The sequence below is a fragment of the Pangasianodon hypophthalmus genome, chromosome 25 (genome assembly GCF_027358585.1).
Source record: "Pangasianodon hypophthalmus isolate fPanHyp1 chromosome 25, fPanHyp1.pri, whole genome shotgun sequence".
NCBI lineage: Eukaryota > Metazoa > Chordata > Actinopteri > Siluriformes > Pangasiidae > Pangasianodon > Pangasianodon hypophthalmus.
In genome coordinates, this window is record NC_069734.1 from 5,431,262 (window position 1) to 5,490,640 (window position 59,379).

General features: G+C 36.5%; 4 protein-coding genes across 4 annotated transcripts in view; 1 reads left to right on the plus strand and 3 right to left on the minus strand.

Annotated features, from left to right (window-relative positions):
- The first annotated feature begins 1,462 nt into the window (after window positions 1–1,462).
- slc12a4 (solute carrier family 12 member 4) lies at window positions 1,463–24,146 on the plus strand. Its single transcript, XM_026937530.3, has 24 exons — window positions 1,463–1,731; window positions 11,455–11,552; window positions 11,783–11,914; window positions 12,282–12,428; window positions 13,399–13,453; window positions 13,698–13,828; window positions 14,047–14,288; window positions 14,611–14,825; window positions 15,010–15,174; window positions 15,581–15,679; window positions 15,853–15,910; window positions 16,030–16,204; window positions 16,600–16,718; window positions 17,218–17,316; window positions 17,498–17,617; window positions 17,737–17,841; window positions 18,257–18,425; window positions 18,538–18,733; window positions 19,509–19,678; window positions 19,917–20,048; window positions 20,210–20,317; window positions 20,657–20,844; window positions 21,171–21,304; window positions 23,247–24,146. Exons 1-24 carry the CDS (start codon window positions 1,593–1,595, stop codon window positions 23,336–23,338), a joined length of 3,288 nt encoding a protein of 1,095 aa, XP_026793331.1. The 5' UTR covers window positions 1,463–1,592; the 3' UTR covers window positions 23,339–24,146.
- Window positions 23,411–39,892, minus strand: dpep2 (dipeptidase 2). Its single transcript, XM_026937531.3, has 11 exons — window positions 39,763–39,892; window positions 37,759–37,915; window positions 36,896–37,022; window positions 32,313–32,442; window positions 31,693–31,834; window positions 31,230–31,299; window positions 30,128–30,304; window positions 29,730–29,814; window positions 28,713–28,788; window positions 28,393–28,528; window positions 23,411–27,889 (listed from the first exon to the last, which is right to left on the minus strand). Exons 2-11 carry the CDS (start codon window positions 37,893–37,895, stop codon window positions 27,677–27,679), a joined length of 1,293 nt encoding a protein of 430 aa, XP_026793332.1. The 5' UTR covers window positions 37,896–37,915; window positions 39,763–39,892; the 3' UTR covers window positions 23,411–27,676.
- A 4,579-nt stretch (window positions 39,893–44,471) lies between these two features.
- On the minus strand, window positions 44,472–50,395 carry LOC113540983 (leucine-rich repeat-containing protein 36). The gene is made up of 9 exons (XM_026937708.3): window positions 50,177–50,395; window positions 49,967–50,043; window positions 49,498–49,881; window positions 48,606–48,769; window positions 47,047–47,200; window positions 45,448–45,722; window positions 45,269–45,359; window positions 45,058–45,175; window positions 44,472–44,828 (listed from the first exon to the last, which is right to left on the minus strand). The coding sequence occupies exons 1-9, from the start codon at window positions 50,239–50,241 to the stop codon at window positions 44,756–44,758; spliced, it is 1,401 nt and encodes a 466-aa protein (XP_026793509.3). The 5' UTR covers window positions 50,242–50,395; the 3' UTR covers window positions 44,472–44,755.
- Window positions 50,396–53,458: 3,063 nt separating this feature from the next.
- The window catches only part of tppp3 (tubulin polymerization-promoting protein family member 3), a 6,660-nt gene continuing 739 nt past the window's right edge, over window positions 53,459–59,379 (minus strand). Inside the window, exons 2-4 of the mRNA XM_026937390.3 lie at window positions 56,590–56,787; window positions 55,901–56,054; window positions 53,459–55,233 (exon numbers count right to left, since the gene is read on the minus strand). Coding sequence (XP_026793191.1) covers window positions 55,042–55,233; window positions 55,901–56,054; window positions 56,590–56,777 — 534 coding nt within the window. The 5' untranslated portion in view covers window positions 56,778–56,787 and the 3' untranslated portion in view covers window positions 53,459–55,041. The remainder of the gene's footprint in view (window positions 55,234–55,900; window positions 56,055–56,589; window positions 56,788–59,379) is intronic.

The window sequence follows — 59,379 nt, forward strand, 5'->3', positions numbered from 1 at the left end:
TGTGTTTAATGTCTGTATATAGGCCTATTGACATTGGCTATTTGTCAATTTCTAAAATGTACCTAGTTTAAATGAACCACATGTTTGTAGATTTACTGTAAACTATTAACTTGTTGGAATACGTCCTTAACTCATGGGGAGAAAGTTCATTAGTATAAATAAGCTTTCCCATTCAATAAAAACACAAGTGCAGCCCCCTTGCACTATTACTACTACTACTACTACTACTACTAATAATAATAATAATAATAAAGCTGAACTGTCTTGATTCAAATATATTGTTAATTTCTAAAAGCTCTTCATGCCGATCTAGCATCTGGTATAGTGTGAAAAGGACAAAGAGTTAGGTGAGCTGGCAAAAAATTACATGTTTGCCATTTAGAAATAGCTTCCCATGATCTAAGAAAGCATTTAAAAATATTCCATCATATTCTAAACAAAGAAAAACTGCCCCACAAAGGAAAGGTGGTGAAAATTTTAAGCTCCATGACTAGGATGTGTGGGCATTTAAGTACGATGACAATTTTAAACAAGCAGCTAGTTAAACTTATAAAATATTACCACCAAACAAAACATACAACAAAATGTATTTTAGTAACACTGTAGCTGACATTAGGTAATAGATGTGTTAATGTGTACAAGCATGTATAAGACATAAAGTATTGAGATATTTATTAAATATTTCACTTTAATAAACTTTAATAAACTAGTCAATATTGTATTAGTTAATGTTGTGTTTATGTATAATAAGCTTTAACAGAATGAATAAACTCTCTTATTTAGTAGATGACAAACCTACTAACCCTATCATGTAAATGTATATGTATATATATACAGTATTTGCTATGTAGTAATGTGAGAGTTAAATGAGTTATGGTTATGTTTAATTAGTTATACAGACACATTACTACATTACAACATTTTTTCAGTATATCTCCCTATCTGAAATCTAAGCAAAGACCCTCTTCATTACCTCTTGAATTATTCTTTTTCCTCTTGTTTAGCATCATAAAGGAACTCAAAACCCATTCAGACCCATCTTCAACTAAATATAAATTTAAATAGGAGTTCCACAGCAGGCTTTATTTGCATTTGAACATTGACATGACTGGTAGATGCCTTTTCTACTGGCATTTAAACCCAAACGTTCCTTAAACAACTTGTTTAACATTACTGAAAGATGGCATGTACAGTTGGAGATGACACTGCCCGCTCTTTTCTTTTTTGAGCAGCATCTGTGCAGGGGCATGTAGGGCTATTATTCTGTCCTGGCCACGTCATTTCTTCCCAAGCTGTAGCGGGGCCTGAATCATGGTTTAGGAGGCCCCTTTATAAGGGGGGAAATGAGCTGAATGGAGTCTCTGCAGTGTGACGGGGGTAGGGCTGGCTCTGTTGAATGTCCTTACAGACAGGGGCAGGGCCTGGGGAGCAGAGGGAGGGGATTATGGTAATGGAGTGCACTGGGAGGAAGTGAGCAAAGAGCGGAGGAATGCACTTGGAAGTTGAGAGATTCAGCTGAGAGCTGGGAGCCCAGCGTTATCTTTCCCAAAAGACAAGGTAGGCCTAGATAAAGCTGCTGGGTGAATGAAAACATGCCCCATTTTACTGTGGTACCAGTGGACGATAACTCACACTCCAACTATGACAGCCTGGAAGGAATTAACTGTGTGGATTACAGAGACACAGGGCAAGATGGGTACCCTGGACATGGAGACACCGTCAGCTCTGATGGTGAGTTTTAAAACAAGCGCACTTCTTGAAATCATTTATATAAGACTCTTACGTTGTGTCTATTCTCCAAACTGCTATTAAGTGCTATTTTCTGACAACTGGGAGTATCCTTGTGAGATTACAGCAATTTTCCAGTCATGGAAAATATGGGATTTTTTTGACAGCTAACTTTTCCAAGTCTTTCCGAACTTGCCTTTTGAAAGGAAGAGTGATATTTATCAGCAGGAGATATTCACATCAATGAGCTTCCATACCACACATGACTGTGGTGACAGAGAGAAAACAATTGGAGTGGGGGAGAAGAGGAGAGGTGGAAGACAGGGCGAGCGGTGTAGTAGTAATCAGACAGGCCTCAAGTACTCCCACACAAAAGATGGAGGTCCCAGAGTTTTTCTTTTCCCTAATGCTGCCAAACTCGTCTCTCTTTTCTCATGACAGCTGTACAAGTTGGTCCCACACCACTCAAATCACTGCAGCATTTCTCAACCTCTTTCTGCCTGTCTTCTGAATTTTTTTTATGTCTGTATAAAGTAAGCTAGGGAGGAGTCACTGCTAAAGCGAGAAAGAAACAGAGAGAAACTTTGCTCTAGGGTATGACTTTTAATTCCAGGTCATCAGGGCTGGGACTGAGATCAGTGTTTGTATGCCTTTTGTATGAGAGATAAGAAAGGGAAAGCTATTTAAAACCGAGTTGGACATCTAAGTCTGGTTAAAAGATTCTGGTTAAAAGAAATCTCATTTGTGTGAAATTTGCTTTTAAAACCATCCTGATCTCACGATAAATGTGTCCAAATTCAAATAAATCAGGACGATGTGGTTGGAGTTTATGTGCTTTATTACTAATGAAGTTGTTAAATAAGGAATAAGGGAATCTAATTCTATCCTTTGTATATTTACAATGGGTAAAGATAGAAAAATGCAAGTTGAATCATGCAAATCTTTTAGAAACTTGTGTGAAAAAAATGAAGGGGTCATGTTATTTGAAATTCAGACCAAATTTCATTACAGACTGCCACTTAAATTTGGCATAAAATATTTTGAGAATTTTCTTTGCAACATATCATAAAACTCATTTACAGTGATCTATTTCTATTTGAGTCTCAGATGTGATAGAGCCTGATTTTCCACTCAAAATGTTTTCATTACATATCTAATCAAATAAGGAATTAGTGCACTCCAAAAGATTTTTCCAGTGCAAAAAACCCAGTATGTTATTATTCAATAAATTCTTTTCAAAAAAATGATTCAGGTGCTTAGGGTTGGGTTCTCTATCTGATCATTCAGAGGGCTTTTACAGGCCTCACATTTCTACTGTTTTCATATTGAATATTGTAGTATTAGCATAGTTATTGTATGCAGGAGATTTGACTTTGACTGATGTCATCACTGATCACTCATGCATCTGCAGAAGTGTAAAATAGCTATACATTATACACAGGATATCATGTGGGCCAATCATCAGTCAGGAGGAATCGGCAGAAGAATGGAAAAAGAGGAAAGAAGCGAAAATGGAAAAAATGTATTTATATCAGGGATAGGTTAATGTATAGATGTTTGAGTTTAAAGGTTAAGAGTATGTATTTTATATGAGGACTGTCTTGAAGCTGCAGGAATGAGTGGGCATTAGGGTGGGCACAGTGATGACTTTGTTCCAGTGTGAGCTGAGTGTTGTGCTGGCCGGCAGTACACAGTGCACACATTGTGTACTATTAAGGCTGGAACATCTACAGCAGCAGCACAGGAGCATTTACACTTTCCATAGTAACAACTAAAGACCTATATCCATATGACAGAAAGTCTGTATGCGTATACCTGTACCTATATTATGTCAATCAATGATTTTGTCTCAGAGTATGAACTGACATGGTTGCAAAATCGTAACAATTAGCACAATCCAATTTGTTCAGGTTGGGAGTAGGGGCGGGGTTAGCTTTCATACCTTTCTTTACAACTTCATTTAAATAATTTTCAATCTCAATACCAAAAGTCACATCCTTGCCAGTAGTGTTACAAAGTTTATTAGAATGTTTTCTTTTCTCTAAGTAATCTACAGCATGATTTTCTTTAGACACATGTCCAAATCTGATTTTCCATCACAAATTCAACATCTGTTGTGTCCTTGAACATAAATTCAGTTCTGCACAGAACTCCTATCCATTGTAGAAATTTATAAGAAGAAAATTAGCCCAACTAAACGTGTATTAAATCCAGTCCTGATCTGAGCATAACACCCTGCTGCATCAAAAGCAGCATTAGCCAGGCAGAGATAAACACATACTGGGGAGGAAGATGATTCCCAAAGATAACAAGAGTCTCACAAAAATAAAAAAAATTAAAAACAAAAATAAAAAAATAAAAAATCAAGAGTTCAAATTACTTTCCAGTGTGAGACAACTAAAATATGGGAATAATTTCTGACAAAATGTTAACCATATAGAATACAGAATGCATTAAGCTGTTTTATAACACAGCGCTGTTGAATTCTCAAATCTGTATTGGTCAGAAGGTGTTGCATATTTTTTATACAGTAACAGCAGCTTTGAAAGTAGCTCTGGCTGAAATTCAAATCATAGGTTTATATTAATGCACTTTTTTAAATAGGTTATTGTTTCTGTAGTTACACCTAATTCACAGGGAATTGTATGTTGGATGCTGCACATAATCTAAGACTAATAATAAGTTTCGGTGCTTTGTAGCAGTCAGAGGTAAAGCTGTTCCTTTAGGTTTTCCTTCACAGGAAAGTCTAATGATGGAGGATGTTGCACTTTGTGGTTTATTGGCTACAAGCTGTTTATAGCTGTTATAGCATATAAGTGATGTATAAGTGATAACAGTAACTAGGCTAACTTGTTTCATTTCATGTTCCGCAATATTAAATATACTAACTAAAAGTCCATAAGTGAAACTTTCATTCTTAAAAAATGAAATTGTTGGCAAATTGCTGGGGTGTAAGTGGAATAAAATGTGTGTTTTTAATGGAAAATAATCAACTTCATGGTTGAAACTTTGCCTTGGGCTGCATCACACCATCCTGTTGTTGATTATTTTCGTATAACAGGATCCAAGTGTCATATTCCTTACATAGCAAGATAAAATACAAATTAAAATAGAAAAATGATACCACCCATATGGGAACATGCTGACAGAACCTTTTTAGAAAGTGCATTTCATTGGGTTTTGTTAACATAACTATACTGCTGTGTGTAATTTTCAAAGTCAGCATAATGCCTAAATCAGCCCATGGTTTCTGCCAGCAGCCAGCCACAGTCTCAACACTAACATGTCCAGCAGGCCTAAACAGAGAAGCAGGAGGTTGCCTTAGAACCAGTGGGATGTAACTTTCTAGTAGAAAAAACAACTGTTTATGACTGAGGACTGCCTGGCTGTAGTGACAGCAGGTGATAATTTTGGGCTTTTCACCTCCTTTCTGCCTGAAAGAAAAGCATGATTAGTTTTTGTTGAAAGATAGCAGTCTCTCCCCATGGCAGAGTAACTTGCTTATATCCTTGTGCACTAAGCTGTGCCACTGACTTCAGTGAAGAAGTGGAAGAGGGCTAGAAAACAAGTTTTAAAAGACACTTTAATACCAAAAACACTCTTATACAATCTAACTACTCTGTACTTCCATTTATTAATGTCGAGTCAACTTAATCATCAATTTGAGATATTAAGTTCATATTTTACTTTACAGATATGCTGGCACCTTGATAATACAAAAAATAGAAACAAATCAGAGCAGTTTTCAAACTGTAGCATACTCCTTGGTGTAACATTTACTTATTATTAAAATGTAAAATGATAATAGCCCTAAAATATTTACCTGTAGGTAGTTTCAGGATACTGTAACATGTGACTCTGTAAAACATAGAAAGATAAAGATAGGATTATAATGCAATACTATTATCTACAAAGCAAAAATTAAGTACAAATAAAATAAAAATAACGAGAAATAAATAAATAACATATCAAGAAAGTAATAGGTTTACAATTCTCACTGTTATGGACAACACATTAACAATTTCAAGATTCAAAGGGTGTACAAGTGCTGTTTTGCTATATTTTACTATATTATGTAGTGGTATTGACTTCCTATAAAGTTTTAATGTTGTACACATATCTAACTTGTACAGATGGTAATAATATTCGAAATATAAATAATATACAGAAGCCCTGAACCACAAGTTGTAATAAAAAAAGTTGAAGTGCTATGTCATTATGTTGATATAATTAACTCCTTATTTCAATTTCAATATCTTATGCTGCTATTTCAACTAGCAAGTTAATAAGTCGAAATAACGAGTTATTCAGTCACAATAATGAGTTATTAAGCCGAAATTACAACATTTTTTCAACAGTAATATTTTTCAACAATAAATTTTTTCACAGATTGCAGTTCAGGGCTTCTGTATGTATAACATATACAGTTCAAAAAAACTTTACAGGACCATACACTTTACAGTAACATAAGAGTCAAATTTTTGTAAGCACGATTCAAACATTTTAAATCAGAATTAGGTTTTGAAATCATATAAATAAGGTTAGGCTGAGCAAATCTTTCCCTGTTGGTGCTCTGTGCTTATCTTATTTTACTCACCATTGTGGCCAGAGGACGTCTGCCCTCTGTCTCTGAATGATGAATCACTGTTCCACCTGTCGCAGGAGCAGACAGGATTACAAGTGCACCTGTGAGGTGGCAGTTTAGTGGTTACTGCAGTAAGAAAACACAGACAGCTGCTTTGGTCAGGTGTGCTTGACACTATAAACATCAACAAGTAATGAGTTTTGCTTAGCTTAGTCATAAAAACCTACACACCACTGCAGAGAAACCCTTTAGACACAAACACACATATATACAAGAACACGGCAGTCATTATCAGGACTATTACGTCAAGCAATGCAGTGTGCAGCCAAAACACAGACCTCAGTGGATAATCAGCCTAAGCAGCATGACTTCCCACCCTAATACAATCTTTAAATATCCATTAAATGAGAACTTTTTGGAAAATAGGATTTCACACAAAATCCTGTAATACGATTGTACAATGTTTTCTGTGGTTAATCGGTTTTAGTGTTCTCTAACACATACACAAAAAGATTTTTAACCCCTGGGTAGTAAGAGAATTAGGATAATAATGATATATGAATATAAGTGAACACGTGTGATACAGTGGTGCTGTGAGTATCAGCCGATATCAATACCCATCTGATATTTCTTTAAAAAAAAAAAACTACTAAGCTTTAAAATAATTTATTAAAACTGAAGCATTTAAAAATACAGGAAAAATACATAGGTAAAAAAAAAACAGGACCTAAAACCACAGCTGTCCCACAAAAATCACTTACACTTACACTTAGTTACACTAACAATTAAGTGAAATCCCTTACACTTACACAAATCCAATTCCAGCCTTTTCCAGTTGTCATAGAATCGGATCAAATTCATTTTTTTTTTTTTCTCTGATATCCGATCCACCATGCTTTGCTGTTATTGTCCCAATACTGATCTTGGGTATTGGCTCAATGCCATCTCTAGAACATACACCTTCTCACAAACATGCATACTGCATGTCACAAGTATTATAAGCTATAGACTACTATGAACTTACACATACACATCCAAACTAACACAGTAGGTCAGTGTAAGGCCTGTTCTCCATGTGGTGAGACCAAAACCGTAGCTTTGTTGCTGTTCTTTCATCTCCAAAGCTGTGTGGAATTTTTCACGTAGCGTTGTTAATGTGTTCAAACTTGTCAGTGCAGTGTGTTCCTTTCTCCCCTGCAGCTGCACAGCAGGGGACTCTGTGTGTGCTCTTAAAACATTTCTGAGGCTTTAATCTCTATAATGAGAATTCCAGTACAATACACCACAGCACTGTTTAACATTTTCAGTTTGTGGCAAGATCAGGCGAGTCAGTTTAAAATTCAATGACTCCAGTGTCCATAGGGCCCCATTAAAAAGAACTTATATTGAATATTATATAGGCTTTTTCTTCTAGATTTCTAGAATGTACTGTACCTTTCTGTATATTTTGAAGCAAGTTCAGAGACGTCATTACTGAATTCTCAAATCTAATTGGTCAGAGAGTGTTGATTCATTTTCTGTAACAGCAGCCCAGACTGTAGTTCTGGCCGTAATTCAAGTCGCAAGTTTATATTATATATAATGCTCTCATTCTAATACAATATCGTTTCCAATACAATGTTGTAGTAACAGCTAATTGACAGGAATTTATATGCTCCAGATTGATATGGTGACATTTCTGTGAGGAGATGTTTATTTAACATTTATGGAAGGAGTCTCCAGTGTCAGCGATTTGTAAGAGTGTAACTTTAGCTCTGGATGGAGGACACTGAGTATTGAGGTTTCTCAGTCATCAGCTACATTTTTGTCTTATTAACATCAAGAGAAAGTGAGGAAATGGCTGTTTTATCACTTACATTACTGCAGCTCTAAAGGAACTAATTAAAGAATGACGTGTCTTTCTTTAATAATAAGACAGTGTAATCACTGGCAAATTGCTACAGTAGAAAAGTAATCAGGCTGACATTTCAGGATGTCAGGTTTTATTCCATACTAATAAACCTTTTAGTTAAATACACTAACTATATCAGGATAGTTCATGCCGGAAGTGTTCAGTGGGGTTGAGGTCAGGGCTCTGTGCAGGCCACTCGAGTTCTTCCACTCCAACTTTGGCAAACCATGTCTTCCTGGGCCTCGCTTTGTGCATTGTCATGTTGGAACAGGTTTGGGCCCCTTAGTTCCAGTGAAGGGAAACTGTAATGCTACACCATGTGTCAACTGTGTACTTCCAATTTGGCAACAGTTTGCGGAAGAAACACATATGGGTGTGATGGTCATGTGTCCACATACTTTTGGCCATACAGTGTATGTCAAAATCCCTGTTAAAGATTTTCTTTATGGAGCAAGATTAGGCAAGTCATTTTCAAAATCAATGATTTTATATAACATTTCATAAAAAATAACTTCCATTTTATTCTATATAAAACATTTTGACTTCAACCTTTGTAATGAATCTTTCTGTACAATACACTTGCACAATTTGATAAATAGCTGGCTAAATATCTAGTACAAATAGATAGATAGATAGATAGATAGATAGATAGATAGATAGATCACTTTATTCATCCCAGAGTGAAATTATTTGTGAACTAAATTAAAAGGTTTACTTTGAGGCATGATCAGTTAAATACAAATTGTGATATTTGATTCAGTCTTTTTAAACCTCAAAATATAACTTCCATTCCAACTTTTAATAACCACTGGATGGCCAAACCCAATCTGAATGAGGTAATAAAGATCAGTGTAAGGAAACATATTGTTCTAGACTTTTTTTTAGTACTGTTTATCATCTATGATCTACTCATACTGTCATCACCAGTGTGAACAGAAGTTCTATCATGCTGTTTGACACTAGGTGGTAGCATTAAACCAGTTTTCCTCATCTTCTAACTCGTTCACATATCATTAACTGCTGTGTGAACGAGTTATGTGAACTGCTATGTGAACGAGTGGGTGTCTTATGCCCATCTTCCATTTTCCAGTGTGGCTTTAATTGTGGCTTGTATATAATGTTAATAGAGGCTGAAATCTCTAACTCTAAAAGGGCAAAGTCTGTCTAATGGAGAACTGAGCAGAATTAAAATGCAGAAAGGTAACAAAGAAAAGAAAAAAAGACAATATTAAGAGAGAAATAAAGTTTGTGCAAGATTGTCCTTAATAATAACAGTACATATTAGTATTCTAATGTGTAATTCTTAAATGTTAAAAAGTCTAATAAAGTAACAGCAGAAGCACAAGTTCAACTTCAATTACATGATAGATAGATAGATAGATAGATAGATAGATAGATAGATAGATAGATAGATAGGAATAAGACCATATAAGTAAACACATGATTAGATAGGATTGGATTTAGCTCACTTTCTGATTTACATTTGTAATGCATCAGTACTTATCTGTGTTCTAAACGTGTGTGTGTGTGTGTGTGTGTGTGTGTGTGTGTGTCGCCGGTCTGCTGCATTAGTATTAGCTCTGTCTCATTTGTGAGGTCACAGTTGGCCTGGATCGAGGGTGTCTATGGCCAGAGCTTATAACATTTCTCACCTCAGAGAGACATGCTGACCCACAGCAATGCTAACACTAACCCTAACACTAACGGCACACTAACACAAGACAAAGGTGAGTGTTATGCAGCTTACAGAATGCAGAATGAAAGAGAGACGGAGGTGATAGCATAAAATGAAGTTCAGATAGGACTGTTTGGTTGCTGAGGGTTAAACTCTGGGACATATTAAAGACAATTTTGCTGCATCAGCAGTTGTGAAGGTGAAGGAGTTAGTGATAGGTTTGAAGTTTTGTGTGGAATTGATGTGGCCTGTGAGTGTTTCTTATATTTAGGTGCTGCTTGGGGTTCTGCCTGTGCACGTGTATTATTGAAAATGCAAAAACAATGCTATTTGAAGTTTCTATTTCTTTCTTTCTTTTTTTTTTTTTTTTAACTTATTTGGACATTTCTTTGGCTTTTTTTTCTTGCATGCTGGCAGTTAAATTAATTTGAATACGCTTCTCAAAATATTTATTCTACCTAAATAGGATATGCATGTTGTGTTTCTTGGAGTATAACTGAGTAGATACTCATACTTTTACAAATAAGGGAATAAGTACTGCTTTGACAAGGAGTCTGGGATTGAAAAAAAGAGGAAAGTCTAACTGAGAGAAACACATGGCAACATTTTGTGTTTACTAGAATAAATATCAATACTGATATACTGTACATACCAGTATATAGATCTTTATTGCATATATGAAATATACATTTAATACTTTACATTAAAATTCTCTCATCTTATTTACTGTATTATAACGTAAATAACGTATTCTCTCAACGTTATTTACTGTATTAGTTAATATTAACTAACCTGCACTAATAAACTATCAGTAATGTAAACAAATTAACAAAATAAGTTGGCACATGTATTAATTGATGTTTGTTTAAATGTTAATGAAACACACCTGCGTTGGTGGTTTATTTAATTCCCCATAATTTAGCAAAAATTTAATTACAGCATGTTCCTAAATGTTCATAAATTACTGAACTCTCAACTCTTCAATTTACTCATTCGATTGGTTAATGCAAGTGGGTTATGTGGGTAATAATTTGTTTATTATTAAAAACGATTAGTGTTAGTTACTTTGTTAATGTGACATATATGTGTATAAAAGCTGAAGTACAATTGTTATTCATATTACCTTAAATATGTGTTAAATAATGTCAAAATGGGAATCTTAATGTAAATCATTACCAGTAATTTTTATATAAAATTGCTTGCTTGCATGTGTGAGAGAGAGAGAGAGAGAGAGAGAGTTCAATCTCTTGGTTGCATTTCAGTGTTTGTATCTTGTAAAAAAAAAAAAAAATCTTATATCATATGATTGCTTCATTTCTTTTGCATTGTTGTTCTGGACATTCAGTCTTCCATTAGCAAGTCATAAAAATTTATTATATGCCTTCTGCGGATACATATTAGATAATTATTTCAAAAATGATTAAAATGATGTGAATCCATACATTTCCTTATAACATATAACATTTCCTTGAATAAATGAAAATTAATATTTATGTTATTTTATGTTATGTGTCTGAAGCATGGTGCTTGTCCTTTCTTTCTTTCTTTCTTTCATTCTATCTATCTATCTATTAGGGCATGGCATTCACAAAGAAGATGTTCCCTTCCTCAACAATACAGATTCAGCAGCAAAGAGGAATGACTACTATGACAAGAACTTGGCATTGTTTGAGGTTATTGTTTTCCTTTTGACCTGTTTAGAACCAAGCTAAAAAAAAAAAACTATTGACCTATTAAAACCAAGTCCATAACAATAACTCATGTATTCTACAAGTACGAAAGCTGAGTATCTATCCTACTGTGGATGGAACATTATCTAGTAGCAGAAATAATTAGATCAGAATTTTGTATCTGTATATCAGTTTTCTTACAAATATTTCCTGTGATGGATTTCTATCTACAGGAGGAACTGGACATCCGGCCCAAGGTCTCTTCCCTCCTCAGCCGCCTGGTCAACTATACGAACATTACTCAAGGGGCAAAAGAGCATGAAGAGGCAGAAAGTGCTGATGCTTCGAAGAGGAAAATGCCAAAGGTTCAAAATACACACAGCTACACACAACACTATAGGACAATATTGTATAAAATATAAAAAAAATGTAAGCTGCTTTTGATTTGAACATCTTATACAGTATGTGACTCACAAATAAAGAACATTAGTAAGTGACTACTATGAATTATTTAGTCACTATAGTGAAACTAATAGGAAAATCATCTGCTTACATGAGTCCTGGGATTACGTTTAAATGGTATAAATTGGGTTTAAATTACTTTTGTATTAAAAAACAATGAACAAAGAAATTAAAATTAAATGAACAAAGAAATTTCAGTCTTATTCTCAGTGTCTGGTAAAAATTGTGATGCAAATTGCTGTTGTTTTCTCTTTTCCCTCGTTGCTATAGTCTCCAAACATGGGCACACTGATGGGAGTTTACCTGCCGTGTCTGCAGAATATATTCGGCGTGATCCTTTTCCTGCGTCTCACCTGGATTGTCGGCACAGCCGGAGTCGTGCAGTCATTCCTCATCGTCTTTATGTGCTGCTCTTGTGTGAGTTGTTGCATATCACACACCTACAAATACACTCACGTAGATCTTAACAGACTGTATATATAAAAAAATAAGAAATAAAAGAAGCAGGGATGGTGTGATGCAGCCTGATATGTAGCTGATTATTTTCTTGTATAAATATGTCTTGAAGTGTTTTATTCCTCTTATACTACAATAATTTTCTAACAATTAAATTTTTTAAAAATTATTAATGAATGACACGTCATACTTTTTATTCATTTATAGTTACATTTAATGTTGTGGAAAGCCTGTGAGACAAGTTAGCTCCTGTTATCACTTATATTATAGCACCTATAGCACGTTACAGGTCCCTCACCAGCCTCTCTCTGGTTTCTTTCTCTTGACTTTAATAAGACAAAAAAAACAGCTTGTAATGTTACCGAAAAAACAGAATATTAAAAAAAAAAAAAAAAAAAAAAAAAAAAATCTGCCCTGGGTTAAGGATCATTACAAAGAGATGACATTGGAGATTCCTTCCATAAAAGTTAAATAAACATCTTTTCACCAGATGTTTCATAACAGCACATTTTAAAATTTGTTTATTATTAATCTATGATTATGTGGAGCATCTACCGTACAAGTCACTGTTAATGAGTAATTACTGTAGAAGTGATAACATATTAGAACGAGCACATTAATATAAACCTGCCAGCACTACTGTCAGAGCTGTTGTTATAGAAAATGAATCAACATTCAATAGCACAGCTTAGTAACTGAACTTAAGAATTCTTCTCATAGGTAAAATATTTATAATAATAACAACAAGACATGCGTCACCAACTGAAAACTTAACCTTGATCAATACTATACAAACATATAACTATATCAAAGTTATAGATGCTAGCTTGTTTAAGGAATTGCTGTCTATGGCCCCTGAGCCATTAACTGTATCAAAGAGTCCCAACATCTGGAAACTACAATGAATAACCACTTTCATATTCTTTTACAGACAATGCTCACAGCAATATCAATGAGTGCCATTGCTACCAACGGCGTTGTTCCAGGTAATACCTAAAATGACCTCCGTTCTACAAGAATTGCCTTTTCATTGGACGAACAGACAAGAAAATATTTTCTTTCATTTCTTTTTATTGTTCACATATCATGCATGTAGACAATGAGCTTTTAACTTGTGTTTAAAAATCCTACTGTACAGTTCGTTTATTTTAGTAAGTGTATCGAAGTGTTTGATCATTATGTCTGTATCAGTGCTGCTGTTTGTGTAAACGTGTGTGGTCTGTTTTCCAGCTGGTGGAGCATATTTTATGATTTCACGCTCTCTGGGGCCCGAGTTTGGGGGCGCAGTGGGGCTTTGTTTCTATCTGGGAACAACCTTCGCTGCTGCTATGTACATCCTGGGTGCCATAGAAATATTTCTTGTACGTCAAACTCTTGTTATTCTCATTTACATTAGGAAAAATTCAAAGAACCTGTCCAAGGTTACATTCATACTACATATCTTTCCTTATGGTTACATTGCTGTTATGGGATAATTCATAGTAGTCATTGAATAACTAAATACTGAAATAATAAATTGGGACTTTGGGATTCGTGTGCTACATTAGGATATTTAATAATTCTGTTCTGAAATCCACAGAAATATCTGGTGCCTCAAGCAGCCATATTTCATGCCACTGATGTCCATGCGGAGAACAGCGTCATGCTGAACAACATGAGAGTTTATGGCAGCATCTGCCTCAGTCTCATGGCTGTTGTGGTGTTTGTAGGAGTAAAATATGTGAACAAGTTTGCCTCACTCTTCCTCGCCTGTGTTATCATTTCCATTGTTTCCATCTACGCTGGGGCAGTGAAATCCATCTTCCAGCCACCAGAGTTTCCGTAAGTCCAAGCACACTCTAAAAACAGGATATAGCAAGATTTAAATGGAATATGTATGACTTCATTCATAGCAAGCTGAACTGGATGCTGAAAAGGAGGGGGGGGGGGGTGAACTGGATTCCATTTGGATTTCTACTTAAGATGAACAAATTAGCAATGCAGTAACTCGTGGCAGTTGCCTAAACATTTGTGAATCATCAAATGTAGGGGACAGTTAATGCTACGCTTCCTGTTTTTGGTTCTTTGCTGTAAACTCTGATGAACTTGTCTTTATGACCTTTGAAGATAAAATGCTGTGATGTAAATGTTTGTTCTTGATCAGGATTTGTATGCTGGGGAACAGGACGCTGGTGCGTGATCTTTTTGATGTATGTGCAAAGACAGTACTTGTAGGGAATGAGACAGTACCCAGTAAGCTGTGGAAGAACTTCTGTAGCTCAGAGAATGGCAGCAGTTTTCACTGCGATGAGTACTTTGCCCAGAACAATGTGACCGAAATTCAGGGAATTCCTGGACTGGCCAGTGATATTATCCGAGGTAGGAATGTCTACTATGGAAAGTATGTAGATGTCTGTCTAAATATTCAAAAATGATTTTTAAAATTGCATAATATTGGTCCCGCCTGACTGCAATAGAGTTTTCCTCTCTATTAGTTTAATAGAGTTTTGAAAATGTGTTTCCATGGAGGCAGTCTTTTATAGTGAGTGTGTGTTTGATGCAGAGAACATGTGGGGCGATTACATGGAAAAAGGGCAGATTCTGGAGAAACCTAGCCTGTCCTCTGAAGATGTCCATGGTTCTATGGAGTCCTTCAGATATTATGTATCTGCAGACATTGCCACATGCTTCACCCTCCTTGTGGGAATATTTTTTCCCTCAGCTACAGGTACAGCCACTTCCTACAAATGATGATATTCTACATGGTGTACCGCAGGGCTCTTTACTAGGCCCACTTTGGGTTTTATTGGAAATGCTACTATATAAACAGATTATTAAATGAAGTCAGTTTTCATAGAGATGCTTAGATTTTTTTTAGTTTTTATATTTACCTTATCTTTATTTTCTAATTGTATACATGTTTTCTTTTCTTTTTTTGTGATATTTTAGCTACTTTTATCTTCCTTTCTCTTTTTAATTGGTATTAGAAAATTAATATATTACTGTTTTGAAGCACTCTGGTGTACCTTTTTATGTATTTAAGGTGATAGGATTTTTTTATTAATTAATTGACAAGTCTGCCAGTGTAGCTCTCGCTAAATCATACTGTCTCTTTCTCAATTTTACTGTTTCAGGTATTATGGCTGGATCGAACAGGTCAGGAGATTTGAGAGATGCTCAGAAGTCTATTCCTGTAGGGACAATATTGGCCATCACGACCACCTCCCTTGTCTGTATCCTTCCTGCTGTTAATTACTCTATTTATTTTATTTTATTACCCCATATTGAATCTCATAGCATCTCTAGCAAAAGAAAATAATGAAGGCTAATCAGACGAAACATCTTATGGATCCAACTGCCTAAAACAAGATAAGAAATCTGTTTGTTCCTGAATTATCATTGTCAGATTTCAGTTCAGTGGTCTTGTTCGGGGCATGTATTGAAGGAGTGGTTCTCAGAGACAAGTAAGAACTCATCTGAAGATGAATCGTGATTGCTTAACCAGCATTTCAGAAAAAAAAACTTTTTGAGGTCACATGTATTTGAATGCCTTCACAAGCAAATTTCATATGTGTATGTACAGATTTGGAGATGCAGTTAGTAAAAACCTGGTTGTTGGCACACTCTCCTGGCCCTCGCCATGGGTCATTGTGATTGGCTCATTCTTCTCTACGATAGGGGCAGGGCTGCAGTCCCTAACTGGAGCGCCCCGTCTCCTGCAAGCCATCGCCAAAGACAACATCATTCCTTTCCTCAGAGTAAGACTTCAGCTGTTTCTAACCATTTAGTAAACATACCAAGGCATATGCCTAAACCTTCTTGTTCTGTTCACTACACAGCATTGCATGTATGTTGCCGTATCTTTTGACTATTGTTAACTGTCCAATTTATAACACATACATACATACAAATACATACCATTCTTATTACTTTTACTGTAGTTACTGGATAATTCATAGTAGTTTCTGAATAATGTGCTTTAAAATAACCAAACAAGAAGCTGGGACTTTTAGAGGCTATCTGAATAATTACGATCGTCTGCTTTTCTGGGAAGTAATAAACAAAAATAGATGTACAGTATTTGCATGTTACTATGTAAATTACTCTACTTTGTATAATAAGTACTGTGTGTGTATATGTGTGTAACATCTAGGTGTTTGGACATGGTAAAGCCAATGGGGAGCCTACATGGGCCTTGCTGCTCACGGCACTCATAGCCGAGCTGGGCATTTTAATCGCATCACTGGATATGGTGGCTCCCATTCTCTCTATGTAAGAACATAACACATGCTGCATAGAATCACACACTCACATCCATGTCACACTGTAAAATGACACTCTAACTGATATCCTAAACACCAACAGATCAGGAGGTGTGCACACACAATGGTTTGCACATCTGAATCCTGATATTTGTGCCCAATTTTCTTGGTAAAATTGCTCAAGCTCTATCAGATTGGATAAAGCCTTTTGGTAAACAGCAATTTTCAAGTCTTGCCACAGACTTTGCCTGGGTCATTCTAACTAATTTAAGCTGTTGGTTTAGAGCCACTGCCTTGTTGACTTGGCAGGATGCTTAGGGCTGTTGTTGTGTTGGAAGGTAAATATCCACTTCACTATCAAATCTCTTGCAGACAGGAACAGGTTTTCTTTGAGGATTGCACTGTATTTGGCTACATCCATCTTGCCTTCATCCTTGACCAGTTTCCCAGTCCCTACTGAAAATCATCCCCATTTTTAATAATTTGCCGGTGTGTTGCCCTCCTAACAGGTTTTTCTTGATGTGTTACCTGTTTGTAAATTTGGCTTGTGCTGTACAAACTCTCCTGAGAACCCCAAACTGGAGGCCGCGGTTCAAATACTACCACTGGTGAGTGTGCATGCAGTGTGGAATTGTCTTCAATCATGACCTTTATTTGAGATTTGCTTTACCAGCCACACTAGGGTTGGTAAAATGTAGGTTTTGTTATTAAACAATGCAGTAATGAACAGCATTGCAGACTTTAAATAGAACAGTCATATATCCATTGCCCTATCTGTCTATTTCTCAGGGCCCTGTCTTTCCTAGGAATGAGTATGTGTCTGGCTCTAATGTTCATCTCGTCCTGGTATTATGCCATCGTAGCCATGTGCATCGCTGGCATGATCTACAAATACATTGAATACCAAGGGTGAGTGGTGGCTCAAACACTTTTAACCTAATTCACTGAGACAACTGGAGTAGCACCAAGGTACAGTATATGCTCTCATATATGCTCTTTGTCACACTTTCTCTCTGCCTGTGTCTCAGAGCGGAGAAGGAATGGGGAGATGGGATCCGGGGTCTGTCACTCAGTGCCGCTCGATATGCTCTGCTTCGTTTGGAAGCTGGACCTCCTCACACCAAAAACTGGAGGTTTGTTCCGTTATCATCTCAAACTAGAGCAATCTGCATGGTCAGGATAACAATCCTTATGTTGCTTCATCTGTTTATTCAGTCTTTTTTTCACACAGTGCACTGTGGGCTGGGATGTAGAAAGGCATGTGAGGTTAAGGGTGATAATGTTAAACTGCTTAAAAACTATATTATTATTATTATTATTATTATTTCATTTGTATTTGCAAGCACTCATGACAGCAGGAGGGGCTGTCAGCTGCCTGAACACCCCACTTCCTGCACACCTGACTGTGGGTTTCAGTTACCAAACCACTACATGTGTGTGTTAACTAAAGATGTTCATATCTTTGTGTCCTTGAAGTCAGATATTTCTGATTAGAGTATAACTTAGCATTGCATTGAATTAACAGGTTTGTTCTAATCATGTTTGTAGACCACAGTTGCTTGTGCTGCTGAAGCTGGATGAAGATTTGCATGTCAAATATCCTAGAATGCTAACCTTTGCTTCACAACTAAAGGCTGGAAAGGGCCTGACGATTGTGGGATCAGTAATCCAGGGCAATTTCCTGGACAGTTATGGGGAAGCTCAGGCCTCGGAACAGGTAGTGATATGATGAGTCACTGAATTTCTATTTCATTTGTAAATGAAAGCCTGGAAACATGATACTGACCTTGTGCTTCACAGCCACAGTAAAATTGTTATGTGTGTTTCAGGCCATAAAAAACATGATGGAAATAGAGAGAGTAAAGGGATTCTGCCAGGTGGTAGTGGCCTCAAAGGTGCGTGAAGGAATTGCCCATCTTATTCAGTCATGTGGCTTGGGTGGGATGAAGCACAACACAGTAGTTATGGGTTGGCCTTATGGCTGGAGACAAAGTGAGGATCCTCGAGCATGGAAAACTTTCATTAGTAAGTGCCCTTCTGCGTCATTATCCATTTTTTTCCTTTAGTAGGCTTGTCATGTACATATTCTTGGAAATGTAAAAGATTATGAACTAATATTTTAACACACTGAGTTAGAATTTCAGCTAACAGTAGTGGTAGTGTTCATAAAGCTGCATGACTCTTACATAAGCCCTTTATGACAACTGAAATAAACCTGCATAAACAAGTAAAATAAAGGCTTCCAATTCCAATAGCTGTCATATTCAAGATTCTTTTTGTGATTCTTGATGTCATGCATTTGTGTTGACATAGGGTTGTGTTATACTATTGTCTATGTCAACTTAAATCATAATATTAGCTCAGTGTATTTCAAGAATGTTTTTCTGAATATGTATGGCAATAAACTTCTTTTTTCATTTTCATAAGATAGTTACGAAACTTTATGACAATGCTATGAGACCATAACATGTACGGTTATGTATATTTTCTCTTGCATTTGGGTAAAATTAGGTTACAAAAGACTTTAATGAAAACTAATGACAGCGTGGTGGCATTGATGGTATAAAATAGATTTGTTTCAGATGAAAATTGACAAAAGGCTGCTTTAGGACAGCTGATGTCTGTTGGAATAGGCTTTATAAATGTTTATGTAGGTCATTGCAGGTCAGATTATATAGTTTGTCAGGGCTTAGGTAGATTGTATGTAGCCCTTTGAACACTATACTTACTAAATATATTATTAATGAAATTCTCTGGACAAATTTTTTAAATTTTGTTTTGTTGTTGTTTTGTTTTCAAGATACAGTTCGGTGTACCACAGCTGCCCACCTGGCACTGATGGTGCCAAAGAATGTGTCGTTCTACCCCAGCAACCATGAGCGCTTCACTGATGGACACATCGACGTGTGGTGGATAGTACATGATGGAGGAATGCTCATGCTGCTGCCCTTCCTTCTCAAACAGCACAAGGTGCCAAACTAATGATAAGACGTGGATCAAATTCATTTGCTATTAGCAGAAATGTTGTACAGTTGTCTTATGTTTATCCCCAGCCTCCTTGTTCCTTTGCATCCTTTCCATGTTGTTGTACATGTGGAGTTAATTTTCAGCACTGTGGTTCATCATTTGTGCCCTAAATAAAATTAAATGTTCCCTTAAATGACTTCCAAATGCTAAATATATCTTGTGATATCTATGTGTTTTTTAGGTATGGCGCAAGTGTAAGATGCGTATTTTCACTGTGGCCCAGATGGATGATAACAGTATTCAGATGAAGAAGGATCTGGCAACCTTCCTATACCAGCTCAGATTAGAAGCAGAGGTGGAGGTGGTGGAAATGGTAAATAAAACACCGACAGCTTATTAATTATCTAAACCCGTTTAAACCCATACAGTTTTAATTGTGTTAGCTGTATGCCATGTTTGCTTGGCCTACTTATGTGAAAGCATGCAAGTCCCTGGAATTATTCTAAAATCATGTTATTTTGTTGTTATTTGTAGCATGATAGTGACATATCTGCATACACCTATGAGAGGACACTAATGATGGAGCAGAGGTCTCAGATGCTTAGGCAGATGAGACTTTCCACAGCTGAGAGGAACAGAGAGGTGTGTGTATAATGTCTATTCAATACACTGCCATTGTGATTACACAGAAATTTCACGAAGTAATACATAAAACCACAAGAGAGCATGCTGTTTTTTGGAAAATAATCAATGATTGGATGGTGAGATGTGGCCTGACATGAATTGAATAGATAATCAACACCATTTGATCAATCACAATCGATCTTTTAACTGCACTGTGGAGCAATCACTTATACCACAAATGGCTGTCTCTTAAAATAAATGTGTGCAGGTGAGACCTTTCTACATAACTCAAAATAACACTGGTGACTAAAAGCATAAGTAGTGGTTTGGTATTGATGTCCTGAGTGTTCCTAATAGGCCCAGCTAGTGAAGGACAGACACTCATTGGTGCGAATGGGCAGTTTGTATTCCGATGAAGAAGAGGAGACTCTAGATATAGTGCCTGAGAAGATCCAGATGACATGGACAAAAGATAAGCTGGACACAGAGAGACGAAACCGCAACAACGCTCCAGAGAACTTCAGAGAACTTATTAGTCTTAAACCGTGAGTACTGAAGCAAAAGGGCATTAGTTTGTTTCCAGTTTGCTTTGAATCTATTGTAGGAAACAGTACACTTAACTTGAGATAGCATCAGTAATTTTAGCTTTTTAATATAATGCTGGCAAAAATGCTGACGCTATTTTTTTAGCCGTCTAATCTCCTTATAACCTTTTTATCCCTGTGCTCAGAGAATGGGCCTGTCTATAAAGTGTATGGCATTATAACTGCATTTATATAAGACACTAAGACAAAATGTTAAGCTGGTTTAGCACCAGGAAAATGTCTTTTACCTAGTCTCTGATTTGTCTCTTGCTTTATCTGCGGGACAGAGATCAATCTAATGTGAGACGGATGCACACAGCAGTGAAGCTCAATGAAGTCATTGTGAACAAGTCACATGATGCCAGGCTGGTGCTGCTCAACATGCCTGGGCCTCCTCGCAATCCTGATGGCGATGAGAACTGTATCCTTAACACACTGCAAAATACTGACTCAACAGTACTGCCTAAATGCTCTAACAACTTTACAAGGAGTAGACATGAATTTAAATTAAGGTGTAACTAGGCTTGTCACGATAACTACTTTTGTCGGACGATATATTATCCTGGAAATAATTGCGATAAATGAAATTATTGTCATTTTAAGACCATTTTATTCCTCTGATATAATGATAATATAATAGCATAATAATGCAAGTAGACCCTTTCAAAGAGCAATAAACTTTTAATTCTTAAGAATATGCAGACAGCTTAGAATTGGAATGTCAAAAAATAAATATCCTAAATAAATAACACGTAAATAAAAAAAAACCCAACACAACCAAAACAATAAATAAAACGGATTCTCGGGCTCCGTTAACAAAAATTACACTAAATAATAATTTGGCACAGGAGCATAGAGAGTCATAGAGTTCCAGTGTTAATTTTCACATTGTTTTTGTCTTCTGACGAAAAAAACATTTAAATTTAGTCGATATTTTGTCGTCTCATATTTATTAATTTAGAGCAAACAGAAGCAGCACGAATGGCTAAAATGTTGGTGACATTCATTCTTATGTAAACACAATGGGCAATATTGAGGTCAGCAAAATTGATCGAGGTCATGTTCATATATCGTATGATAAGTTGATAAGGTAATTATCACGACAGTCCTAGGTGTAATCAATATTCCAGCTTGAAAAATAGTAAGCCATGGCAACATAGCAACTGGTATCTCAGAGATTAAAAGCTTGCACTAGTGACCAAAAGGTTCCACCTCCCCAATCTGGTTTCATGAGAAATTCATACAAATTAGAACGAGCAAAGTTGAATGTGGTATGGTTGAATATCATAAAATTTTGTATGAAGTAATTAGCATGGCATGAATGCTATTGCCGTGATTAACCCTAACCTCAACTTTCATAACTTTTTATACAATTTGAGTGTGAATTGTTACAAATGTGTAAGTGTATGACCATGTTGGCTTCCCATCTGAAAAATCCTTCTCAAGCAACAGGAAGAAAATGACTTTGGTCTCTCACATAGTGACAGTAATGATAAACACAGCTAAGAGTTCTCTAATCTGCACTACAGTGTTACAATACAAGACATGTAACTTATTACCCAAAACCAGGTAGGAATCAACTTAATAAAGTTGAGCTAGCTTTGCTAGCTACCTCACTTGTCATTTACTCACTAGCATGACAGCTAGCTATCATGTGAGTTGGAACTTATGTCTGTTCATTCAATCATACCTACTATGATTGAAATGTGACAACTCACATGATAGCTAGCTACATATTGTTAATGAAGATTTATCTGAAATATATTGATATCAGGCACTTATTTCACTAGGCTTTCACTAAGCTTGCTAGCTAAAATTAGGATGCAGGCTAGCCAGCAAGCTAGCAGGAAATATAGATGTCCGTAGATATAGCACTGTATTAGCTAGCTTTGAGGTATCCTTTTACATTAAAGACATCATAGAGCTCGGGAAGCTCCACTATGAGTTGCTTTTCTGGCTTCTCTCAAAAAAAAAATGTGATACACTACAATCCTGCATATGCTTCAGGGTCAGATTGCATATTCCTAGCTGGTAATGTAGCTGAGGCTTAGCACTGAATTAGCTAGGTTACTGGTATGATGGGTATGATGGTCAGGTGTCCACAAACTTTTGACCATATAGCATATATTTCAGTTTAAAGACATCATAGAACTGGGGAATCTACTACTTCCAGGATGAGTTGCTCTTATATTTTCTCTCAGCAATCTGCTACATGCTTCCATCCATGTTGGGATATGGGATAAAAACGTTTTATTGATCTCCTGGTGAAACAATGCATTTAATAGCATTATGGTTATTATGGACAGCACTATCAGACTCTGTTGTGTACGAATTCTGTCTATTCCCTAACTCAAACTTTTCAGATATGGAGTTCCTGGAAGTGTTGACAGAAGGTCTTGAGAGAGTGCTGCTTGTAAGGGGTGGAGGTCGTGAGGTCATCACCATCTACTCATAACTTACGACGTTGCCAGATTTGGCCTAGAAAGGCTAATTGGGGACAGAATAACAGACATTATCTGAATATGTATTTAGATATAAAACATCTTTTTTTTAATGCAGGAAAAAAGTGAGATACATTAGTGAGATAAATTTATATCTCATATACAGAATTTCAGTTGTGATCCATTCTAAATGAATGCACCCATATGGCACTCATTCTCTGGCTTCAGCCTTACAAGTATTCAAATGAACACACACTCACACACACAATGTATTAAGCAATTGCAGACATGGCACATGCCTGGAAACTATCAAAAGCTGCACTAAAGTGTATTTCAGCTGATAAGAAACTAAACCGAAAGACAGACGCCAGCTTATCTGCTTCTCATTAGAAACAGAAATACCATGTTAAACCATTTGTGGTTAAATACTGTAGGCCGGACAGTAAACAGGAAGGTTTATCAGTCTGCACATAGAATTAAAACTGCAACTACATAAATCTGCTGTTTTAAGAAATGTTAAGCTAATTTGGAACAGCTGCAGACACATCAGTACATGTGTTTCTATAAGTTTTTTATACAGAGCTTCAGTCCAAACAGAAATTTTACTTGGAGTAGTTTTTATTTTATTTATTTCCTTATTTATTTGCTTTTACTCCCCATTGGCTTGAGAGCACCAGGTTGTAGATAATGATCAAAGAAAGAGCATTGAGTTTATTCATGATTTTGGATGAAAACATGAAATGATTTTATAACTTATGACTTTTTTGTACTGGACTTTTGAACGTTTCAAAGAAATATAATGTTAAACCTTGTAAATTAAAAGATGACGTTTTTCATATTTAGGCATCCACACAACTCGCAATGACCGCTGTGACTGATACACATTGATATTTTTATGGCCACAATAACTGAACAGGCAAATGCATCTGTAAAAGTGAAAATGAAAAAAAAATGAAAAAATAAATTTAAAAAATATAAAATTCAAGTCAGTTGGTGTGTGCTAATGCTTGATTTGCTCAAACCTAGTCTAGACAGATAAATTCAGTGATTAAAAAGCAGAACACTCACAAACCAGAGGTTCATGAGTCACCAACTAAGTCAAGTCAAGTGGCTCGTCAACCAACAAGTTTATATAAGACTATCATGCACAGGTCCTGCTTTTGTATTTCTGTATTACTCTCAAATCAATACTCTCAAAAATTTTAAAGGAGTAGCCATTAAACGCACGAGAAACAAAATATACCGGAACAAAGGAATATACACAAGGAATAAAACATGACAGTGTGCTGTTATAAGAAAACAATCGGTGATGGGGTGATGTGATGCAGCCCAACATAAAGCATAATCACTGTTACCACCCTGAAGTGGACTGTTTTCCTATAGCAGCATATCCTGTAGTATTTTGTTCTTCTTATACAACAGCAATTTGTCCCTGATTACAATTTAAAATTTATTAATGAATGACTTGTTTTACATCATTATACGTATACATTAGCTACATATGTTGTGGAACGCCACATGTTACAGCGACTACAATCTTTCCACCTAAACTATAGTCTTTCCATCACCACACTCTTTTTTCTTTCTCATGAAGTTAATAAGACAAAAAAATGAAACTCGTCATGTTATCGAGGCACTGACTTCAAATATTTTTACACGAAAATCAGACCTCAAAAGAAAATATGTAATATTTAAAAAAAAAAAAAAGTAATAATAGAATGAATGAAATGCTTTAGTATGAAATACATGCCAATATTAAATCAAAATAACTGACCAGGATTTTATCCAATTTTACAACAATTTAATTGTGCCTGACTCACTGTGCAGCATTTTAAGATATAGTTATATAGATATATATGTATATATACAGCATTTGAGATACAGTTTTACATTCGAGATTCAGCTTTTTCATACATCATTTCTAGCAAATGTGGCATTTACTTACAATAAATAATCAAATATTAGCTTCTCAGCTCAGAAGAAGGCACAGCTAGGCTTTTTAGAGCATGTTACCTCTATCAGTCGTAGGACGTATGGGGGCTCCTGAGTGAAATGATATGAATTATTTATGAATGATGTCATATAACTTAATACTGGGATGTCCAAAAGAAGCACCATATTCACAAATCTAGTACACAAGTAGCGCAACAATTTTTGAATGCTTGGATTATAGAAATGAGGAGCACATAGTAGAAAAAATAATCAAAAGCTTACACATTATTACAACTTTGTGTACACTATGCATGTGGTTATAAAATAAAACTTGATTTTCAAAAATATATTTATAAAATAATAACAACCATTTATTTTCTGTAGCATAAACCTAATAAATATAAGTAATGACATAAGAAAGAAAAAAAACACAGTTTTGACATTTAATTTAAAAAAATATATATATTGGTGTAGTCTTACAATTATTCAACTTTTTGAATGTATAAGAATTGACAGAGCATTACATTAATTGACCAGGTCACAAAAAGTCAAATATAACATTTTGATTAATGAAAAATATATTCAACTTGAATTGAGAATTAATAGCACCTGTCTCTTATTCCATCTGCAATTTACAAAACTAGGTCTTATTGGATCACCTAAAATACAAAGTACAGTGAAAGTTTGCAAGTAAATTATAACAGTTTCTTTAAAAAAAAAAAGTATAAGGTGAAAAGCTCACAGTTCTGCTTTTTATAACAAAGACTGTTCAAATAATGACAACAAAACAGATAATCATCTGTAAAGCAGGCTGGATGCATGGCTACATTGGATTTATACATATATTCCAAAATGGTTGCAGTTATTTGTTATGATTTTCTATATTTAAAGTGTCTAGCATCTGCCCTGAGGACATTTATGAAAAATGCCAGTGGATGCTGACAGCAAACTGAAGTGTGATACCAAAACCTGAACGTGAGCTTGAAGGTAGACAAAAAGGCAAGATGTCATGAATGAAATTCCCAGAAATAAAAGGATACTTTTGACACAACTTAGGCCCCTGGTCATTTCATATGTCTTTGTATTGTGATAAGATTTTAACCACATGCATTTACAGTTGTAGTCAAGTGTGTCTCAGGTCAGACAGCCTGAAATCCCATACATGTTCTTTGTTTTACTTCATGATTTTTTGTGCTGTTTTTAATTTAGCTAACATTTTCAAAGGCGCCAACTTCAGCATTCATGAAGCTCACGCATCACCTACTGGGAGGGGTTTTGGCTGTCGAATGTGTCTTGGAGAGATTATACAACAGAACTAAAATGTCAGACCACCTCCTGAAGTAGTTTCACTTCATAGTTCTACTATCAACTAGTATCAAGGTTGTCATGGCTATTATCACAGTTGTAAGCCTAATCAACTGGTCACTTGAAATGAAAGTTAACTGAAACTCAATTGAAACTCAATTAATTGAAACTCAATAACTCAAAACGAGTATATATAAATAATGTTAACTTTTAAATGCAAATTTAAACCAGGAAGTGCTGGTGATATGTTATAAAATGTTTTAAATGTACATTTATATGAGTGGAAATTTCAGGAACAAAAAGCTCCAATCTAATCATATTCCTTTATATGATGGCACATATTTGCCCTAATGTTTTTAAGCAAATCTGTGTTTTGTTCATAAGGGGGTCGTTGAAATTCTTTTACTCTGGAAAGGGATGCAAAATGTCTGAGAGCCCCTGGTTTAAGTAATAGGACACAAAACTGATTTAAATGCATTTACTTTTACATTTTAATTTCAATATGTATAATCCGTATCCATGTGTGATCCTGATTCTCAGAGGCAGGATGCAAGTGTATAAACTCCCTAAACTCCCTGTTATTTATTAGGGATAATCCAAAAATCGTCATCATAATCCATAGTCAACAAACAAGGAAAATTCAAAAAGAAAAGTGCTATCAAGGTCAAAACCAGGAAATACGGAATCAAAGAACAAGGCTCAGTAATGCAGTCTCACACTGAATGAGACTTTGTGATGGGACAAAGGAACATCAGGATATAAGACAAACTAATCAAGGGATGCACTCAGAACAGGTGCACACATGAGGTAACAGACAAGTAATGAGACAGGGTAGAGACAGAACCAAGACACAGGCGCACAGGAACACAGACAACATAAACAAAAAGGACATGGAGAGAACTCAACAAAACAAAATAGTGCAGTACTCATCGCACTGGGAAACCAATCACATGCTGAGAAGGGGAATTTGTAACAGCATGAAACAACTAGGTATAAACAAGGTCTTCAATTCTAAAATGCTTGAATATATGGCTTCACTAAAATAGTAATCAAACTAGCTTTGCCCTTTTCACAAAGAAGGTCTTGAGACCTTTTAAAGAATTATTATATCAGCATCAGTTCGGATATGTTGGTTTATGTAGCAGCATAAAGTGGAAAAAGAGAACGGTCCAAAACAGAGCACCTGAGCTTAAAAGATTTCTCGCTTGCATACCGGATGACTTTCTGGACCCATCCGGACGCTTCAGCACCAAACGGCATTCGTTTTGGGCCTCTTCAAGGGGGATTTCCACCTCACTGGGAAGAGTGTTGCGCAGTCTATCACTTATCTGTACAGCAACACAACAAGACAGAAAAAGCAGTAGCTTGTAGACATGCAAGACTATCCAAAAACATGCTACAAGCAAGGCTGGATATTGAAACATTCTGGGATCACAATAGATCAAGACACTGGAGAAACAGAACAACACATTTTGACCAATCAGAATCAAGAATTCAATGGAGCTGTGGCGTATATTTATTTATAAAGCTGTTTGGTGGTGACTATTGGATGTGGATTTTCTGGGAATGCGTCATGTCTTCTGTTTCTGGGTCAAACATTCTTTTGGTTTACATTACATTATGAGCTTATATATATATATATATGCACCGTGCCCAATTCCTCCTGCAGATTTAATGAAAATTTTGTGATTTTTATGATCACAGACACCTGATTCAGCTCGTCTGTGAATAACCAGGCTTAGTAAATGTGAGCAGGTATAGGTTATGAGGTTTTCACCTTCTCCACTTTCCTTTCATCTCTCATCACCTTTCATCACCTTTCATCACTCACCTTCTCCACTTTCTCAAAGACTTGGAGGAAGTTAAGCCTCAGCACGCCTGCCAGTTCCTGCTCACTCCAGTTTCTACTCAGTAGTTCTCCAATCAGAGCAGGGTATTTAGACACATCCTCCAGACCCTGAGGAAATCTACAAGTACACACAAACACTCATGACACACTGTTTTATGTTTCATGAGATTAAGGTGTTATGGTTATGGTTAAGGTGTTATTAAGGTGTTATGTTTGCCATTTATGCCAGTCTAGGGGCAGAGTAAGTCTGTTTGTTGGAATCCGAATAAATTAGAATTGTGAAAACAGAAAACTTCTCTTACCCACTGGCCCCATCGTAGTCACCCCCAATTCCAATGTGCTCTGCTCCTATCACATGCTTAAGATGGTCAAAATGGTCTGCAGGGCACAGGATTAAGATCAAAATTTCAGTAGAGAGAAATATTAAATAGATGGTGCAATATACTATACTGTAGTTTTACTTTACACAATATTTTTTTTTGTCAAGCATAAAAAAATTAGTATTAGTATTTAGAGGGAATATCAAAACTGATAACAAGACCTAAGGCATTTTTAAGGAGATCTTGGACCCTAAAGCTCCTTAGTTTTGCACACTGAGCAGTTTGCAGCAAAACACTGATTTTCTGCAAGCATTTGTGCTGATATGGATGTACTAAGTTTGGAGCATTATGAAAGATCCATTTTTAGACCATTTTAACCTTTTAGAAGAGGCAAATAGTTTTCGAGCTACATTAACCTTAGGATAAGGAACCAATCTTGTGTGGCTCTTCTGGAACGAAAACCTGGAGCCACACTGGCCCTAGTATATTAGACTGTACACCACTGTCTTAGAAAGATTCATGATGCAATGAATATTTTACAATGGCCCCTGAAACACTAGCTGCAAAACAACTCCAACAGTGTAATGATTCATCACCATATTTTATAGTTGATTTGACTTTTTTCAGCAAATGTTGTGCATGGGCAAAAATTAGATTTTGGTTTCATCTGACTACAGCACACAATTCTAACTGTAGTTCCAATAATGCTTCAGGTGTTGCATTTTGTAGGCTGCTTTAATAAAGGCTGTCTTTTGTGTAACTTTTGTCTAGTTGTAACTGTGCCTAATAATACTTATAAATCCTTAAATATTTCCTATCTATTTCCTTACTTGTGCAGGTTAACCATTGGTTTGTTTTCTGTCGAAAGCTTTATATGTGTGGAACCTTATATTTATTCCACAAAAGACAGTTATTAGATACTAAGAACAATTTTTTGATGGTATTTGATTTGCATATATTTTAAATATTCTTTAGTAACAGTAAAAGTTCTGAACTCACCAGCTACATGAGAGACATTTGCTTGAGCACCACAGGCTATAAAATCCTTGTAGAAGTTCACCATGATGAGCCCTCCTTTTTTTTTCTAGCATAAAAATATAAAGGATTAAATTTATATAAATATTGCATGTTATTATTATTATTATTAATAATAATAATAATAATAATAATAATAATAATAGTGACAAGCCTATTGATACAGATAGATGAAGCACACAAAGTTTTAGGAGAAAAGTTTCAGACAAAAGTCCTTCAGCTATGCAAGCAAAGTGCTCCTGAAACTGTTTACATTCTATAGCCTTTTTTATTTCTTATAACTCTATCAGAAAACTATACAAGACCCTAAATCTAATATACTCTCTCTTCTGGCACATTAGCACAAGGCAGCTTGGAGTCACCAGCAGGCGAAGCAGGTCATCAGGGACGTTGCGTGAGTTATTACAGATGGTGTAGGCAGAGGAGTGGCTGAAGATGACCGGAGCTTTTGAAATTTCCAGCACGGCTCGCACCGTAGCCCAGGAAGTATGAGACAGATCGATCAACATTCCCAGTCTGTTCATCTCATGCACTACGGCCTGAAGTAACGAGCAGGATGCACACACAATAACAGATTATTATTATTAAAAATAAATGCAGCAAATAAGACCTCAGTGTCCAAACCATCAAGACAAGATTAAATTTATATATACCCACACACACTTACTTCACATCTTTGTTTGGAGAAGCCCTACTGCAAACCAGCATGTGATTCAATGATTAATTTACAGTAACACACACATACTGTACATACACACACTAGGGGTATAGTGTATATGCAATGTGATTTTCTTTAAATAACGATGAATATTCATTTAAGAATGACAAAAAAACTCATGATAAACAAAGATACAAGATATTCTTTTAATTAATTAAATTAATTATATAATTTTTTTTTTTTTTGGAGAACCCAGCAGAGATAGTGCGCCTCCTATTCGTATCATATTAACGAATGTTGTAGTAGTTCCATAAGCAGGGTTGCCAGCATCATGGTTTTACACCACCACTTTGTTTTGGAACAATTTCTATTTTAATATATATTGTAAAGATTGGGAAAAGAAAAGATTGCAAATCAGAAATGCATCAAGACTTTATGTGCAGTTTTTAAAATGTACTTTGGGTGGGAATTTTGCTGAGACTTTCCCACTCCTGCCCTTTAAGCTCCGCAGGAAAGTATAAACTTCTTGCTCAAGCCACTTTTTTGTTTCATCCCATGAGATCCTTGACCCAGTGCATACCACTAATCTCAACATGGAGTTATCTGGCAAGCTTTTTTGCCAGATAAATAGAAAACAATTAGTGTACCTCCTATTCATATCTGTATTTGTATATGCTGTATTCGTTTAGAACATCATCTGTTCAATACCAATAATGTATTCATATTCAGTTACATCACACACACACACACACACACACAAAGTAAAGCTTTGTGTTAATTTCAAATGTTTTTTTTTTTTTGATTACCTTGCCGAAATCTGTCAAGGCATTGTTGTTTCTCTTGTAGTAAGAGTAATATTGGGAAGAGCTTTCTGCCCTACATACGAAAATGAGAGAGAAACATCAATTATCTTGCTATGCACGCACACACAAACACACACTACCCAAATTCATCTAATGAATAGATGTTATCTGGATGGTGCATCTTTCTCAAAATGCAAGTGACACTGACGTGAGTGTGTGTTATGCTGACTGTATCAGGCACAGCAGTGTTGTTAAGACTTCTGGTATATTGGTATATATTGGGCCTTCATGGCACATTTATAAGCCCTGCATAAAGCATTCTGCTGTGCCTGATACACACAACAACACACACAGTACCATGTTAATGTTACTACTGTGCAGAGAATGGTCCACCATGCAAATAACAATAATAATAAAAATGACAATAAAAATAATAATAATAAAGTGAACGATTGTGTGTGCTTACCAAGGTGTGTTGCAAGTGTGTGTGAGGGTCACAGATCTCACTCCAAGTTGGTAGAACATCCGTAAAGCTGGCAGACTGCTATCAATTGCATGGCCTCCTTCTATACTGATTAAACAAGCTATCTTCTTTGTGGCGTTCATTTCTTCAAACACACCCACACACACACACACACACACACCCACACACACATTCACAAACACGTCAAAGCAAGTTATGAGTGCAATCTTCATTCAAGTGCTTGTGAGAAGTGCAAATGTGTGGTGATGTGGAAAAATGGCCTCCTGAATGAACATTATGTTCCGGAAATTGCCTTCTTCCCACATATTATAACTTCCATTTATGGGTGTGGCATAGTGTCTGTCCCTAGTGGATATGGAAAATGAGAAAAGGCGCACATGCATCCTTTATGTTATGACTGCACAAGATTGCTAATAGTATGAGATGCAGATGTGCAGCATCTAAAATATACGCAATAATTAAGGATAATTCTTATCCTTAATTACTATTAGATAATATATAATACAAAAAAATACAGTAGCTTTAAAAGAAATTAAAATGTACAGTTTTTTTTCGCTCAGCAGAATGATAATAGTTTTTTTTCATACACACTGAGTTCATACCTGCAACGGTGGTAGCCAACTCCAGTTCTGGGTATTCAGTGCACAGACGTCGTATCACATCAACCTGCTCCAATGCCAGTCTAACGGCGTCCTTGTCCTGAGCTGTACATAACACATACGCCGCAAATATCTGACAGAGGAAAAGTTTGTCACAGTTCATTAACATAGTAGGGTAATTAGTAGGGTATTGATTTAGTACGGAATATTGAATCAGAATAGAATATTGAATCAACATAAGGTATTTAATCAACAGTGTACTGAAACAGTATAGGGTACTCAATCAGTACAGGGTACTCAAATCAGTAAGGTTTTGAATCAGTAGGCTATTGAATCAGTTGGGTGCTGAACCAGTATAGGGCACTAAATCAGTAGGGTATTGAATCTGTAGGGTAATGAATCAGTATAGGGTACTAAATCAGTAGGGTAATGAATCAGTATAAGGCACTGAATCAGTATAGAGTATTGTATCATAATAGCATATTGAATCTGTATAGGGTATTGCATCAGCAGGGTACTGAATCAGTATAGGGTATTGCATCAGCAGGGTACTGAATCAGTATAAAGTATTGCATCAGCAGGGTACTGATTCATTATAGGGTATTGCATCAGCAGGATACTGAATCAGTATTCATCAGCAGGGTACTGAATCAGTATAGGGTATTGCATCAGCAGGGTACTGAATCAGTATAGGGTATTGCATCAGCAGGGTACTGATTCATTATAGGGTATTGCATCAGCAGGGTACTCAATCAGTATAGGGTATTGCATCAGCAGGGTACTGATTCATTATAGGGTATTGCATCAGCAGGGTACTGAATCAGTATAGGGTATTGCATCAGCAGGGTACTCAATCAGTATAGGGTATTGCATCAGCAGGGTACTGATTCATTATAGGGTATTGCATCAGCAGGGTACTGAATCAGTATAGGGTATTGCATCAGCAGGGTACTGAATCAGTATAGGGTATTGCATCAGCAGGGTACTGAATCAGTATAAAGTATTGCATCAGCAGGGTACTGATTCATTATAGGGTATTGCATCAGCAGGATACTGAATCAGTATTCATCAGCAGGGTACTGAATCAGTATAGGGTATTGCATCAGCAGGGTACTGAATCAGTATAGGGTATTGCATCAGCAGGGTACTGATTCATTATAGGGTATTGCATCAGCAGGGTACTGAATCAGTATAGGGTATTGCATCAGCAGGGTACTCAATCAGTATAGGGTATTGCATCAGCAGGGTACTGATTCATTATAGGGTATTGCATCAGCAGGGTACTGAATCAGTATAGGGTATTGCATCAGCAGGGTACTCAATCAGTATAGGGTATTGCATCAGCAGGGTACTGATTCATTATAGGGTATTGCATCAGCAGGGTACTGAATCAGTATAGGGTATTGCATCAGCAGGGTACTCAATCAGTATAGGGTATTGCATCAGCAGGGTACTGAATCAGTATAAAGTATTGCATCAGCAGGGTACTGATTCATTATAGGGTATTGCATCAGCAGGATACTGAATCAGTATTCATCAGCAGGGTACTGAATCAGTATAGGGTATTGCATCAGCAGGGTACTGAATCAGTATAGGGTATTGCATCAGCAGGGTACTGATTCATTATAGGGTATTGCATCAGCAGGGTACTGAATCAGTATAGGGTATTGCATCAGCAGGGTACTCAATCAGTATAGGGTATTGCATCAGCAGGGTACTGATTCATTATAGGGTATTGCATCAGCAGGGTACTGAATCAGTATAGGGTATTGCATCAGCAGGGTACTCAATCAGTATAGGGTATTGCATCAGCAGGGTACTGATTCATTATAGGGTATTGCATCAGCAGGGTACTGAATCAGTATAGGGTATTGCATCAGCAGGGTACTGAATCAGTATAAAGTATTGCATCAGCAGGGTACTGAATTAGTATAGGGTATTGCATCAGCAGGGTACTCAATCAGTATAGGGTATTGCATCAGCAGGGTACTGATTCATTATAGGGTATTGCATCAGCAGGGTACTGAATCAGTATAGGGTATTGCATCAGCAGGGTACTGATTCATTATAGGGTATTGCATCAGCAGGGTACTGAATCAGTATAGGGTATTGCATCAGCAGGGTACTGATTCATTATAGGGTATTGCATCAGCAGGGTACTGAATCAGTATAGGGTATTGCGTCAGCAGGGTACTGAATCAGTATAGGGTATTGCATCAGCAGGGTACTGATTCATTATAGGGTATTGCATCAGCAGGGTACTCAATCAGTATAGGGTATTGCATCAGCAGGGTACTGATTCATTATAGGGTATTGCATCAGCAGGGTACTGAATCAGTATAGGGTATTGCATCAGCAGGGTACTGAATCAGTATAAAGTATTGCATCAGCGGGGTACTGAATCAGTATAGGATATTGCATCAGCAAGGTACTGATTCAGTATAAAGTATTGCATCAGCAGGGAACTGAATCATTATAGGGTATTGCATCAGCAGGGTACTAAATCAGTATAGGGTATTGCATCAGCAGGGTACTCAATCAGTATAAAGTATTGCATCAGCAGGGTACTTAATCAGTATAGGGTATTGCATCAGCAGGGTACTGAATCAGTATAGGGTATTGCATCAGCAGGGTACTGAATCAGTATAGGGTATTGCATCAGCAGGGTACTGAATCAGTATAAGGCCCTGAATCAATATAGAGTATTGTATTAATAGCATATTGAATACATTTAGAGTGTTGCATCAGCAGCATCTGTTAGACTTCGTTGAATTAGATAATATTATACAATAACAAACAAGCATTTAAAGAGGAAAACTCTTAGTTTTATTGAATCATCTGCTTTGATATCTACTTTTTCATCTAGTTACCTACTATATCACTGTCATTGCTAAGCATCAAGCTAGCCAGGACTTATTTCATTAATTTATGTTAGCAGTTTTTTTCCTAGTATTTTGTGTATTCACACCCACCCCTCTTGTTTATACACCTATAAAATAAATAAAATCATTTAAAAATTCTTGTATTTTGTGTACAAGTGACATTGTTTAATCATAAACTAGTAAAAATGAACATACTGTAAATAAAAGATCTGGTTTTAATTTTTGCCAGTGGGTGAATGGTAATTCAGGAGTTTATATACCATATTTTAGGGGTTTTAAGAAGGTTTAGTATGTATATCTATCAAATTTATTCTTGTTTGTCATGAGGCAGTGCACTGCCTTGGAAACATGAGGATATGAGTGCTCTCAGGTGCTATGTTGTGTGATGTGTATTTTTAGGTTGTGTACATGAGAATCTAAATCTTCTCAGCAAACACAAGGAAGCATTTGTTTATGCAAAGTGCATGCTACTGTAACATAGTGTACAAAGAGAATTTCTGCTCAATGTTGGGCCTTCATGCTGTAAACCCAGCACTGGAGACCTGTGCTGTACAGCTTTACAAACTGGAGCTCTGGATTACTGATTCCTACATGTACATACATTTTCCTAAAGCTTTTTACATGCTATGAAGGATTTGAATGAAGCTGTAAAGGAACACATAGGTGTCTAAATACAAATAATAGTATTTTGCAAACATGCAGTCTGCACTCACTGCATTTGTACATAGTGCCAAAAGTAGTTCGTATTTATTTATTTCATATTTATTTATAACATTTCATAAAAATCTATTTAGATTCTGGTGTCAAAACTACATTTGTAAAAATCTACTGCAGTGTGTCGTGGTAGATCCAAAGGGCACAGAACTACACTACCCATCAGCCCCAGCACGTCACATGCCTCAGTAATCACTACCATCTGTGTCTCATTACGTCTTGTTAGCACTACTGTTTAAGTTCTAGCTTTTCAACGTCTCACTGTCAAGCTTTTGCTGTAGTTGTTGTGTGTGCCACTTATCGTATGTATGGTTCTTGGCTCATATCCATCATTCATGTTAATAGTTCTTATTTTCACAGTTTTTTTTTTTCTTGGTAAATTATCTGTGCTTGTATTGGCCTCTTTTACCAATTCCTGACAAAAGTTTTCTTTTTGCTATTTACTATTTAAGGCCTGGACTCATTATGAGAAGATGATCTGAACCAGCCATGTCACAACAGGAATAATCATTCTGAGGTTGCATTGAACACTGTTTTTGCCAGTTAAAGTAATCATCACTTCTAAGGTTTAGGGTTGAAACCAGAATGCTAGGAAATTAATTCAATTATTAAATAATTTTTATTTAGACATTGCTTTTATCAATCGACACAAAGTACTAAAACAGCTTTACAGAAATCTGGATGTAGATTTACTTCCCTAATGAACAAGCCAGAGGTGACTGTGGAAAGGGAAAAACTCTCTGAGAGAATCTTCTGATTCTCTTCTGTGTAAAACCAGATAGTGGTATAAATCATGACTCTTCCACAACTGTATACAGTATCAAACATACTGTAGGACAGAGCTCTCAGAAATCTTACCCTTATGCTGTGAGACACCAACACTACCTGCTACACAGTGAAGGCACTGTTCTGGCCATATCTAACTCTCAATCTCAGCGAAAATTGAAAATAAATGAAAAATCCAAGGAACAGTGTGAAAACAGACGCTACCTGTCCTCCAACATGAGCAGCTTTGAGTCGGGTAATATCTGTAGCTGTTTTCGAGCTGTTGTACACATTAAACTTGCTGAGACTGTTTTTATAGCGCATGCGGAGTTGCAAAGGGAGGTCATTGTGTCTGTAGGCAGAAAGGAAAGCAACTGTGAATGCTAATGTGAGAAATGGTACACTTTCACACTTAGCAGTAAGGTTTCTTAGCTCCAGTTCTGTATTTCTGATTTTAAGACCCCCTCATCAACTCCTCGCAATGCAGATGTCCTGGATGTCTTTCATGTTCACTTTCTTTCTAAATATATCAAGAGCCTTCTTGGTTTGCTAACTAATTAGCAGAGGAAAATGGGAATTAAAACCCAGCGAAATTTCAACTGCAAATGACAAAATTACTCTTTCGGTTTTCAGCTAAGAGAGTAAAAAAAACATTTTGCCCAAAACAAGTCGCTATATTTTGCTTCAGTGATTATTATTAAGGACTATTACATCATCTGTAGCACACCATCCAGTTCAACATGCAAACCATGTATAATAGTAAAATTTATTTCCCAGCTCAGTTTAGCGAAGAAACTCAACAAAGTTTTTTCTTCACCTTTTAGATTTCCAATTAAACAGTAATCTAAAATTTCAAAAGCATAAAAAGCAAAACTGACTATAATTTATGCAACAGAATGAAAAAACTAACGAAGAAGAAGAAAACCTCTTGGTTTCTGGTTTCTGATTTTGTGAATTTTGATTCAGGTTCGATGGAGAATTTTGGGAAACTTTGGAAAGCAATGACATTCCAGGACTGGAGCTAATGACCTCTGAATTATACTGCCTGTGAATTATCTAAAGAGAGAAAAAGCAGCAGGTATCATTACCCATCTATCAGTCGGTATTTAGACATCAGCTCCAAAGTTTTACTGGTCAGTCTGGAATCAGACTGCACTCCATGCAGAAGGAGGAAAGCACAGCACAGGCTCAGCTCACACACACCCAGTGCTTTTAGGGCTAACATGGTCTGGTTCTCGTGAACAGCTACAAGCACATAAAAGATTACTCACACATAATTGTTGTTTAAAACAAAACTGTGTATTGTGCATTTATTTTAATACATGGTGTTCTGGAAGACATAAATTAAATTACTATACTGCCCAACACTAGTTAATATTTAAATGTTGCTAACGTGGACATGAGTGGTGCTATCTTCAGCTTTCTTTTGCATTTTCTTACCTTTGTATATCTAATAGTCTACGTGTTACATTTAAAAATATTAATTACTGAAAATTAATCAGAAAAAAGTTCACAGTCAACCCCATAATTATTGGCACCTTTCAAAGTAATGGGAAAAAATGATTGCACTAACCAATGGTGTCAAATATACGGCCGTATAAAGGTTCTAATGCGACCCACCAAATGAATTTACAATCATCTTGTGAATCGTAACTGAACTGAAAATTTTGACAAAAGAGCTAATCTCCGTTATTGCACTAGGGATCGAAATAAAGCATTAGCTCAGAGCCATAAACTAAGCTACTGACAAATTGTGCTAATGATATGAAATTCTGCATTAGCAAGTTAAAATTTGACATTTAATCCCAATTAAGTCCAATCTGTTCATCTGTTTTGCAGGTTATATGTTTAATCCACTTTTTTTTTTTAGATAAATGCCGATAAATTAACACATTTAACAGGAGTTGATGTGTTATTGGTCTACTAAACTGATCCACTTGACACTGGACTAAGTACATTATGGGCCGTTACCTAGAATGTGTTTGCCACCCCTGGTATAAACGTTACATGCAATGATACAGTTTAGTACAACAATTACACCGTTTTTAAATTGCACAGTTTAGTTTATTGTTGGAGTTAAATAACAAAATCAATCATTAGACGCCTCCTTGATGACTGCATGAAAGCTGCACCTAAACTTCAAGAGTCACTGGAGCTGTAGTTGGAATTGTGCATTGTAGTCAGATTATTTTGTTTAAGTAAAACACTAGAGCAAATCATAGCTCAATGGTTAAGACAATGGACTTCTGATTTGAAGGCTGTGAGTTCTGCCAAGCTGCCACTGCCGGGCCCATGAACAAGGCTCTTAACCCTCAACTGCTCCATGTATAAATGATAATGTATAAGGGTGTCTGCCAAATGCTCTAAATGTAAGCAACCTCATATGTTCCTGTAAACTCAAAATATCACATACAGTCTCAGATTAATAGTATCACTTTGTGTTCCTTATATATGTTTATACAGATATATTGCTCATTTTCATGATTATTAAAGGGGTGTCAATAATTCTGAAGTTGACTCAAGCATAACTCATTCTTCTTATTTAAATAAAGTGCTGTTTAGCAATTACACTTCCTCATGCCTGTTTCTCTAGATGCACTACCATTTACTAGTACAGACCATCGTTTACTTCTAACGTTATGTGGTTAAGGTTACTGTTTTGAAATACGTTTATAGTCCGATACAGAGAAACTGTCTGTGGGTCTATTCTGTTTTATACTGCATTAGGAATCAGAAACATGTGTAGTGGGATTATTTTAAGATGACTTCAATGAAATCAGTAATCTGTGTTAATTTGTAAATAAATCATCTTAAATTGTTAATTTAGCAAAGCAAGTATTAATTCAGCATTAGGGAATGTGATATGACATAACTGATCTCTAACACCACCCACATGCTGTAGTCTAGAACATCTGACAAGTTTAGGCATAATCATGTTATTGCATGTTTTCAGCAATACAAAACCTGGTTAAACTGAAACAGTCTGATTTTTTGTAGCACCTAGAATGCAGTCCTAGTTTTTATTCATAATTATTGACAAAATACATTTCTCACCATAAAACAACCAAAGTATTTGTTCTAAAAGTACTCACCACGTTAGGGAAGTTTGACAGTGCTGTTGTGTTGTGGATCCGTTTCACCACCCAAGTGTGCAGCTCTGCCTCTCCATTTACCGCTGAAGCTTTAATCCCAAGCTGAAATTGCGCCTTCTGGTGGACTCATCTGAATATACACACGTTAGAAAAAAAGTACACGTTTATGCCTCACTTCTGCTGCCTTGGAAGTGCTCATTTATAATGTCGTTTCTCACCTCAGGGCATTCAATGAGTGTAGTGGGAAAAAAACGCATGGCTGCTTCCATGAAAGCGTGTCTTTTGTAAAGCTCATAAAAAGCGACTTTAACCGCACTTGTACAGTTACAGGCCTGAATATCTGTTGGGTCCTGCTCTACCAAGGGTGGCAAAATTTGATGCTTTTAATGATATTTAATCAAATTCAATTAAATCAAACACTTTTTCCAGCAAGCCTTACTTACTTTATTTGAAAAATGTCATGTGAGGAATGTTCCTGTAATCGATTCAGAATACAGAATATGTGCATGTGTCACTGAAAATATTGAAACGTTAGCGATTCTGATTCAACATACGATTAGTGAGCGAAAAAAGCGGTTAACACTTTATTGATCATAGGAGATCCACTATAGAAGAAATGTCCCACCCCACAGCTGAATTGGAAGTTTTGATTGGTTTTTCAACCGAGTCAGAGCTGTCTATTATTGCCTGAAGTGCTGGGTCACTTCCCCAGTAGTTTGAAAAGTGCCGGGTCATGCCAGCTCGCCCCTGTTGCCCGGGTGGCCCTGTGTTAAACATTCATGCAACATTTTTAACTGAATTTGCAGTACAGCAACAGCAGCACACAATGGCGTGTAGCAACAAGCTAATGTCTAACATTGATTACCTTCTCAAAAGAGTGATTAGTATGGTCAGTGTTATAGATTTTATCAAGCACTGTGTCTGTATATTAACTGAATTAAAGCTAATGCTGCTATAACTACAGGGAGTCCCAAAAATCTCCATGTATAGGGAACTATGTATGCCATTTCGTGGATGTCCACTTCTCGGTTGGTCTGCAACACTTCCAGTCTTTTAGAATTTGTTAAGTTTAGCAACCATATCGTGTGTGATGCACTTGCCATGTGTCCTCTTAAAGTCCATCACAATCTTGTGACAGCTTCCCGATCCTGCCATGAGAATGATTTTCAGTACGTTCTTCTTTTGTCAAAGGCATTCTTAAAAGCTATCTGAAAAAATATATAATATTAAACTAAGTATGAAAAAGTTTCCAAGACATTTAGTCTCCCTATGCATGGAGACTTTTGGGACACCCTGTAACTTAAAAGTAGAGAAGGGGGACTTTATACTGTTCACATTGTGAGCGGCCATGTTGATTTGATGTCACTCTGTAAACGAGGAAGGAACTGGTTGTGAAGGCTACCCCAAGTTGACGAGTTGAAATTCCAAGGTAAGCTGGCATTTTCTGTGGTTTTTACTTCACCTCGCAATGCAGCATTAGTTACATAAACATCACGTGTTACATTACGTATATTTGAAAAGTTTGCAGCTAAAAAGTAATAAATTAATTACAGCTCCAGGGTCTCCGGTTCGATCCTGAGCTGTGTGTGTTCCCCCTGTGTCTGCATGGGTTTCCTCCCACTTCCCAAATATGTGCTGATAGGTGCATTGGCTAAGATAAGTTGCTTTTTTCAACTGTCCGTGACATTTACCTAAACCAGAATTTACATGTATACAAGTAGAAAAGGAAAAATATAAAATATAATATAAGGGATATATAAGAGAGGTGGCAGCAACAGTATGACTATATTTGGAATATAGCGCAGATATGTGCAGTTGTTTATGCAATATAATGTTGTGCAATATCAGGCTGAGGTAGTTGTTTTTGAAATTGCCAGCATATATAATAAATAGTTATAAATATGGGTAATGCGGGTGTATTAACAGGAACACTAGGGGTGCAGGTGTTGTGCAAACATGTCCAAGCTCTAGTCCTAGGTGTTGGCCTGGGGGAAGGCCTGAACAGCCTGTAGGAAGAGGCTCCTCCTTATTCTCTCTGTGTTGGCCTTCAGGAAGCAGAAGCGCTTCCCTGACTGCAACAGAGAGAAGAATCCATTGTTCAGATGGCTTAAGTCCTTAACTATCTTCCTGGCCTTGGTCCAGCACCTCTTGCTGTAGATAGCCTGCAGGTCAGGGAACTCAGTGCAGATGGTGGGCTCTCCAGCACCACCCTCTGGAGAGCCCACCTATCCTGTTTGGTGCTGTTGCCAAACCAGGCTGTGATGCTTCCCATCAGGATGCTCTCGATGGTGCAGATTTAAACGTTCTTTAGCACCTTATAGGGCAGTTTAAAGTCCGTTAAGCATCTAAGGTGGTAAATACGCTGATGGCCCTTCTTAACCAGGGTGTTAATGTGACAGAACCATGACAGGTCCTGCGTGATGTGAACACCAAGGTACCAGAAACTGTCTACTCTCTCCACTGGGGCATGGTTGATCTCAAGGGTGTGGTAGCTTCTCTCCTGCTTCATACTGAAGTCAACTGTCAACTCTTTTGTCTTTTTGACATTCAGATTGTTCTCCTGGCACCAGTTCTCCAGGCTTTTAATCTCCTTCTCATCGTTATCAGAGATCAGGCCCACCACAACAGTGTCGTCAGCAAACTCGATAATGCTGGTACAATTGGAAGTGGCTACACAGGCATAAGTCTACAATGAGTACAGTAGGGGGCTCAGGACACAACCCTGGGGGGCTCCAATGCTGAGGGTGAGGGAGGGTGAGACATGTCTGCCCATCTGTACTGCTTGTGGTCTGCTTCTGCCTGTCAGAAGGTTGGAGATCCACTGACACAGGGATAGACTAAGTCCCAGGTGTGTGTGTGTGTGTGTGTGTGTGTAGACTGGCATCCCATTAAAGATGTATTCCCACCTCATGCCCAGAGTTCCCAGGTTTCTCTGCAACCCTGACATGGTAAAGCGCTTACTGAAAGCGAGTGAGTAATGACATAATAACAACATAATATTTGTAACTTGTCTGTCTATACCCTACTTTGTCCACAAGAGGGAGCCATTTGTGAAAAGAACTCCAGACATTAACATGAACTCCTATGACATAGTAGACACTGTAAAATGTATTAATTTATTAAAAAGTTTCACATGATCTGTCTAGCTTGCTATGTATGATTTCACTAGATATCACTAGATGTTAAGCTGGTCAGTGGAGGAGCTCTGAAATTTCTGCCACCAGATGGGACTGTGGCTTTGAGATAAGAAGAGGTAATCTTCTAGCAAAGAGATTTAAATCTTTAATTAATCACTCCCTTCCATCCAGTTTGAAAAGAAATCACTTTGAAGTATATGAATTGCCATAACTTCCAGATTAGTTTTCAACAACAATAATAAAAAAAAGAATGATTAGATGATGAGAAAACTCAGATCTCAATGGGGCCACAGTTTGAAAGGAGATATAAGATGATGCCATCACTCCTGGTTCAAAAATCAATTAAAAATGTCTCTTGTAAAACAGCAATACTTCTGAAATGTGATATCACTGAAGATGCAACTGGCGCAGAGACCAAAGGCTTGCCTTAAAGGGAAGTTGTTTACCATATATGGTGATTTGGGGGTGTTTTTTATGCAAATGAGTGTGGCCGTGCATGGGCACATCACTGTACAATGTGTGGGATTGTTTCAATGACCACTGCTTGATGATATTCTTGTATGTACTGGCAGCTCTTACGCACAAATTTAGAGCTAGTTCTATGCATGCTTTGATAAATGAGCCCCCAGGTCTCTAACAGTTAAGTAAGTGGTTCTGACATATGTATATATTTGACATATGTATATATATATTTTTTTGCTTCTTTTTTGCTCCCCAGCCCCAAAACCTGCCCATGTTCACAAAGCATTCTGGACCAGAAGGCAGCTTTCTCAAATGGGTTTTCTCAGCCACTTAATAAACTTCTGCTGTGACCATGGCTTAAATAATTTTTTACCATGTTTTACGTATTTTTCAGAAAGTCTGAACTCGGATTTACATAATTTTCATGCACCTAAGTGGGAAAAACATGAACATCTCCTTGAAAGCATGTGTTTTGTTAGTAACAAACTAGCCAGCTAACATTAGTGTTCATGAGTTTATGATGTATTTACTTTCTCGGACAGCAAATGGTCAGTGTTAAAGATTTAACCACGTAATGTGTCCATGTTGATTGATTTAAAGTAAATATTATATAAACTCTTTTAAAGTAGCGAAGTGATTTTATTTACTGTTGATGGTGTAAGCGGCCATGTTGATATGACATCATATGCTGAATTGGGGGTTCAAGAGACCTTCCTGACTCTCAGAGAAGGAATTCTGATTTGAGGGGACTTTTCTTAGTTTTTTCCTAATCAGAGGTCAGAAATTCCTTGTTACAAGCTTTAGTCAAACATGCCATTAGACTCGGGTGTATGAGGGAAGGTTTTGCTGATCAGTGGCACCATCTGCTGGTGGTCTAACGTTAAGTATTTTACTATTTGAATGTGTATGTATGATATGTTTGGTCATGGTATCCATATTTCTTGTGTGCATACAGAAAATACACATTCATAGAAATGGTCACATAATTATGTTCTATCATAGATCGGTTTATCAAAGAGGTCTGCTCTGTTGTAGGGTTGTAAATGGAACCTTCATTAACCTTACATGAACACTTCAGGGGGCTAAATGTAGTTTTTTATGTGTGTGTGTTTGTTTTTAAGAGAACAGGTTATTGTTTTATTGTTTATCGTAAAAGTGGTTATTCTGCGTTAATGCAGATGGACTCACACCGTGAGATGATTAATATATTTATACTCGCAGAGGGATTAGAGAACAGTGGCATCTTTACCATTTTAAACCTTACATTTAAACGTATCATTTAGGCATGTGACATACTATAACAACAAAAAATAAATACATTTAAAGTTCAGCCTTGAACACATACACAATAAAATATACAAACTGTTCATTATACCACTATTGATTCAATAGATTTATAATGTTTTACTGCTTTTGCTGGTTCTTTTGATCAAATACTGTAGCAATTCATTACGGGATACAGAGGATCTAGGGAAAAAAACATATTTTTATTTCCTGATGAAGTAATATACCATTGTATAAATACCATTTCTATTACCTTGTCAAAGGATTAGGTTAAACAAGTGATTTTTGGATTTATAGGCCTAGATTTTCATTCAAGCCAAATTTTACTTGGATCTACAATTAAACAATGATAAAATGATTAAATATGACTAATATTTATAAACTGGTATAGATTAATGTTACAAGACGTTACCTGTGATTGTCCTGTAGAAGATGCACTGTACGTTCCAGCTGCTTTAAGAGTTTGTCTTGTTGTTGAAGAACTTGTGTTTCTCTGTCCAGATGTACCCCCAAGTCCAACAGTGTAGTGTCTTAACACACACGCACACACACACACACACACACAGTATATAGCTCATGGTAGGTCTACATGTTCACATGTTCTACCTTGTGTAAATGCTCACCACTTTCCAAACATGTCTTTATTTTCATTTTCTCTGCTCGCAAAATGAAGTTCTCTTTTAAAGCTGAGATCAGTCTTGTCTTCAATGATTCCTTCAACACACAAGTATTTAAAGTTTATTTGGAAACATAGAAAGTAAGACTTAAATTTTTTTATTAAAAAAAAAAGCAATACAAAGACCTGTTCACGCTGAGTTTTGGCAAGTTGTCTCTTCAGTTGTCTAACCTCGGAGACATCAAATGCTGATCGGTGTTCTCCACAGCTTTTCCACTCCTCATTTCCACCCAGTTCATTCCCCAGTCTGCGCTTTACCTGCCTTGATTTCTCCACATCCCACCATTCTCTGCTCTCCTGCTTTTCTTTCTGCTCATCCTTACTTCCTCTTATATTCTTGTCCTCAGGTTGGGATGGTGGAACAGGGTTAGTCAGAGGTAACAGAAGGAGGATGGCTTTCGCTGTGAGCAACCATACAAGTTTTTGGCAATTATTTTAGAATTAAAATGATTTAAACATAATTTAGTATATAGGTTAATACAGTTTTAAAAAACTTTTTTTCTCAGCCAACATGTGTCACATGTGGACATGGGTAGTATTACAGCATGAGTTTCAAAGTTGTCATATTCTCAGTTATTTATTTAACAGCATCCAAAACATATCTTAACATTTTGTACATCACCAACATAAGCTTAGCATGTAGCTTAGAAGGCATGTTCCATGTCTAAAGGTTTCCTGGAACCATGTCATTCATTAATCTCATATGTATTTGCTTTATTGGGGTGTTTATCATTTATGTGAGTTTTTCCACCATTTTGAATGGCACCAGACTGGCATTATTCACTTCAGGGGGTTTAGGGGGTATTTGAACATATTCTAAATATTCTACCAATTCATAATTTAATAACTAGTCTCCACCTTCTGCATCATATGTCACTAATTGTCATCCTATTTGAAATTGTGAGGTTACTGTTATAATCCAAAACCATGATATGGGCTATATGTTTATCATATCATGAATTTTTCATACTGTTCTTCCCCTTGTCCAACACACTTCTATCTCTAAAATTCAGATGCTGTTGAATGATAAATTACGGAGCTGAACTCTAAAGGTTGTTAAAACTCCAACAATATGACTGGTCTTATCTTATCAACTATGGCCATACGTTTGTGGACACGTAACCATAACACTCATATGCTTGTTGAACATTTCATTCCAGATTTATCCTCCCTTTGCTGTTATAAAATACCTCCACTCTTCTGGGAAGGCTTTCAACTAGATTTTGGAACGTAGCTGTGGGGATTTGCTCATTCAGACAGAAGAGCATTAGTGAGGTCAGGCACTGATGTTAGGCGAGGAAGCCTGGGGTGCAGTCAGTGTTCCAGTTCATCCCAAATGTGTTCAGTGGGGTTGAGGTCAGGGCTCTGTGCAGGCCGCTTGAGTTCTTCCACTCCAACCTCAGCAAACCTTGTCTTCATGGAGCTTGCTTTGTGCACAGGGTCATTGTCATGCTGGAACAGGTTTGGGCTCCTTAGTTCCAGTGAAGGGAAATTGTAATGCTACAGCATACAAAGACATTTTATATAATTTTGCTTCTAACTTTGTGGCAGCAGTTTGGGGAAGAACCACATATGGGTGTGATGGTCAGGTGTCCGTACACTTTTGGCCATATAGTGTATGGTAATCATCTTGGAGACCAAGATTACTCAAATTTAAAAAGAAAAAAAAAAAAACTTTATAGGCTTTGCATATCTCCTATTGCTCACTTTGTACTGGATGCATACCCATAAAGTTAGGATTGAGATGGAGAGAGAATTGTCCATTCCAGTGCTCATCCACCAGGTCCAGCAGAGTTTTCAGCACAGCACACACATCAGGGCCACAGGGCTGGACAGCTGGACCAGGCAAAGAGCTTCTCTGGGCTTCTGGAAAGATCACCTGAAGACGTACAGTATCAAGCACCACTCTATATGCAGGTGAGATTTTTGGTAACACTTTACAGAAGGGCAGTGATCATGAGGCTATATGATTCCTACTGTATATAAGCCCTTCAGGACATCCGGCATAAACCTACATAGACATTTATAAGGGCTTATTCCAAAGACATCACTTGTCATCTAAACTGCAAAAGCTTTTATCAGTTTTGATGGTGTCTACATAGTACTTGTGTTGACAAAAGCTTGTTATAATAGTTTGAGTTGAATTAATTTGACCAGTATGTGTGAAGTATCTTCTGAAAGTGCTCACTAATAAACCTCTCAAAAAGCCTTGTCATGCCACCATTGTGTCTCTGAACTACAAGGTCAGTTGTTATTACATTCTAATATAAGTCAGCTCCGAAAGTGACATAACTCAAGCTTATGTCTACAAAAATATGACTTTCAGCTTGATGTTTAAACTGATAGATGTAGTCTTTGTGACAATTGACATCTTTTGGAAAATGTTTATCTAGGCTGATGTCAGTTGTTGTGAGAGACTTATGCGGGTGTCATGTGGTATATCCTTATGAACACTACCCTTAAATAAACTGCTTTTTTTTTTTAATTCTCTATCAGTTGAATAGGTCATTTTTTCCACAAAATCTCATCCCTGCTCAAAACAAGAAAAAAAAAACTTTCTACTGGTTCTTAGTGGTTTTGTAATCGTGATGGTATTTTGTGATAAAGGATCTTAATGGATTTTATGACTTGGCTCTTAATGGATCTTAATGGTTTTTGATGACTTTCTAACAGGATTCTTTATGACCGTAATGGACTTTTTTGATATTCAGATTTATAATTATGCTTAGAATATCTGCAAGAAAACTGATATATAGCTTCCATGCTTATCTAGATAGGGATAGCAAATATTCTGTTAGGATCCAGCAATTTGAGTCATCATACACCAAATATATCCTAGACCTGAAACAAGAATGAATGGGCTTAATGAGTGGAAGCCATTAACTTCATGATAGGGAAATGTTTAAGTGGAAACTCTTTGGCCAATTTCTGTTAGGAAGTGAAACAGTATTTCACTTTTTGCAGCAGTGACAAATGACAGCAAAATTCTTTCCATATGAAGAGGATGGGTTCCCTTTTGAGTCCGGTTCCTCATGTCATCTCAGGGAATTTTTCTTGCCACAGTGGCTTCTGGCTTGCTCATTAGGAATAAATTTAAACCTATTTTTGGATTTCTGTAAAGTGGCTTTGTGACAATGTCCATTGTTAAAATTGCTACATAAACAAATTGGTAATTCCTTCAATTCAGTTTTAATCTTGTGGTCTAAATTAGGGGGACTGAGAAGTCACAGAGAATACTCAGACTGTATATAAAATGTATAATCTAGTCGATGAAAAAAGCCAACCTGTTCCTTGGTTTTCAGCTGTTGTTTAGGTGTCGGCTGGATCTCCTGTTTGTATGCCTGTAATAAGGAATTCATGCAGAGTCTATGTATTGGTGATCTTTCTTCTTGTCTCATCTCAAAAAATTGTATGGCAGCATCAGGTAGGTGGGTCGCTTCATACAAGTCTATGGAATAACAATATGGATATATTTACTCAGGTTATAGGAACACTCCACTCTGAAACACTTTAAATATGTTGTATGTATATTGAAATATTTGTGAGGTGTTAGCAATTCTGGTGCTAATTGGGTAGTGCTGTATTTTTCCTATTCTTGTGAGAAGTTAGAGGTTTGTCTTGCTGACATCACAGACTTGCTAACACAGTTAATGGCATTTAATGGGAGAAAAAAATGTAAACAATCTCAAGTATAAGGGATAACAATCAGGATTCACTGTTAGCTCCGAAAAACAAAGGAGTAAGAGCTTCTTTTCTCAGTCAACATTTCCATGTCATATGAACAAGAAATTCAGTGTAGAAGTAGCAGAGACAGCAAACATTGGACGGAAAGTTCCAGAATGCAATGCAGCTATACAATGCAGCTGCAGCAGAGACTCGGCTCGGCTAGATAGCAAGTTACAAGATGAAGAGCATGTTGGAGCCAAAGTTTTAGCCAAAGTGAAAACAGACCAAAAACCAAAAATGTGAACTCAGAATTTCTTTATGAAATAAATCTTGGATGCGATTGAACACTAGAAACATTAATATGCCAGTTCTTCAGGGTGGATTTCTCCTTTAAATGCTTGCATTAGAAACGTTTCATATTGCCATTATAAGATTTTAAAAGACATTTTATGATACAATTTATAAGGCTTTCTATAAAATTAATGTAAAACGAGCACAATACTTGCATACCCCTAGTAAGGCGGAGCAGTCTGTCAGTATGTGATTCCAGCTCTGTGTCTGTTTCAGCCAAAGGGTGATTCATTGAGGTCCGTGACAACACAACATCCCTAAAATTCACGTCCCAGGGTTTATTGGTTCCTTCTGTAGGCTCAGAGTCCAAATTTAAAGATCTGATCTCTGGTGTGTGCCATGTAGGACTGAGTACTGACTGCTGATCAGTTCTCCATGATAAAGGAGATGCTTTTTGTTTTAAAGTCCTACAGGAAGGCCTTATCTTTAGAATGCTGTTTGAATATTCCTGTCGAAAACTCACTCTGAGATCTTCTGATCGCGGAGGAGGAGAGGAAGAGGAACGCAGGACAGAGTGAGAAGGACCAGGAGATGATTCTTCATCTGAAAGATTCAAAATGACAGTGTTATTGCTTAATCATTTGTAGTTATTATTTTGTTTGAACTTTGCATTTTCTGCATCTCTTACATTCATCAAGGTTGGAGTTGTGCGATTTCATAACACCAAATGCCCTTAACTCCTTATCTTCAGATACCAGAGTGTTGCTATTCAACGGTAAATAATACACATGATACAATTATGTATTTACATGCAATAATTAATCATTCAAAATATTGATATTAATATATTTTAATAATTAAGTATAGTTAGGTATCATATCTGGTGTATAGTGCTCACCTCATAAGATCCTGTTGATCGCTTTGCGTTTTCTTTTTCTCTTTCACCGCTTTCCCAGAACTCATCCCTCACTCATTAATGAATCATCTTGTACAAGCTTTTCACTTTTTTACAGTTCTAAATCTGATTAATTTTTGGAATATTTTTTTTGCAACACGTGAAAGATTTTGGGAAGGTTCACTGAAAGTGGTGAAGGCAGAAATGATTCTCTTTGTAGCTATAGAGACACACAGACTTGGTCCAATAACGTTACAGCTGAAAGCACGGAGACTTTAAAGGTCAAGTATCACCATAGCAGCATAATGTAGCAACATTTAAAAGCAGAGCTGGTCATCCATTACAGCTCATCAGTCAGAAGTCTTTTCCAGTTCCTCACAACATGTCACATAGCTAAAGTAATGACTTCTGATGACCTCATTGTTCAGATTTCTGTAACTGTTATGATGATGATGAAAAGCATCTGCAAATTACAGTCAACACTAGTATAATTGTAAGTCTTATTTCTTATTGAAGTGGGTAGAGGGATTGTCTCTCCAGTCTCCACGATTGTGGAGAAAGAATTCAGGTTACAATGGAGTTTGTAAAACTTCTTTATTATCAGCCAAACAACAAGAAAGTAGCTTAGCTCATTTCACACCCTACATTCACCATGTCCTTCTAAATAACTAAAAGCTTAACTCTAGAAACACATATATCTGGAACCAAGTGTTCAGGGACTAATAAACATTCCTCTTAGAAAAATAAAAACAATACATTTATATCATTCAACAGTATGTAGTATATAAAAACTTGAATCTTTCTATATGGTTAATACCAGATTAAAATCTAATTTAAAAAAAAGACCTTAAAATCTAGTTATTTAATGCTACTTATAAATGTAGTATTAAGTGTTTATGGTCAGAAAATGATTGCATAACTTCTTACCTTAACAAATTGTCATCCATTTAAAAAAAATAATAATAATAATAATAATAATATTAAGAATTAGTGTTGCCATTGACTTTTTGACAGTTACTATGTAACCTACATCTCAATACAAAACCTACTATTAAACAGATAAAAAGTTATACAAGTTGGTTTTGACTTGTTTGTGACAGAAGAATTATGGTTTGCATTCACAAATTATATTTAAATTTAAACAGGTTGCATCTATAGTTTGCACTCAGAACCAGATCTTTTGCACATAAGTTCACTGACTGAATTTGGGAGTGAATTTGCTTCCAAAATTAATTTTACAACTGCAAAATTGTTTGAATTCAGACAACCACTTTGCTTTTCAATCTTGTGCCCACTGTTTCCTGGATATGCTTCAGCACCACCCATGTCTCTGACCAGGATAAGGCAGTTACTGAAGATGAATGAATGAATTACCTAAATTACTAAAGAAAAACTGGAAGTAGAGGTGTACGCAAGACAGGTTTTTTTTTTAAATCCCAATCCCGTCCGCTCCCACAGTCATTACTTTTGTTTGTAACTGTTCATAATATTTTTTAATACTGTTTCCCAAAATACAAGAAAATTAGTAATTTAAACCACAGCAATGCTAGCCAGGATTAAGCAGAATAAACCAAGGATGAACGTGTCCTTTTTTGGTCTGCAAGCTTCATATCTGATCACCTACACAAAAGTAAAAACTGCCCGCTCATAACATTTTTTTTAGTCCTTATCCACATGTAAATATTTTAACTGGAAACTGGGAGTTTTGTATAATTAAGATTTTTACAAAGACATATTTGGAAATCAGGTCTATTTTTAGGGCCTTATGATAAGAAAATTTAAAAATGAGATGTTCTGAATGCCTGAGGGGTGAAGTAAGGCAACAGAGGCGAGTTTGATCATAGCTTTTAGTATGACTAGTATACTGCATTTCATTGCCTCTATACTCGAACTCTCAAAATAACAATAAAGTTGAACCTAACCTAACCTAAATATGTCTAATGGATGTGAAAGATAATAGTTAGTGCTTTTCTTGTCTGTATATTCTCATTTAATAACTAAAGCAATATGACTCCAGTCTTTGTGTGGTAATATACAGCACTTCCACATCCTAATTCAAGACTGCAAACTAAGTTTGACAAGCAATTCATCAGGCAATTTATTATAAACTGAGGAAGCAGCAGCACAGCTCGTCTAAGGAAGGGCTGAAGGAATTCATCAAGTCGTGGCTTCAGGCAAAAAGGGGCCACATTTGAACAGATCCTGCATGAGATATGGTTTTGATTAAAGACTTCCAAGGAGATGTCCAAACAAACGTTGCCATGAACCAGCGTGTTTAGTTACAAACACACGAGGCAGACGAGAAGTGCTGGAGCCAGGTGCCGAGCTGTTATTTTGTGTACGTTTCTGCTGCCATGGCAATAGGAGGACCCACATCGGCATCCTGTTCCTCTCAAACAGCAGTGCAGGGGCGGTGGACACTTCACATCAGTCTGTCCACTGTCCACATAAATGAGTGGCTTGGGCCTGGCTGTGTGTGGGTCTGGATGAGACAGGACATTAGGATCTTTTTTTCTAATCCAAGCTTGACATTTCCAGCCACACACACACACACCACAAATAGTTATTAAAACAGGCTTACGTGGTTGACCACAGAGAAGAAACTGCATGGTATGTCAATGCCAGGCTACCAGGAATGGTACAAAATGTGCACGGACTTTATAATTATGCTATGCAAACATTTAAACCTTTTTTTTTTTTTTTTTTGCATATTCTGATCTACATTTTGAGTTGCTATTATGTGCAATATTTGCTTCAGTGCATGAATCAAATTAATACATTGCGATATGTTCATTTGTTATGGGTTTTTTTTTTTAAATTGTAACATACCAAAAATATTTGTCATTTTTATATTCAGCATGAAGAGGAGAAATTGTTGAAGTATAGAATAATATACCATATAAGAAATAGAAAAACAGCCTAAAATGTATTTTACACACAAAAAAGTATTTTATACAACTCTAACTTTTAATCTCGACACAACAACATTAATCATAGGACCAAACTCGAAAGAAAATGTAAAAGTCATTCTTTAAATATCTGAAACATAGATGTTCAGTATAATATAATGATGGCACATTATTTTATTCTTTGTCCAGAAATATGTTTACAGCTACATGATAGTATTCTAATTTATTCTAACTAGGATGAACTATTTATGTCAAAAAAGAACATCTCCTGAAGTTTGTTGTTTATCATCAGGTTTATAGTTCATACGCATCCATTAAAGTGCAACAGAGAAGGCAGGCCTGCATATTTTATACTTAAAGACCAGAGAAGACATGATGAGATTATAATTAAACCAGCTGTAACTTTAATGTACACCTCTAGCACTGTTGTCTGTAAACATATAGTGACTAATAGTGGTGAAAGGAAGGTCATCCTCACTAGAGCCTTTGCTCTATTTTTCATCAAAATTCAGACCTCAATAATCAGGAAAATGTCCTAGTCATGAAGTTTCTCTGTCATTTGGCAGAGGTATGAACTGTGTCTCTGTGGTCAAACAAAACTGTCTGAACAGAATTTTACATTTGCATCACATCAAAACTCCACTGAAAAATGAATAATGGTTGATAATTTCGCATTAATCTATGTACAGTACACTCTTTAAGGATACTTCAAGGGATTCTTTGGATATTTAAGGGTTCTTAGCTTCTTATAAAGGAACCAAACAATCCTTAAGGGTATTATGATTTAACCTTTTTTGTCAAAGATTGTATAGTATAACAAGATTCCTCAGCAGTGGCATAGCTAGTTTTGGGTTTGAAACCCCCTGAATTATTTTATTACAGTTCCAAATGCTTGTTATGTTAAACACATGCTAACACACAAACAGTGCAGCTAATTACATACATGCCGTATAACGCAGTAACTGTGCTACAATGACGTTCATAAAAGGTCAACGAAGTTACCTCCATATTTAACCACCCCAGATGTCAAATGAATGCATTACTTCTTTGTTTAATAACATTTTATAAGCTACCAGCTACTATGGTGAGAAACTGGATTATGCATTTTTTCCGTTTCTGTTTGAAAGCCTCTAGCCAGCTATCTACACTCTGAGCGAAGGGATGTCAAGGTGACAGGTGAAGTCTGGTTATATCTGGTTTTATAAGGTAAAACTTCTTTTTTTTTTCATTCATTACTATCGTAAAACTGTTATAAGGGTATTTTATTTACTATATTTATTAATCTTATTCATTTGGCAAGATTGGTAGATTGCCATTGGATGATTCTACTACTGCCTCCCATCCATGTCACAGTATGTTATCAATTAAATTGCATGCAGTCATTTTATTTAGCATATGTCCTCATTCCCCATAATGAGTTCCTGGCTACGCCACTGCTCACTAGTTTCCAATTTGTCTGTAATCATTTTTCATATATAGAAGTCTGCATTTAAATGGCTTATTTTTCTTTACTGCTTGAGTTCTATTCCAAGAAATAAAAAGAACTCAGAAATGAAAACAGTTACAATTAATGAATGAAAAATTCATCATCCAGTGCTTCGTGACCAGGCGGATCACCTTCATTAACAGGAAAAACCTAAAATTGGGAAAATCAAAATGAAAAAAAAAATTCACTTTAATTAGTTTTACTTTGGTATGAACGAAATTAGCCAGATTTAGAAAGATGTGTTAACATTTGAAGACATATTGTGCAGTAACATCTTAAAACAACAGAACAGTAACATTGATGTAACTAAATAACTGCATCCGGAGATCCCAGACACAGCTGTTTACATAATTTCCTGACATTCACTGGCTTCCACCATGACAAAGTTCAGGTCTGCCTTTGGTCCAGATGTAAGTGCTGATGGAAATGGAGCTCTTCCCGATTCCTCACGTGTTCCACTAGCCTAGCAACCTTCACTTGGTTTTGGTCTTCTCATCATAAGTCCCTGCATTCTTGTATGCTGCTACATAGCCAGTGTTCTCTACGATCTCCTCACGTCCGCTTTTTCCTTTGCCTTTGCCACTCTCGTCAAAGCGCTCCTTGTGAGAGCCTGTGTACTTGGAAGTGTCTGTTAGTCTGTCCACTGCTCCGCCCTTCGCCACTTTCTGAAAAACAAGTACAACACATGATAATCTTAGAGGACATGACAAATTACTGTATATCATGTTGCATAATGCTGGATGTCCAAAAACACACTGAGAACTAAAAGGAGTCTTATTCTGCATCCTGCCAGGTTTGGGTGTGTGAGATGTCGTATATTGGCTAAGAGGTTATATCATTGAAAACAACTCTTCATGAACTCTTGCTCGCTAAGCTAAATGTAAATACAAGTGACATAAGCTAGTCAATCATCACTTAGCATACAGAAAGAACTGGGAATAGTAAAGCCTAAACGGAATTATTATGCATAACACAATATGGGAGTAATACTGACAGGAGTGGCGGTTATAAGACACATCACAAGTTTATATTTCTATAGTGACAATTAATTCACATGGATTTATATGGCAGAAACTCCACATAGTCTAAACCTAATATAAAACAAAATAAAACGTACTGTTATTTAATAAATGGATAATTATGGCTGGTTTTATGCTCATTCATCTTCAAACTTCATTTTCAATCAACGTCTTCAAATGTGCATATTCACCTTCAAACATTCATATGTAGCAGCTTGGGCTACAAGCTTATTTATTCATTGCTGTCTTCAAAATTGTCATATACATGTATGTACTTATTTTATATGTGCAAGGGTCCAATTAGTTGCCTCACCGTTACACCAACATTGGTAGGTTCCTTGCCCTCGATCAGCTTGTGTATGGCCTGCAATGCTTCTTCCTTGCTTTGACCTTTGAACTTCTTCAGGGCCAGGTCTTCCAGAGCTTTCTGAAACTCCTCATAAGTGATCACCCGAGATGTTTTTGCCCTAAAGTCCCATGCACAATATATAACTGTCATGTTTCAAATATATTTTCATTGAGGTAGGACAAAATCTAATATTGGATTTCAAGTGAAATGTTTGTTGCTCCATGATAATGATTAGAATTTAATACATGGTTCATAAGCTTTAGAAGGTTCATCAAGGATTCCTTGGATGGCTAATGGTTCTAGCTTTCTAAAGGAGTTCCACTTGAAGGAAATCCTCTGTTGTAGGAGTCTACATAGAATATTTAATGGTTTCCCCAAGGAAGAAGTAGAAGAACCTTTAGGGTGCTAAAGGTGCTAAAGGTCACACCCATTAATCTTTTTTTTTTTTTTAGAGTATACTTATTTAATATGTTTTTCTTTTCTATTAACTACATTTACAACAATGCATTTATAATTACGACATACAAACAAGAACATATGATTTTAAATTTACTTCCTGTTTACTATATTACTATCTTCTTAAATACTGTATAAAATATATCAAAAGTTATGGTATGACAGCAACTTTTCCTGAATTTTCTGTATCAACTCACTTGACTTTAGTGAAGACAATATCTACATCGGTGGACGTGACGTTTTTGCCGTCAATAACTTTGCAGTCCTTACAGAGTTTGGCCCAGTTTTTGCCGTTCATCTCCTTCCCTGTCGCTTTGGTGTCTCCATGGACAGCAAACTTCTTAAAGGCACTTAGCAGCTGGTCCATGTCTGTGCTCTCTGCCATCCTGCCTATGCTGGAGGAAGGAAAACCATAATTTGATTTTTAAAAGGGCAAACATGAGTTTTACATTGAAACCTTAACTAACATAATTATTATAATTCAGTATTCTGCTGTGGTTACAAAGCAGCCGAGAAGCTGAGCTGCTTTGTTTGTGACAAGAAGATCAAATCCTAGGACTATCTATCAGTGACTTGATACCAACATGATACCAAAGATTCATTCATTTTTTATATATAATTGTATTTTATTAAAACTGGAAATGTATTAAACGTGCAAATCAAATGACAGAGTTGACTATCTTAATGTAAGTAATGTGGCTTACTATATTTAGACAAAGATCCTGCTTAGACACTGTGTTCATTTTCAACTTCATTTTTATATTTCCCAAATCATGGATTTTGTGGAATGTTTTTTTTTTCATTTGTATCAGGACAAAGCCAACATACAGATGCACTATTAGAGTAATATACATTCTTTAATTCCTTTGAGCTCATGTTATATCACATAAAAAATAGGATCTCGTGTTCTAGCTTCCTAAAAGGACTTTACATGGAGCCTTCTGTCAATGAGAAACACTGTGTTTTACATAGAACCTTTAGGGTTCTACATGTAGGGGTCTACAGATAACTTTTCCCCAGTTGCCAAACAGAAGAACCCTTTAGACTGTATGAAATGAAGGATGATGGACATTAGCAAAGAATGGAGTAGAGATGAGGCTACTATAAGGCGTGTGTTAGTTAAATCCTAGACTGCCCTAAGTTCCTCAGTGGTTCCCTAGATGGTTCATGGTTCTGGCCTTCTAAAGGGGTTCTATTGAATGTTTTCTGTATGGATTGTATCGATTTACATAAAACCTTAAATAGTTCCCTAAAAGCAACAAACCAAAGTACCTGTCTCGTTCTCTCACCCTCATGTGTGATTTTCTCACCAGCAAATTTGATCATTTTTCTTACACAAGCCTTGTCTTATCCTATGATCGCTCATCTTCTTCGTCTCATTTTGCCATTTGTAGACAGATGCATATTTAAAACAAAAGAATATTTTTTAACCAGCCATTCGATTGAATTAAAGTTCAACTTGTGGATCTTAATGAGCTAAATCAAAATCAACATCAATTTAACTGAAGATCTATTTCTATAACCCAAGAGAAGTAAATCCTAATTGTGGGAAGCAGTAGAAGTGTGTAAGGAGATCTCTTTAAGTGATCCTGTGAGCCCTGACCGGAGTGTGTTACTGTGGAATCTTTCAAATGGATGTCAGAAGTTTGGCAGGGGACAGCTCTTCACAGAGCTGATGAAGGGACAATGTGGTGGGTGGGCTTGGCCTGACTTCAACACACAGCCTCCACGACCATCTGTAGTTTGTTTTTAGCTCTAACACTGAAAAACACATGCACATAGGCACGTACACAATCGTTTATGCAAACATTGATGCAGATTTAAAAACTGTAAAGCTGGTCGTTTCATTCGGAGCCGCTCTGAATTAGTGGCTGTGTATTCAGTTTTAACACGTCCCTTATTTAGCAAGAGCAGGATAGCAGGGTTGCTTTGTACAGGTTAGGATCGATTTGATCTCCCTAGTGTGATGTCTCTAAATATAAAAGTGACCACTAATCTGTGTGTTACTGCTTTTGCAAGAATAGTGAAATATACCCCATACCACACACACACACGTACACACACACATCCACAGCCAAAGAGAGTCCCTCAGTCTGACTCTACTGCTTGTCCACTCTCAGGAAGTGTCCATGGAAACCTTTACATAAACCTGGGAAACACCTACACACACAGACACACACACACACATACACACACACCTTTGTCTTGCTGTCCTTGAGTGCACCTTCCCTTCCATTCCATCCCTTCCACAATAATTATTAATGCAGCTGCTACATCTAAAACTAACCTTAACCTTAACCTCACTAAAATCTTTTAGATTTTTAAATAAAGAAAAAAATTCCTTGTGGGACCAGCCAAATGTCCCCACAAGGTTAAACCCATCAGATATTCGGATTCATGTGGGAATATCTGGCTCATCCCCATGAAATTTCTTTTATTAATTTTTTTTTTTCAGCCATATAAAATTGCATGTGTGTAATTATGTGTGTGTGTGTGTGTGTGTGGACATGTTTTTAATTACTTTATGTCCCCATAAAGTAATAAAAACATGTCCACACTTACAACATACCTTTACATAAGACTTTTACTTCATGCCATTTCACATGATGTCTGTCACATAATACAATATATTATATATTAATATTGGCAAAATATTTGCAATTAAAATATATGTTAAAATATTCCTTGCAGACTGCACCTCATCATTTCATACAAAAAAAAAAATTACAAAAATACAAAAGTATAAATGCAAACTGGAACCCTATACATGACCTCAACCTTTACAAGCTTTCATGCAAATTGAATCATGTGAACCATTCTGAATTTGGAAACGTGACAGGATTTTTTTAACTGTTAAAAGGGGCTAACTTGTCAGATATTACATATTTAAACCCTATCCTTTCATGACTAAATGAGGTGGAACTGCACTAGCGTGTAGTAAAAGTATGACAGCACTTAATCACACACTGTTTCACTTCAGTGCACCT

What these genes read in the sequence shown, in the direction of transcription:
- slc12a4 (XM_026937530.3), top strand. Translation starts at nt 1,593, where the DNA reads ATGCCCCATTTTACTGTGGTACCAGTGGACGATAACTCACACTCCAAC. An exon ending in AGAACTTGGCATTGTTTGAG is followed by an intron (nt 11,553 to 11,782) that starts GTTATTGTTTTC and finishes TTCTATCTACAG; the next exon opens with GAGGAACTGGACATCCGGCC. An exon ending in GAACTTATTAGTCTTAAACC is followed by an intron (nt 20,845 to 21,170) that starts GTGAGTACTGAA and finishes TCTGCGGGACAG; the next exon opens with AGATCAATCTAATGTGAGAC.
- dpep2 (XM_026937531.3), bottom strand. Translation starts at nt 37,895, where the DNA reads ATGTTAGCCCTAAAAGCACTGGGTGTGTGTGAGCTGAGCCTGTGCTGT. An exon ending in CTGCTCATGTTGGAGGACAG is followed by an intron (nt 32,443 to 36,895) that starts GTAGCGTCTGTT and finishes TTCCTCTGTCAG; the next exon opens with ATATTTGCGGCGTATGTGTT. An exon ending in TCTTTGAGAAAGTGGAGAAG is followed by an intron (nt 27,890 to 28,392) that starts GTGAGTGATGAA and finishes GTTGCTGTACAG; the next exon opens with ATAAGTGATAGACTGCGCAA.
- LOC113540983 (XM_026937708.3), bottom strand. Translation starts at nt 50,241, where the DNA reads ATGAGTTCTGGGAAAGCGGTGAAAGAGAAAAAGAAAACGCAAAGCGAT. An exon ending in GATCAACAGGATCTTATGAG is followed by an intron (nt 50,044 to 50,176) that starts GTGAGCACTATA and finishes ACCGTTGAATAG; the next exon opens with CAACACTCTGGTATCTGAAG. An exon ending in CTTCTACAGGACAATCACAG is followed by an intron (nt 44,829 to 45,057) that starts GTAACGTCTTGT and finishes TTTTTTCCCTAG; the next exon opens with ATCCTCTGTATCCCGTAATG.